The following is a 67,092-nucleotide window of genomic DNA, read 5'->3' on the forward strand; positions in this document are numbered from 1 at the left end:
TTAGTGTGTTTTCTGCACGCGAAACATAAACATAAACATAATTTTATTCTATATATAAAATATTTCATAATTCCCTATATTCTTCATAAATTTATAATTTAGTATTTATATTTATATTTTTAGAAATTTAGTCCTCTACTTTTCATATTTCAATTTTTACATCCAACTGTTAATACTATTAAAATTATTTTAAATTCAGGTTTATTATAATGTCATTTTTAGTTATATTACTACCAACTATTTTTTTATTTTAAAATGTCACACCATCAAATTTAATAAAAAAATTAAAAATTAAACTTTATCTAATTTCAAAATTTCACACCATCAAATATGAAAAGTAGAAGAACTAAATAAAATACAAGGACTAATTTACAAATTTGTACAGAGTACGGTAACCTATCACATATTTTAACCACTTTATCTAATTTCTTATTACAATTTTTTTAACGATAAAAAAAAGATAGAGACTACAAATATTCCTCGCATCTTACTAAGTTTTTTTTTTATTAAATATTAATTTCATGAAAAATGTTTTTTTTTCGTTTGTCAAAATTATTATCTCGTACGGACAAAAATACGACTGTTGACGGCGTCGTCGAAGCCAACGTAGCGGCATTGAACGACGTTGACGGAATGGATCGTCATCGTGGTCAGCGAACCGGAGTCTGCCGGAGTTTGATTTGTCGTCCGGCGGTACGAAGCAAACCATTTGTTTTGCATGTAACGGTTTTTTCTCCAAGGAGGAAGGGACAATCCTTTGCTCTTCAACGATCTTTTCGCTGCATCACTCATGGCCCTCACGATCTTTTTCAATTCCTCGCTTTTTCCAACGAAAACTTTAGGGCAATACTGCAACAACCTCGAGTACTCGCCGGTCGGCATCGCGATCTCAAACTCAGAGGCAAAATCGAGGTTAACGAAGTACCTGTTTTGCCTCGACGATGACACCGATCGCATCACGTCAATGAACTCGTAGTTCCCCGCCGTTATGCCTCCCGAGGAACTCCATTTCGTTTTGCAGATCGCCGCGTCGTAACCTGCTTCGCGAAGGTAAGCCATTACTTTACGCTTAAAAACAGCTTTATCCATTTTGAAAACGGACACCATTTCCTTTGCTTCCAAAACGCGATCCACGAGCAGATTCCTATAACAATCCCTATCGTTAACAGCGTTTGACCTGACGATGATCTCCAACAACGCCGTATTGTCATAATTCGAATCGACGCAATCGGCGTCGGAGATGTAAGTAGTACTACCATTACCGCCACCAGTCTCATCAGTACCATAGTGGTTATCTTCCAGGAAACTATCAACGAGTTCAGAGAGGCAAGGAGAGTCATCTCCAGCTACGGCGTCGGAGCCAGAGTGTTCGCTTCCGCTACTAAAGTAACCAGCGCCGACGAGTTGAGCTTTGACTCTGTCGTCAAGCGGGTCAGTAACTCGTTTTACTCTTCTAGCCATTAAAAGTTTTAAAAATGACGTCGTCTTGTAAGGGTTTGGGTTTTAGTATGGATTTAGTTTATCTGAGGATGAGGTGCTTAAATTATAGTATTTTGGGGATTAAAAGTGGAATATTCCAATTAAGTTTTTGGCAGCAGTTAGGGTTTAAATTGAATGAATTTACTGACCCCAAAAAAGAGAGGATATACTTATACCCTTTTATATTCGGCTTTTAGGTTCTAAATGTACTATAGCATATTCAACAGTACCTAAGGTTTATTCGAGTTGTTGGCTGACATTGCTTGATTTGATTTCAACCTTTTTATTATTATTATTTGAGTTGAGTTGAGTTGTTTTAATTTTAATGTGTTTATTTATTCCTTTTAGATATTATATTTCTTAATTGAATGACTGGAATAAATTGATGGTTACATAAAATATTACTCGAAATATCTAATGTTTGATATATTGGTTTGTCGTGGTCATATTGAGTTTTGATTTGGGTTTCAATTAAATTTAAAATTGAATCAAGCCAAATTACTAAATAAGATTAAAAGTTCTTTAAATGTTGTTTTCTCTATTTATAAGACTTTAACTCAAAATTTTATATAAAAATAAATTTAAAATATATAATACATCAAATAAACTAAAAATATTGAAATAACTGTTTCTCAACAAAGTGAAAATATATTTTAAAAAGTCATTATATTTAACAAACAAATGCCTCTAAAATAATAGTAAAATTGGCAATAAAACAAAAATTATATAATATCTAAATAATAACAATAAAATAATAGGAATATAACAGCGAAATAACAAAAAAAACATAATTTATATGAGTTGAGCTAAAAATCCTACTCAAAGTTTAAAATATAAAAAAATAACCTAATTTTTTTATCTAAATATGAGTTTATACTTTTGGAATAGACCTTCATATAGAATCAAATCTACTTGGAACAAAAAATAAAGATGAATGCGATGTCAACCACTGCAAAAGGCATAAAATTGTATATGATTTCCTCGAATTTAAACATTACTATTTTATCTTAGCTTTGTTGTAGACTGGGTCAAGTCAGTTTCACTGGCCCAAATTATATTTTGGATCCGAGCTAGGATCCTGAAGCCTCGGCCCAGTTTATAATTTCATATGCCTCACCAAACTATCTGACTAATCTGGCTAGAGGCGGACATAGAGATGCTCTCAACTTACTCGAATTTCCAAGCTTAGTTATTCGGGTTATCTAATCAATTAAATTAGAGATTTAAGAAGCTGACAAGATTAATCTAACCCGTTAATCAATGCTAAGAAATCTATAATCAAACCTGTTATACCAAAAGATTAATAAAATTGAATTCTAATCGTCAAGCATAATTAAAATTGAGATTTTTCAAGAAAATGACTGCTGACCATTTGACAGATGACGCAGACATATTGTAAATGGTTAGGCAATCCAACAAACTTAGACTTCTTTTTGTTTGGCTTTTAATGCTAGTGGGGTGCAGTTGGGGGAAAATATGGTGCCAACTTCACTGGTATGCTGTTTGGTTCAGCAGGTTAGTCCAGTGAGAAGGCATCTCCACCACGCTGGTCAGCTGAAAATTAGTTGGAAATTTCAACAGTAATGGAGATTTCAGCTGTTGGTATTTTTAACAGACAAAAATACCCTTACTCTTCTGCCTCCAATATTTTACCCTCTTTCCATAGGCTATGCAGCAAAATATTACAAGTATTAGGGCCACAACCATTTCTCATCATCTCATTTACAATAGCATTTGCTTCAAATAACTTCCCTTTACAACAGTAACCGTGCAGTAAAGTGCTAAACTCATTCGGCAAGCAACCTTTCTTAGGCATTTTATCAAACAACTCTCGGGAAAGCATTTAGAGACTAGCAAATACTAACAATATTTAGAAGCACAATAATAAAATGTATTTATCACCCAATGCCGGGGTAGGATCGCATTCACTCACTGCAGCTTTTTCTTCTATCTTCTCTTTTCTACATTCAAAAAATTTTGCAACAAAAATTAGAAGATATATGCTTCAAATAGGAAAGGTCAAAGGAACTGCATGGTGTTTCTGCATCAGAAATAAGTGGGGTACTTGGCAAAAATTAGTGGTGAGTAATGATAATAAAGAAGGTTGTAAACTTTTAAATTTGTAAAATCTAATAAATAATTTAACTATAAAAAATTAAAAATAATTATCATTTTATCTAATAAATAATTTAAATTGATTATATAATTCATTAAAATATTAGAAGATACATTTTAATATTTTATTAAATGAATTTATAAATTCACATATTTTAATAATTTTAAAAAATTAAAATAATTTTAAAAAATTCTATTATATATCAATTCTAATATGATGTCCTTAATAGTAATTTTTTATTCTCACATCATCGCTACAGCTGCGTTTGAATCCAAACACACACTCCACCATTATTTCTAATCTCACCGCTACAATATCCAATCTCACCGCTACAGTAACTAATCTCACCGCCACCGCTGTTTTTAACCTCACCGGAGGTAAACACACCGCCCATCCAAACTAGCCCTTAAGTAAACATGTACGGATCTAAGTAAGGGAGCGAAATTTTTAAATTCAAATGACCTTTTTTTTTAACGCAAAAAGATGTAAATTCTTTTCGGATGCTTTTTTTTCTTATCAAATAAATTAATTTAATATTTATAAAAAGCATGAATGATTTAACTGTAAAAAAATTAAAAGAAAAAAAATTAAACTATAGAAAATTAAATATTTCTTTCCACTAAGTTAAAAAGAATAACTAATACTATACTAAAAATTTCATAAATATCATTATAATTCCAAAAATTAAATTAAAAAGACTTAGCCTTAGTATTATTTCTCAACACTAGACATCCTACATTGCACCCTCTATTTTTCCATAAGATCGAACTCATCAATGATAGAATATGTTAAAATTCTCGAGCTATCTCTTTTTCGATGTATGCCACCAAGTAAGTTGAAAGAAAATTATCTTTCATTGTATTGCGAAGCCTTGTCTTCACAACTTTTATGGCTGAAAATGCTTATTCGGTTGTTGCAGTAGACACGATAAGAGTTAGTACAAGACGAACAATTCTATCAAGAAGATGATAAATAATTAACTTCTTTGTCTTAGCTAGCACTTGTCTTCACAATTTTTATGGCTGAAAATGTTTATTCGGTTGTTGCAGTAGACACGATAAGAGTTAGCACAAGACAAATAATTCTATCAAGAAGATGATAAATAATTAACTTCTTTGTCTTAGCTAGCACTTGACATAACTCGACAATTGTAGAAGCTTTCTGCAACTCCGTGCTTTGATCAACATCAAGTTAAAAATGCTCCAATTGAATCTTCATGTGTAGCTTTTCTTGCTCCATAAAATCATTTCGATAAAAATCATTCATAAGCTTGCAGATATCTTCCATCCGGAAAGCTTTGTAATTATCGTATGGATCCAAAGCAAAGATAAGAACAACTCCACTACCTTATCATTAAAGCGAGAATTCATTTCTATTAGCCATGAATCAATACCCAGCAATGAATATATCAAACCGATAGTGATGCTTAATTGTGAGGTTATTTCTCTGGATGTGAGACCGACCTCGACCAGCTTTGTACAGAGCACTTAAATTAGGGACTTCTATTTTATGAACTTTGCAAAATAACTTCAATTTCTCAAACAAAGGATCCCACATAGGTTCTCTTAATTTTTGGAGAAGCGCTTTAGTAGATAACATCAGTTGCATCGCGTTTAGTACATCTTACGATTTATACTGCAATGCTTGACACAGATCATCAGTGATTTCAAGCATCTCAATCATGAAATGCAAGATGAAAACAAATTCAACGGATGTCATTGCATCTTATATTCTATCAGCTTCATTCCTTTTAGTAAGGTTGTTGGACATGATGATATATTGTAATACAACATAGACGGAATCGAACATTTTCATCAATCTATTGACAGAAGCTAAATGAGATCCTCATTAGGTATTGCCTAGACATTGGAGAGTATCGACTTGATTTTTTCCTTTGCCAGTTTTTAAGCTCACCACTGTCAATCAACTCCACGATATAAGATGCCTCAATGTCTCTTAATTGATCATGTCGCTTTCTTGGAGAAGCAACCAAATTGATTATACCAGTCAAGTATGAAAAAAATTGACAAATATAAATAACCTCATTGGATACAACTACTAGAGTTAATTGGAGACGATGAGCGAGACAATGAACATAGTATGTAAACAGACACTTTTTAGCAAATAACGCTTGCAAGCCATTCCATTTTCCACGCATATTACTTGCACCATCATATCTTTGACCACGAATATCATCTACATTAAGGCAATGATGTAAAAGAACTTCATAGGTTGCCTTCTCCAAAGCTAACGATGTGGTGTCCTTCATATGAACCAAATCAAAGAATTGTTCACGTATAAAACTTTCTTTGTCAACAAACTGCAATATGATTGCCATTTGTTTTTTCTATGACTCATCACGAGCTTTATACACTATAATGCAAAACTTTGAATCTCCAATCTCTTCCCGAATGAATCCCTGGATTTTACTCCCCAAAATAGAAATAATGTCCTTCTGAACAGTCGAACTGACATATTATGCATTTTGAGGGGAATTTTTTAAGACAATTGCCCACACATCTTTATTATAAGAAGTCAGGAGTTTTATTAGTTTAAGAAAGTTACCTCGATTTCTTGAATCTTGTGCTTCATCGTGTCCCCTAAAGGCACAACATTGAAATACAAGCCACTTGACAACATCTATTGACACCTTGAGCTATAGTCGATTCCTTGCAACTTGTTCAGAATTTTGTTTCGCAATAATTCTCTCAATATTTTTTAATGAATTCTGAAGATCGATATATTTTTTCATTGCATTCTTATTTAAAGAATTTGTATCCTTACCCACATGAGTAACAAAATGACATTAGATCCTTCATCGACCTTATTCCATAATCGAAATCCTTGGCTGGTAAAAGTATTTCCATGACGCCCAAATGACTTGTTGAAAAGAACACAAGGAAGGCAATATGAGACAATATTACTTGGTGAAAATTTGAGTCAATCCGAGAATAACTTGTACCAAGATGGGAGAAATTAACATACATTCTTGTCAATATACTAAGGAGATGTTGGAGCCTCACTTGGAGGAAATCGGGTGATAACACCAAACTTATTGTAAGCTCGACGGATTTCATCCTATTGATTTGGAGGGTAATCCCAAATAGATTTTCGAAGTCCCAGATCATGCTCCAAAGAAGATGGATCAAACTCCTTTGTTTCGACTTTCGACACCTTATAAGAATGTTTAGGATCTTGAGAAGACCCGATATCTCATTCAGGAGCTTGGGAAGACTTGATATCTCATTCAAGATCTTGAGATTGAGAAGATCTGATATCTCGTTCAGGAGCTTGGGAAGATCTGATATTTGATTTTTCTCCACTAATAACAAAAGGTTGAGAAACCGATTGATCATTAGTGCTTTTTGAACCCTTGAAAAAAATATTCAATCTTGTTGTTGACCATAATTTAATCGAAAAACCTGAAGACTGTAATAATATATTAAACAACAACATAATAGGAAAAAAAATAAGTCGAATAAATAAAGAACATAATTTATGCAAAAAATTATAGAGAGGTCTTTTGCGTAAGGAACCAAGAGGAAGATAATTTGTATTTTTTACTTTGCGCTCTCAGTTTCGGTATCAAGCTCCTTTCTTTTTGTCTCAGCAATGTCAGCGCCTTACCAGAGGAAGATAATTCCTTAGCAAGACATACAAATCAACATACAAGAAAATCAATAACCTAATATGTATGGGTATGGGCTAGATCAATTAATTTTGAAATTTGACTTTAAAGTCCATGTTGAGCCTTTAAGTTTAGTTTTTCAAGGTCCATCATACATTAATATTTGATTATTATTAAGTTATATAATTAAAAACCGAAGATACTCTGTTATTATAAAAATAACATTATAGCTTAAGGGGGCGAATTGTATGAAGTACAATTTGACCAAAGAGGCAAATGTTATACAATATAGACACCAAATCTAAAATAAATGATAATTTATATATAACATTTAAAATCTGAAAATTCTAAAGGGAGTGACCGCCCTTCAGGCCCCCCTGCATCCATGCCTGTGTCTCGGGGCACAATTTGTAAGTATTACTCTCACATGGTCTTTCTTTTATCTCCATTTTCACTTCTTTCTTACTATTTTAGGCTCTTGCTTTTTTCTTTTGTTTGTTTGTTTTATGAAACTTTGGTACTAACTTAAATATTAGAGAACATATGTTTATCTTGTAAGAACCAAGGACGGACCATAATGGTGGCCAGGGGGACAAATTTTTTAAAAACTTCAATTTTCCTTAGAAAAATTTCAATAAAATTTAATTAGGCTCCCAATTTTTTTTAAAAAATTCTGATCAAACTCTTAAAATTTTTAAAATTTTAATTAAATCCTCTAAACTTAATTAAAAGATTCGTCGCGGGTAATAACATAAAAAGCATTCGACCCCCTATTATCTTTGGTTACCAATCTAAATTATATTGTGAAGTTATTAACAAAAACTGAGTAACTTACCCAATTCGGCAAATTTTAAGCAAATTTCAAGCTAAAAGTTTGGTCCTGCTGCTAAATTTTAACAGTTAAGAGTGATAGTGTGAGGACAACTCGATTTGATTCGAAAAAATTAAATTTTTTTCGAATTTTGAGTTAATCAAATCGAGTTATTTAAGTAAACTTGAATAAGTAATTTAAGTTTTGAGTCAAGTTGAATTTTACAATTTGAATAACAGATTAATGTAAATACCACTTTGGTCCCTGTCAATTTTGAAAATAAGCAAATTGGTCTCTCTCAACAAAAATTACAAAAAAAATTCAAAATAATTTTTAAAATTCTAAAATTTATATTTTAAAAATATTATAAAAATTTCTAAAATAATAATTTTGGGACCTAAATAAGTTAAACAATGATTCAAGTTTATCATACTAAAGTATATTTTTTTATCATTTTTCTTTGAAAAAGTTTTTAAATATATATGGCTTCAAATTTATATGATCTAACATCGAATTAGTTATACTGTAACAATATTTTAATTTGACATGTTTAATTTTTTAATTTAACTCGAACGATTTCACTTGATTCGACTCGACTCAAATTTTATTTCACTCGACTCAAATCGAAAAAATTCCAAATCAAGTTAGAATGATAAAATAGAACTCGTCCACTCAATTAACTTGAAATTTTTTTACTCGATTTGATCAAATGCTCACCCCTAAAGAGTGGTTTAAACATGGTTAATTGATTAACTATGATATAATGATAAATTTAGTCCTTAATATTTACATTTTCTATCAATTTGACTCTTATTCGTATTTTGAGTTAAATTTAGCTAAGAACCTGTTAAAAATAGTTAAATTGGTTTTCTTTAACGAAAATACTGACTAAAATATTTAATGATGTTGACGTGATAACTTGCTAGGTAAATCACATGCATTTCATTATGATATAACATTATTTATCCTATATGCCACATTAGCAAATAATTTAAATTTTATAAAAATATTAAAAAAAACTCAAAAGTAAAAAAGAAATTCATAAAAATTCATAAAAAATACCACGAAGTACACGTGAATTGTCATGCGACTACCATATTTAAAATTTTAACATTTTTGTCAGTAATTGTGTAAAAAAAATTAATTCAACTCTTTAAAGAAAAATAATAATCAATTTTAACTCTTTTTAAAAAGTTAAAGTCAAATTTAACTAAAATAATTAAAGGTTAAATTAGACATTATGTAATTAATTAATTAATTAAAAAATTAAAAAGGTCAATGTCAAACCAGAGATCTGTGACGGTGAACTCATTGGGGAACTTATCAAAACTCCTCTCCCGCGTATTAGTGTTTTATAAATATACACACATTTAAAATATTCCAATATGGCGGTTTACTCTTCGTGTCGCCGCCGCTAGTTTTAACAATTTCTGGTTTTGGACCAAGCACCGACCACCGCTTTTAACCCAAAAGAAATATATATATTTTAAATTAAACAATTAAATATTATAATACTTTCTTAATCACTTAATTAAGCTAATAAATCATTTTTAAATTACCCTAAAGCAACAAAAGCACTCCACCACTAACCCATCATTACATTCGAATAAAAATGAACACCAAATCACGCAACAAACACAAGACTTGCTTATCAGTATAAAATTAATATTTATAAAATAATTTCTCAATCATTTGATTTTGTCCTTTTTAATCATCAGTTGTTAAATAACTAATGGTTAGCTTTTAAATTTGACATAATAGTAACTTTAATATTCAACATTTATACATTGTGTTAATTTAGTATTGATTTTAAAAAATATATGACCGTTAACATTTACAAATTGTATAATTTAGTTTGCTTTATAGTTTTTCTTTTCTTCATGATTTAAAAAAGTTAAAAAAATGAATTTATTGGTTAAATTTAATTGAAAATATACCAAATAAAAATACCTAAAAATTTAAGATAATAATTTTTATATTTTTCTAAAATTAACCCTTAATGTCACAAAGAAAAGCAAAACTACAAAAAAAGAGACTAAATTTTTTAGAATCAATATTAAATTGATGCAATGTATAAATGTTGAGGGTTAAAGTTGCTAATATGCCAATATTAAAAGTTACCAAGTTATTTTTTGTTACTAGTTTAATGACTAGTGATCAAGAAAGACAAAATCTTGAGTGAGTATTTTGTAATTTTTCATAGAGTGACAAAAAAATAATTTATTGATAATTGACCGACTATGATATAGTTTACACAAATTTTTGATAATATTTTATATTTAGTTAATTAACATAAAAAATATAAAATTAATAGATTTATCATGAAATTAACCTTTCAAATTACATGTCATTTTCATATTATCATCTTTTACCTTTTTTTGTGGGGTTTGATTTGTCGTATTAAACTGGTTTAGGGTGAGTTTAGATGGACGATGTATTTATCTGTGGTTAGTGTAAAAACAGCGGTGGCGGTGAAATTAGACAAAAAAATAAGCTAAACACACCGCACCACACCCAATCACCCATCCAAACCCACCTTTAATTTATTAAACCCATGTCATGTCAGTTACTAGACAAGAAACAGAACATCCGGAATTAAAGTAATAATGTCAATAATTTTTTTGACAAATTTAATTATTGTTAAGATAAAATAAATTTATGGAATATAGTAAAAGAAAAAAAAAGGTAGTGGTCAGTGATGATCTAACAAGCTGGCCTGCACTGCCTGTTGAATTGGAACCAATTGATATATATAATTACATGTAATTAATTTTGTTCGGAAGAAAGTTGTATTTAAGTAAAACATTTTCAACAATGATAATTTCGTGATGATCTCTTAAATATTTTAGCTTTTTGATTAGATAAATGTAGAGGTAGTTTGAGTAAGTTGAGCATTTTATTATTAAAAAATCAAATAAAATTAAGTTTTAACAGAATTAATATTTACAATATTATTAAAATTATTTATAGTTGAATTTGAAACAAGAAAAATCACTTGGAGAATGATAAAAACTTTAAAATTCTTACTCGTATCTTTAAATAGTTAATGCTAATTTTATTGAAATTTGATTTGAATTTATTTGGACTAAATTATGCTTAAAAGTGCAGAAGGATTGTGGTTGAAGAGCATGATGAAAATTCATGACTTTGAAGAGTGTAAGGCATGGATCAAATCCATGACTTCTAGGATATCAATCTAGATGTGATACCACTTGGAGCTAGTCCAAATTGATGCACTATCACTTGAGTAGCTAATGCAATTGATGCAATACCTTCTCATCCGGTGTAAATCTGGGGTGAGTAAATTCGTTTTGATTCAAAAAATTTAAATTTTGAATTAAATAATTTGAGTTATTTAGATCAACTCGAAAAAAATTAAAATTTTCGGTTTAACTCGAATATGAATTACACAATTCGAGTTATTTAAAAATTTGAATAAGAAAAGACAAAAACTACATCGTTTTGATAAATGTTCATCTTTTCTAAAGTTAAGTCAAAAGGCAAAACTACGTCATTTTAATAAATGTTTACCCATCAACCTTATGTAGTTAAATAATCTTATATTTTGTCTACTAGTTAAATAAATGATCCATGTAAACACAACATTGAGCATAAATAAGAGGATTCGTTAACTTGACTCGATTCGAAAAAAAATCAAATTGAGTTCGGTTGCTAAAATAAGATTCATCAACTCGAAATCTTTTTACTCGATTCAAGTCGACTCAATCGAATGTGATGCATATACAGTAAAATACTAAAATTTTAAGAGTGCATTGGTAGTATTAAAAAAATAATAAACTCAAATTATTAGTATGAGACGATATAATGTAGAATCATGTTTAAAAGTATTTGTTTAATTTGAGGGTTTTGATTTGTAAATGGTTACGGCAAGTGACAGTGTTGGGATTGGATGTAAACATATTAAAGTATCAACTTTTGGACCTTTTGCGAAATTTTAAAAAGATTCTGTGCACATGCATTATATTATATTTATTACTCTTTGCCATCCAATAAGGAGAAAGTTCGGTTTGCATTTTCATTTACTATGAAATTTCATCATTAAAATATACAAATATGGCAGAAATAACATAAGGCGTTTTGTTTTATTGGCTTGATTCATGTGAATTTACTTTCTGGTGTCAAATGATTGGATTTTCCCATACAATTATAAAATGTATACCATAAATTGTCAATTTATTTGTAGTAAAAGATAATGGTGCAGTCTATTTTGAATAAGAATCAAATATACCGTACAATGAACCAATGTCATTTATGCAACCATCTATAGGATTCAACATTTAATTTTTGGTCGTTCATTTTTTTTAAATTATTTCACTCCTTTATATTAAATGTATAAAAGATTGAGCATTTAATTCTCGGTTGTTGAGGAAATTTGAGGGTTCATATTTAAATTTTTATCACCTCAAATTTTATTAAATTTTAAAATTAAACGAGTAAATTTAAATTATTTTCACAAATTATAATAAATAAAATCCACCAAAAACACCTTCAACAAAATTTTGAAAAATGGTGGCAAAGGAATTAAAAATATTAAATGCAGAATCAGGATATGATTGGACGTTGGGGGCGTACGCCAGTGGTCAGCCATGCAACACAGACACGTAAGTTTGATTTTTTGACCATTTTTCAAATTTTTCAAAAGCATGTAATTAATTCTTATATATATAATTTTAGTTAAATTGCCTCACGTTTTCTTTTTCCATTATTTTTCTTCAAAGAAGAACGAAATCTCTTGTACATATGTTTTTCAGTATTTTATTGTTTAAAGGGTGCTATAAATTTAATTCATATTTATATAATATTAAGATAAATAGTATAGTTTAATTGCTATATTATGAAGTTCAATTTTGTGTTTCAACATTTTATTTCAATTATTTTTGGATAAAATATAGAAGAATCGATACAATTCACCCAACATTTTGTTAATGTAAATCACATGGTTTACTATAAAAAAAATTTCAGAATTTAGAATAAAAGAAAATAATATTTAATGTATCATTGATGCATGAGTTTCATATATTGTCAATGCACGATATTTCATTATTAGTGAAATAATAATAATGAAATCCTTATAAATAATATTAATAATTTTATTTAAAATTAAAATCGAAAATTATATAATCATAAATCATAAACTCAAAAAAATATGTTATAATTTAATAAAATTATTAATATTTATTTATAAATCATAGATTATTTTTGTATTTAACACTTAAACGAAGCGCGATACTATTATTCAATCACAATGCATAAAGCTCGAATAAAATATTATACTTAAATTTAATACAGAATTTAATATTAAAAAAAAGTCGGCAAGTTAAGATCCAGTACATCATATCGAAACTAATATTGAAAAAAATATTAAATTTTCGGTATTCCTTTTTCAGATAAGAGTCAAGTTTCAGCTTTGATGCATATGCATATATTGAAGATCATTAATGACAGAAAATTTCATATTGATTTCCCTGTTTTCCAGTCAAAAAGGGATTTGGGTGTATACTTGAAACATCATTTAATGAGAGCAATGAGGCAAGATCACGAGGGTTGGCAAAAATGGCCTGCTCGCCGGGTCACCCATGGAATATTTCTTCTCTTTTGAACATTCAATTTATACATATGATAGATACATATTCATCAAATTAGTGTCGTTTGTTATGCAAGGCTAACTAGGTATTGGTTGTGTTGATAAGGTTATAGTTTTAAAATTTTAAATGTTTATGTTCGAGTCCCTACATCTTGTCTAAGTTATGTGTTAAATTTATCTAAATTCATTATGGTTTGAATTCAATTGTGTGTTGTTTCATTCAAGATTATTTCGGTTTAGATCGAGTCTGATTTGTGTTTTATAATGAGTAATTTTATTTGTAATGTTTCGAACCTTTAATACCATATGTAATTTTCAATCCGAATGCTTCTACTTAATATATTTTAAGAAAAAGTTATCATGGACAAAGGTGAAGTTAAAATTTTTTTCCTGGGTGGGGCCTAAGATCATACTATATATTTGTATGAGAGGTAAAATTACAAATTTATCATTATATTGACATATATATTCACAGTTTTTTAAGATTAAATAAAAAAATTTATCAATTTATTATATATTTACTTAAAATTTTGTAAACTCGTATGAAAAATAAACTATATATATATAAAAACAGAGGGTTTATGGGCTTATATGCCTCTATGATTTTCTCGACATGATAATTAACAATAATATCTTAAAGATTCATCAAGTCACAAGGATGTTCTTTCTTCCTAAAATCCATGTTACAGTACCTATTTCTTTAGAGTTCTTGGCCTGGCATAGCCTTCGATCCAGGGTTTGGTGTATAGCTACAAATAGTTTTACCCTACCCACTTCGTGCGTGAAATTAAAAAGTGAATGGTTCATGGTTAAATTAAGTCTTAGTTTAATTGGTATTGGTATTATTGTCACTATAAGAGGACGAGAGTTTAAATGCACTGAAACACATTATTTTCCTATTTAAGAGTTGGTGAGGGACTACAAATAATTTTAAATATTCTATTAAAAAGAACAAATATGATAAATAAAATTAAAATATTAATTTTTTTATTTTTAGAATTGAATTAGTTTAGTCAATCATAAGTACAAAATTGGTCTTTGGGTAAAGTTTACTTCTAATTATGATTTTAAATGATATTTTTACCTTTAAATTAAAAAAAATAAAATTTTCATTGAGAAAAAAAAGGAGAAATAGCAAAAGTTATAGTAGTAATGAAATTTTATAATAATTAACTCATTAATCACCTATTATAATTTGTACATCAATAATAAAAACATAGTACTTTTATCAATGAAAATTGCATAGCAAAGCAAACATGGAATTCCTTTTGGTTGATTAAATTTAATAATTACTGAATTAATTAGTATGCAAATAAAAGACAGCAAAACGCATTATTAATTAGTCAGTTTATAATTATAATTATAATGACTAAATTATAAATTATTATTTTTTGTCTCAAAGTGAACTTTACCTTTAAAATAAAAAATGAGACAAGAGGAAGTATATGTTAAAATTGTGATTTAATTAAAAATAAAGAATAATTAATTAATTATTATAGTGCTAGATGACAAAAAGAATATGTATAGAGCAAAACAAAAACAACTTTAAATTTTGTTAAAATCTAAATTCATACTCTAAATCAAATTTGTACATAAAATGATTGATAACACTTTCATTGAAAATTTTAATTTTACTCCTCTTAAAACTATATTTTAAATAATAAAATATTTGAATAAATCCTTCTCAAACACAAAAACAAGTTCTTTAACATATACCATTTTTTCGATAAAAAGTAATATTTAATTTCGGAATTTGGTGGCTTTTTTAACTTAGTCTTTGAATTTTTTTTGGATTTTTTCAAGATCTGATGACGTGACATTTTAAGATTTTACACTTCATTACAATAAAATTTTGAAAAAAAAATATATAATCTAAAAAATACCAAAACTTATTTAAAAAATATAAAGGCATTGTAATTTTTTTTAAAATAATTCAAGTGATAATGTGATATAATCTTAGAGTGTAAAATTCATAAATCAAATCGAATAAACCGAATTAATATAGAAAAGAAATTAAGAATCTAATTGAAAAATATTATCAGTTCAATTTTAAAAAAAAACAGATTTTTTAAATATATCTAATATTTTTTATGGGAAAAGTAATTACTTATTTATTTTAAGAAATAAGATTCTTACGGTATGCTGTCTAAAGCTGAGGACAAAAGCGGCTAATAATTTGGGAGTAGTAGTTACAATACGGGCAAAATGAAAGACAAATTAAATTTTATTTTTGATATTTTAACAAATTAGTTTTTGATGTAGCCGACAAGATCCATATCCTTAATAAATCCAAAAGCCCTGTCTCTTCGAGCCACTTAATTAGGATGTCCAAACATGAATCAAGGAAAATCCCTCTCTTTCTTACCTTTTTCTTAATTTATTAAAACTCAAAGGCTCCAAAAATTAATGATTTGTTTAGTAAATGCCATATTAAGGACAAAGTTTCCTGAGAATAAAATCATCTCATGCTTCTAATTTTTTTAATACAACATTGGGGTGAGATAAGGTGATACAAATTTAAATTCGTATTAAATAAATGTGTAATACATAATATTTTGTATTTACTTATATGAACGGGTCGGAATTTAATTAAATTGGTTTATATAATAAGTATTATTAAAAAAAATTATCTTTAACGAATTTGAGTTTCGAATTTTAATATCTATCCTTTTAAGGATGAAGGTAAGGACAGACAAGGGCTTTGGCCTTTGTAAAATGAGAAAATTTGTTTTAGATTCTCTAAAATTTATAAAAAAAAAATTAAGTTTATATATGATAAAATTATAGCTTACCCCCGAAAATGATAATGTTTTGTTTCAATCCTTCTAAAAGCTATAAATTAGATATATGTCAATACGCGGGTGGAATTACGTCTTCGGTCACATAAAAATATATAACTTAATCTCTACCCATATTATTTATTTTAATTAATTTCTCACGTTATACGCACTTAACTACATACATAATTAACTTAATAAGCTAACCCAGCTCACCTAATTTGCCTACACATAATTTACACAGATTGAATTTTAACCCCGTTGATCTAAGTCCCAAGATCTCAACTTATCATATCAGCCAAGTCTTTACTATAAAAAAATCTTTAAAATAAAAAAAATTATCATTGTTGAGGGATTTTCGACACTTTTAATAGAAGTCTATAAAGTGCCTTCAAACTCTATGGAAAGCTTAAGTTCTTAAAGAGACAGCAAACTCACAGAGTGAGAGTACCTCTTCGAGCGCTTGAACAAGTGAACTGTCAAAGAACTTGCAGAGTTTGCAATCGATGGGGGGTTTGAACTGATGCCTTAAATGAGCTAAGTTTTACCTCCAATTACAAACTCCTCAATTTCTTTAGTGGCTCACTTGTTAAAGAACCCAACAAGATAGTCCCGCACTATGAACTCTTCACCTTTTTAAATACTCGAGTTTTCGATAGAATTAGTAGATAAAATTTCCACCGAAAAAAATACTTTGTAAACTTTGCATAAAAATTGAAAATCTCTCTAAAAGTCTCATAATTAAAAACAAATGGTATATAATAAATAGTAATAAGAGTTAACAATAATTGAAGTAATTAATATACCAATTCAACAACTCAAAAATGGTTGAATAATTACATCCAAGTGGCTAATGGTACCGCCGTAGTCCTTTCTTCAACACAAAACATTAAGGTGGACATGAGTTGGTATTTAGTCTTTGATGTTATGTACACATTACTTTTATATTAACTAGTATACTTTCTTACTAGCTTTCACCTTGGATTAATTGTTCCATGTATTTAAAAGACTTTTAAGAATTTAGTCCCTCTATTTTTAAATTTTAAAAATACATGTCTAATTTTTAACATTATTAAATTTTTTTTGTTAAATTCGCTAGAGTGGCATTTCGAAATTTAAAATAAAATACTCACACGATAACCATGTAACAAGAAAAGACATTCCAATAAATGTGAATTTAACAAGTAATTTTAACAACTCTTAGAAATTACATCCTCGTTTTAAGCGAAATAAAGTTTTTAGGTTAACCAATAACGTTGAAAAAGTTGAGGTACCAAATTATGTTAAAAATTGAAATATAAAGATTAAATCTTAAATTTGTGTGTAGCATAGGGACCAAAATTAAAATTTGACCATTAGTATAATTTATAAAAATTTAAAAAATTTATTCCAACTCATCATGTTAAAATAATTTTTGCTAGTATAGTTTTTTTAAATCTAAATAAAAAAGTTAATCAATCAACAATATTAACAATTTGGGCTAAATAAAAATAAAATTTAGGGACCAAATTACGGTGGAATTTAAGTATAAAGATTAAATTTTAATTTCAGTCATAATAGAGGGACCAAAAGTGATATTTAACAATTTTCCTATGAAAGGCAAAAAGGAAAATGAATGCCTAGACACGTCACAATGTAGACCTTCCTTTCATCTATAGTTTATAAATTGATCAACAATTCATTATAAATTTTGAGTTCTTTTTCTTTTAAAATTAATCTTTTTTATATTTTGATTTCTCAAGTAATTTTTTTAAAAGATATTTATTGGAGCTGCCCGGTAATTAAATTAAATTTTATAAAGAATACAAAAAATTATCACGTACTTCAAACTAAATTTATGCAGATAGTCTTGTTTCTAGAAGTGGTTTTATGAATGATTTTGTCATCATCCTCCCCAATTTGATAGATGTTTGGTTCTTTTGTCGATTTTTACCCACTGTTTTGGACCATCTACGATTAATTTTTTTATCGTATTAAGTGCTTGTAATCACTCTTGATATGCCGTGCTTGAGTTATGATATAGCTAATTGTCAACTTGTCATAATGTTCTATTGAAGCTGAGGCTGAAATTTTTGTTATGTTGGTGGAGTTTGTGCTTCATCGCCTACAACCAACAGATGTTTGTTGTTTTTTTTTCTTGTGACACAACTACCAAAAATAATAATTAATAATAAATATTATTATATAGGAATACCCTAAAAAATTATTATATAGGAAATTGTATTTACTATATTTCTAAGAAAGTGAGCTAAGTAAGTTAATGCATTAATTATATGACATGGTATATATGTGAACCCGACCAAAGCCGAGTTAACCGGCAAGGATGGGAATTTAATGCAATAATTGACTTACCCTAAACTTGAAGATTTATTTAATTTATATTTTATTATTTGTGGAAGTGGTTGAAAAATGAGGATAATAATAATAAAATTAACCCAACGAACCCCTTATGTTGACTCCAACCCATAAAAATATTTTAGCTTGTTTCACCAAAGTGAGAATTTTGAAAAATTTTCACAAAAAAGGTGAAATTTACAAATCTATGGGCTGACATAATCTACACTCTTTTTAACTTTTCAATTTGTTTTGCAATTTGTTGTAAAACAATTCAATAATAGAGAGAGAGAGAGAGAGAGAAAATGAGATACATGAAAATAATAGTGTAATTTAAAAGGATAAGAAAAAACCAAAATTATTATCTTTAATTTTTGGGTGTACTAGTTAAATATCAAATTTAGGCATAATAGAGGGACCACAACTAAAATTTAACTATTTTTCTGAAATTGCAAAAAGAAGGTAAGCTTAAAAGAAATGAGAAGTCATGTATCAATTTTTAAGACTTTAAGAGTATTCAAATTATATAACCACGTAATATTTTAATTGAAAAGTTAACGAAATTAACTATTTGCACTAATTAATAACATTATAAAAATATAAGGGTCAAATTATATTAAATATTAAATTAAAGCATATTAGAGTTACTAAGGTGAAATTTGATCATTTTTGTAAAATGAAAAGAAAAGAAAGCAAGGAAGCCTGGGTGAGAGAGCCACAAAAACCTTTTTATTTTATTTTATTTATTATACTTACATATCACAAAAATCGATGGTAAAATTAACATCCAATGAACCATTTCTTTTTGCCCAAAAGTCAAAGGGATATTAATGAGTGGTGATATCACCGTGCATCCTAAAATTTTGGATTAAAATTTTTATATCATTTATTTATTTTTTATCATTTTTTTTAATTTTACTTAAATATAAAGTTTTGAATGGGATCATATAATTTGGGAAAAAATAAGTGCTCATTGTAGTAATTGAAGGACAAGCTTTAGCATTAATAAGACATTATGGTACGTTGACAATTGGCTCTATTAAAACTCAAGCATGACATATCTTGAGTGACTGTAAGTACTTAATATAATAAGGAAATCAACCCTGGACAGTCCAAAGCAGCGAGCAAAAATCAATAAAAGAATCGAGCATTCACCAAGTTGGAAAGGATGATGACAAAACCATCCCTGAAATCACTTGCAAAAGTAAGATTACATGTATAAGCAACACTAAAAAGCGTACTATAAAAGCAAACAAAAACTTCTAAAAGTGAAGACTTATTAAATAATGAAAAACAAACAAAAAACCATATAAAATTTTACACAAAACATGTCGAAACTAACTTGTTAAATAATTTATTATTATTGGAAAGTTGTTGTTATATCCACTAGCCACCAACAATTTTTCTTGAAAAGTGGGTAACTCTTCGTTAGGTCTTAATTTGTTTCCATTTTGAGAGGATATACCCACAAAATAAATCTATAAACTAAAAAGAGAGAAGGTACATGAAGTGAATGAGGAGAAGAAAAAAAGAGAAGGTTGGTGGAAGGGAGATTCGACTGACTACCATCATTGGACAAAACAAAAGAGAAAAGGCAAATGGCTTAGAGAAAAGTTTTTTTTTTACTTCAATATCAAATAAATAAACTCAATTTGTTTAAATGTTTTTTTTTAAATATTACTAAAATTTATAAGTGTTATAACTACATCTAGATAGCTTGCCCCATAACATGCCAACTTCAATAATCAACACTACAAATTAGAATTATCTTCTGAACTAAGGACATTCGTAAGGTCAAGACCCCATGAGCTCAAAAACTCGTGAGAACATATCATGGGGACTACTCTCTTGACATGGATAGAATGTCTACTACTTTTAAATCACACTTATCTATTGTCTAAACATGATAGTCTATACCTACGGAGGAAGATATAATTAGGTCGACTAGGCTCTAAAAAGTACAAAACAAATATAAAACTAATACAATGACAACACATGACATCTCAGAATGTTCAGAATTGCCTATTTTAAGCTCATAGACATCATAAAAGAACAACTCTCTCTTTTCACACTCTAAGCTATCTCCATTCTTCCTCTTGAATTTCAATCTTCCCAAAAACTTAGATTCCAATCACTTTCAAGTTTCACCCCTACCCCTTTCAAATAAACTATCACGAACCACTATAATTTCAAACTTTTCCATTTTACTCTTTTATCAAAAGCTAAAAATAATGCTATTTGATTTTCGTTAATAGTTATTTTTTCATATTAATAAGGTAATAGTTTCTTTGGCATGATCAATGTATATTCTATATTCGTTTTACAATCCATAAAGATTAATCTTTTTAGACTTCATAGTTTTCCTTCGAATAATATCATCTCTAATATTCAAACTTGAGTTGCCCTACAATCTATTTTACCTTTACTCCCAACATATGTTGGTAATAAGGTAAAAATTTTTAATGTTCAGAACTTTGCCACAAACAATTAGCTATAATGTTTTGTTCATAAAAAACGATTTTATTAGTATTAGAATTTGTGCTAAAACTCAATCCTAACATATTCTTAATTAACAATGAAAGTCCTAGATATTATTAGTTAATTTAATCGTTTTAGTCATCACAATTCATTTGATCTAATTGATTAGATCAAAGGCTCTTGCTTAAGTATGTTAAAATAGCCCGTTTAGGACTTTTCAACTCCTTCAAGAATAGTTTATGAAGTGTTATTCGCTCGTAATCTCCGACCCTTCAACAAGTCCAATTTTTTCCTTTGTGGAGAGTTTTGTTTGCCAACTTTACCAAAAGTTTGAGTGCCTAAGGAGACATTAAGTTCATAGAGTCGGAACATCTTGTTGAGTGCCTAAATAGGCAAACTACCAAAGAAACGGAAGAATTGGCAATCGATGGTAAAGCTCGAGCACAAGTTGGGTATCACTTAAGGTAGCTCTCAGACTCTCGTTAAAGACACAATGTTAGAAACAAAATCCCATCAAGAATAATACCCATTTTATTGAAGGATCTGGTAACTCAAAACAGATTACAATTCATAGACTTCTCTTGAAAAAAAATGAAAATCCATCTAAAACAATCATTTGTTGACCCTAAAAAGTAAAAACCAATAAACCATGGTGGAGTTCCAAGAGAAGTTATGGAAGCATGGGTTTGGATTGGAGAGACATTGAGAATTTCAAGAGAGAGGAAAACGACGACATTTTGGTGCTTTGGCGTTTAAGGCCCGCCAATTACCCCTCAGTTCCCTCCTCCGTCATTTACGGCCAAAACAACACTAACAATATTTTATAATAATTAAATAATAATTGCTTTGCTTAATATTAATACAACCACAGTAACATGCACCATCATCATAAAAATTGAAAATTAAAAAATGAAAAATATGCTTTTAAGTTCATGTACCTTTGATACTTTTGAAATTTAGTCCTTTTAAGTTATAACTATATTAATTGTTCTAATTGGAATTATTTAAGTACTGATCTGAATAATTAAATCAATAGCAATCTAACTATAATCCAGATATTTATAATAAAAAAACTATAATCCAAATAAATATAGAAAAAAAATCCAAAATTCAAACACGAGATCTTAGAGTTCCTTGAGCTTCAACCTTACTATTGAGACAAGGTCCCGTTGACGAGTAGAGCGGACATTAATAGCTTCAAATTTTTGGAAAATTTTAATGTTCCCTTGAATTAAAAAAAAATTAGATTACCTCAAAATTTTAAAAATTCTCTTAAATCTCACGAAGGCTAAAAAATTTTAACTAAGACCCTCATTTTTCTAAAAAGTTCTCATTAACTTCTCAAAATTTTTAATAATTTTTAATTAGCCCGCTCCAAAGCTTAGTCCATGATCTGCTACTGTTGACCACCCCTTACTTTTATTTACAAAAAACTATTTCTTATATGTTTTGAGTTTAAAAAATAAGGTGTAATAATTGTTATTATTATTATTTTTTGTTAAATTTGTTGGTATGCACCCCCAGGTGAAATCGTACATCTCTTATTAGAAGATGTGCATGGCATAGGGACACGACAACGAGTTCGTGTATAAACACGACTTTCTCTCTTCTTTTGACAAAGAATAAATAAAATAAAATATTTATTTGAAAGTCATGTAACTGTATAATCGATCCGAATTTAATAAAATAATTTTATCTATATTAATATTTGAAGTTATAATTTTATATTTGAAAAATAAATGAATTATATTTTTAAAATTAAAATTATAATACTAAATTCCAAATATATATTAACTATTTATTTAGATCTATATAACTCCATTGCAGCTGAACGTAAGACATCCCCTTTCCCTCTTATACTTTTTTTCTCTTCTTGCTTATCATTTTCTTCACCAAACATTTTTCTACGAAAGTTTCAACCATTTTGATGCCATAATTCATTCATTTTCCTGGAAAATATAAAAACCAAGCTACATTATCAAACTGGGTCTTCCTTCTTTTTTAGAATTAAACCAGTTCCTGATCTGGGTTTTCACATTGAGCTAACATACTTTTTTTTTTTTTTCAAAATGGAAAACCAGTTTTTTCTTGGTGCTCAAGGACCGCCATTAGACTTTGGGCAGTCATTATCATCACCCTTATCAACAGCTTGGCAATCCTTATCTTCACCCATGGAAATTCAAGCAACTGAGTTGAATTCAACAGATTACGGTTTACAATTTGAGTCAGCACTGAGTTCAATGGTGTCTTCTCCAGTAGCATCGAATTCAAATCTCTCTAACGAGAGTTTTATGATCAGGGAATTGATCGGAAAATTAGGGAGTATCGGTGGTAACTCCGGTGAGATCTCTCCACAACCATTAATAGCTAACAGCACCAACACATCTTGTTACAGCACTCCATTGAATTCTCCCCCTAAATTAAGCTTACCATTGAATACTTTAGTGAAAGAGAAATTACCCAGATTAGGGAAATCAATGGGTATGAATTCAAGCGTGACTGATTTCTCAGCCGATCCTGGATTTGCAGAACGAGCGGCGAAATTCTCTTGTTTTGGTAGTAGAAGCTTTAATGGCAGAACGAGTCAACTCGGACTCAATGATACTTCTTCCCCTTCTCCTTCCCTTTCCCCTTACAGATCTAATCCATTATCATCAAATCGCAAGATTCCCCGTGTTTCAAGCAGTCCTTCATTGAACGCAATGGTAGTAATTGAACCATTACAAGATCGATCCGAGTTATCTCATTCTCAAGAAGAATCCTCCATTACCAATGGTGACCCAAGTTTGAAACCTTCAAAAGGTACCAATTCAAGGAAAAGAAAAACAGTCCCCAAAGCAAAAACAAATGAAATTTCAACATCCCCATCAACAAATGCTCCAAAGGTATCAAATCAAACTTGATTTTCATTCAAAATTTTGTTCTAAAAACATTCATTAATCAACTAATTTTGTTATCCCCAGGGGACTGAATCAAATGAGAAACGATGCAAATCAACCGAGAGCAATGGAAACCAAAATGATTCGATCAAAACAGAGGATGATGCAAAAGGAAATACAAAGCCACCTGAGCCACCCAAAGATTACATTCATGTTAGAGCAAGAAGGGGTCAAGCTACTGATAGCCATAGCTTAGCTGAAAGAGTGAGAATTAAAAAAAAAAAATTTACTGGGAATTTTGCATTTTTATCATTGATTCTTATATTATCTATCATTTTGATTAGGTCCGCAGAGAGAAAATCAGTGAGAGAATGAAGCTTCTGCAAAATCTTGTCCCTGGTTGCAACAAGGTTTGTACTTTGTTCTAAGAACAAAGGGTCTATTTTTATTTTTAGTCCCTATATTACGATAAAATTTGAGATTTTATCTTTTTTGCTTTAATTTGACATAATTTAGTAGATTCAAATTGATGAGATTGTGAATGTAAAATTTCACGTAGTTTAAAAAAAATTGACGATCTCATCAATTAGGACTTACTGACAAATTATGCCAACATTAAATAGAAGGGTTAAATCCCAGAGTTCAACATATTAGAGGGGCTAAAACTAGGATTAGACCAAAGAGCAACTTGGTAATATTATTGCTGGAATCCTAAAATATTGAATTTTCCAACTTGTATAGGTGACTGGAAAAGCCTTAATGCTGGATGAAATTATAAATTATGTTCAATCATTGCAACGTCAAGTTGAGGTAAATTTTTTATTTTTATTTTTAACATATTTATTGATGAACGTGTGGTGCTTTAATTTCTTAAGATTTAAGCTCTTTTTATTTTTTTGTTATTTTTTTGACTTTAATGGTTTAATGATAATTTTTTATTGGCAGTTCCTTTCAATGAAGTTAGCTTCAGTGAATACCAGGCTGGACTTTAACATGGATGGTTTAATGCCAAAGGAGGTAAGTCTAAAGATTCAACTACATTAGATAAATACACATGAAATTGAAAGGGTCAAATTTTTATTTTGGTCCTATAATTTAATTCGACATTATTTATTCTATTTTTATAATGTTGTTAATTAATCTATATGCTCTCATGGAGTTTTTCTTCTTCTTAAAAACCTTTCTTCCAACTCGTCATACTAACATGGTTTTTTTTGGGCATGAGATAGGGTTTTTTTTTAAAGAAAAAACTCATCTTAACGGTATTAATTTATGGGTTAAAATATGTTATAGGTCCTTTTATTTTCCACAAACATGAAATTTAGTCACTTTACTTTTTAAATTTTAAAATTCGAGTTCAATTGTTAATCCTGTGAATTTTTTTTTGTTAAATTTATTGGTGTGAAATTTTGAAATAAAAAAATTCCTTTGGTAGCAATGTAACTAAAAAGAAGGCATTATGGTAAATATAAATTTAACAAAATAATTTTAACAGTGTTAATAGTTATATCTAAAATTTGAAATCTAAAAAGTATGACTAAATTTCAAATTTACAAAGAGTATAGGGACTTATGACATATTTTAACCTAATTTATTTAAACCATCTAACTAATAACATTATAAAAAATAAAAGGACCAAAACTTAAATTTGGATGTAGTTGAAGAACCAAAACCATATAATTTGACAAATTTATATAAATACATATAATGGTTCAAATATTTTGAATTGGGATTTACTTTGTATGTATATATATGTATCTTCTTTTGTTGTTTTGTAGATGTTTGAATCAAACAATAGTTTGGCACATCAAATATTCCCAATGGATTCCTCGGCAACAGCCATATTTGAACAGCAAAATCCAGCACTACATCATCATCATGCCAATATGTCCAATGGGACAATGTCCCAATGCTTGGTGGGCCAATTAGACACTTCAATACATCCCAATCTCAACACCCATTTACCCCAAATTCACCATTTCACTCCATCTATGCCTCAGGTAAATTTCTTTTTTCTACAATTTTACAATGATTTTGAGTTTGAGTCACGTGAATAAATTTTTTTTTAAGAGAGTTTGTCTCCAGTTTAGGGTTCTAGTTTGGTTTGATTATTAATTTAGCTGGGACTCATTGTCTACGAAAAAAATGTGAACTCATAAAAAATCTTATAGATAAATTACATTAGTAGTCACCTATTTATATATTTTTTTGTTACCCAACTATTTAAATTTGTCTTTTTTGTCACCCTTGAATTTTTTAGTGTTTCGATTTTTATGTACCAAAAAAAAGACAAAAGTGGATAGTTGGTGACAAAAAAAAACCCGATTCCTATCATTTTATTCATGGTTGTTGGAGCTTGATAGACAAATATCCTATTCCGAACAAAGAGTTGAATTGGCTTTGAACCAGAATATTTTTTCTATTTATGATTTTTTTAATAATTTATTTAATTAAAATTGGATTAGCCGATTAAACCGATCAAATTGAAAACTAGTAATCTAATCGGTTCAATCATCAATCCGGTTTTAAAAACTTATTTTTTTATTTCAATTTCAGAGTTCTAAATCTCTAAAACTTTTACCTGATATTAAATTTATATTTGCAGTACCCAGCATTTTGTGAAGGTGACCTTCAAACCATAGTTGAAATGGGGTTAGGCCAAAATCAAAGCAGGGAAATGGCATTACAATCAGAATTCCAGGGTAAGTAAAAAAAATTCAAAAATGTATAAGGACTAAGAAATAAATTTAAAAAATTAAAATGAATTAATTATGATTGTTTTAATGCAGGTTCAAATCAAGTATCCCAGATGAAAGTTGAGCTCTAATAACCATTTTAATCCAGAATTAGAGCCGAAAAAGAAAAAGGAGAAAATGGCTGTGATGCTGTATATATTACAAAGAAATTTAATATGGACCCATTGCATGAATGATTTTGTCTTCTAATTTTCATTTTTTTTTGTGGGTTTTTTTTAAACCAAATTATTCAATATAAAATTTGGGTATTTAATGGTGCAAATGGTCTTCATAGCAAACAGCACCACTTGTTTGTAAGATAATAGTATTAATTAATGCTAATTACTATCATTAGAATTTTTATTTTATTTTTGGCCTTTTTCATTCTTCATTAATATTTGAAACATTATTATTTGCTTTGGAGTCACATCAAACTTGAGGGATTTGATCTCATAATAAACTAGTGTTAAGCAGCTGTATTTGTTAGAGTGATTAAAGGATTTGGTGATTTTTGAGGGGTCAACTCAAACCATGCTCATTGCCATTTTAGAAAAGAAAGACCAATCTGTTATTCATTTCTAGAAGGTGGATTATAAGAAATTTTTAAAAGTTAGGTCAGTTTTTGTTTTTGGTCGTTTAAATTTGAAATTTTACAATTTAATCATCTAATTTTATAATATCATTAACTAATTTAAATAGTTAATACCGTTAAATTTTTCCTAAAAAAAACTTTTTAACACACAAAATATCATGTCAGCACAATAAGTTGAAAGAAAAGGTACTTTAAGGGATAAATCATTGGTATTGAAGCTAATTGATAATGCTAAATTAAAATTTTGAGATTAAATCTCTTATTTTAGTATACTAAAGGGATGAAAACAAGAATTTTACGAAAGTACTAAGGTTAAGGGCATCGCAACTAAATGAGAATAATATTTCGATTTTATTTTCATTAGAAATTATAATTCGACAGCTCAACGAAACAATTTTATTAGTCTCATATTTCAATTTTTTCCATTACTTTGAAATATTTTAATTTCATTTCATTTCAATTTTCAAAACCATACAAACACCTACAAGTATTTAAATCAAAGTTACCACAGACTTATTGATACAAAGAAGTTTGACCCTAAAATTCATGGTTTTATAAAGTCGAATAAATAGTCTAGTCAGACCATTAAATCTTGATTTAATCTGTTCGATTTTAATTAAAAAAATTATTATTAATTCAACTAAGTCAATCCTTTTTTATCTCCGATTTGTTCAAAAATTAGTTGTATGCCCAAACTGAAATAACCTACTGATTTCTAACAACCATGGTAAGTTTTGCCTAAAGATTGCTACTTTAGGAGGGCTCTTATATTTAAAAAAAGAAAAGAAAAGAAGCTTCTGTCCCTTTTTCTTCTCCTTTTACTGTGACAGAAAAAAATAATTAAAAAGAAAATTGAAAGTCAAGGCTGTCAACCACAAGCAAAAAAGATTAGAAGTTATAACCACCCCTTTTTAATTTCTTTATCTTTTTTTGCCCCTTTTCTGCATCAAAAGAATCCCAGGTTGGCAGTTGTTAGATTCTCATTGGTCCCCTAAATCATTCAATTTTATTTAGTTTCAACTTTCAATTTGTATTTAAATGTATTATATTTTATTATTCTTCACTTAAAAAAATAAATAAATTAATTCTTATAGATTAGATCAAATAACAAATCAAACAATAACACGTGGCGTGTTATGTGTGCCTTATGTTGTCGTATAAGAATCAATTTTTAACATTACAGATTAATGAAATTTTTAATAGAAAAAACTAATTTACTATTTAATCTAATGCACATGAGTTAATTTACCCGTTTTTTACTAGATTAGACAAAATATAATTCGACTTCTAATATTGAGACTCCATGATACTTTTATTGGTATTGGTTTAACGGGAAGGTTGTGGTGATTTAAGCCCCTCTATGTTTGAGCTATGTCCAGATATATTTGGAGTATCAATTCAATTGTGCTTTATGACGATTAATTTTAATTTTAATTTTAATTATTTGAATGTGTATTATTTTGTACGTGTTGTGACGCTAATAAGGTATGGGCATTATTGAAAAAAGTTGAGATCTGAGTCTTTTAAGTACCTACAGAGGCGAAGGCAAGGCAGGTACGTCCCCCCCCCCCAAAACGTGGTAGAGTTATCCCTTTAGTTTCTTTAAATTTATGCAATTACAAATTAATATAATGGTAAATTTATATTTTGGTCCCTAAAATTTTATTATTCTTTTTTGGCCCCGTTTAAGCAATTTTCTATCTTCACCCTTGGGTACTTACCTCACGCAATTTGTAGGGGAAATCCATAAATTTGGGTAGGGAAGGTGAAATTGAATTATAAATTTTTTTATATATCAATATATAATTTATAATATATTAACTGATGATCTTATTAAATTTAAGTGGACTTAACATAATTTTATTTTTATTTTTACATGACTAAAGTGAAATTTTACTATATGTATAATTGTTTATAAAGGGAGTGAATAATATTTTTTTTATTTTGGAAATTTATCTTATGTGAATCTCCAATCTAATTATATTACGAATCTTCGTCTTTCTGTGCTTTATTCAATATTAATTTTTTATTAATAAAAAATTGAAGTTCGTTTAGCATAGTGGAGTAGATGCTCAAACTTTTAAATTATAAATTGTGGTCTGTAAGTAAAAAATTCCAGGATTTCTGAAATTGCAGCTTTAATTGTAATCTTTTTTTATATATTTTAATTCAAAGGGCCTATTATTTTGTTTAATTAGCAGAAAAGATGCTATTGAGTGTGGGTTTTTTTTTTCTTTTTTCTTTTTAATTGTGACAGTTTCTGTCGCTGAAAAGTTTACATTCAATCATTTAGCGACGTGCTTAGGGATTGAATTGAGAGAATTTTGGTTAAAATATGCCCAAGTCCCTATTCACTTTATAAATTTGGAATTTGATTATTATACTTCTTTTTTCAAGAAATTAGTCTATCTATTTTTCATATTTCAAAATTTACGTCCAATTATTTGTTAACTTTCTGTTAAATTTGTTGGTGTGACATTGAAAAAAAAAATACTTACTTGGTAGCCATGTAATTAAAAAAAATAACGTTGTAATCAACTCGAATTTAACCAAAAATTTTAGCAATGTTAACAATTAGACTTGTATTTTGAAATCTGAAATATAGAGTGACAAATTCATGGAAATAAAAGAGTAGGACTAAATTCTCAATTTTTGAACAGTATAGGGACTTATGACGCGTTTTAATCAAGAATGTTTTTGGTTATAAACTATTATTCGAATTTTAAATTAATCTTTTAATTTTGAATATTTTATTTGACTCCTCCAAATATCAATACCACGTTAATTAGTTCATTAAGGTAGCCTAGTTATTAGTTTGGGCATTAAATGTGGATTCAGATCTGAAATGAAGCATATGTGAAATACGTTAATCAAATTATAAACATAAGTGTATCTTCTACATGGAAAATTTAAATTTAACCTATTAAAAAGAAAAACAACCTTCCTAAAATTTATTGACACTATTTGGATTTTTTATAACACCTAATCCGAGTTATCTATGTGATAAAGTATACAAATATTTATAATTTGGTCCACCTACATTACATAAAATAAAATTGACATTTAACTCTTGGATTAACATCTAAGTCGATGAAATGATATAATTGGTGCAATATGAATATATTGAGAATCTGACTAAACCATTTTAAAATTTAAAAAATAATTAAAAATCCGAATAATAATTGAAATACATTATGAAATTAACCCTTTTCCATCCAAATTTCTTTAGAGCAAACAAGGTTTTATATAGAAAATTATATATATCTTGTTAATTATTATGTTTGATTGATTCTGTTAGAGTTCAGAACCTTGACAGAGCTGCTATATAAGAAGCTTAGTTGGCATTTCAATTTTTCAATTCATCTAAAGAAAAAATAACATTTAGTGTTTAAATTACTCAATTTTTTTATTCCACATTAATTTTAAAACTTAACAAAATTTCTCAATTTAGTCGTTAAGCTTGGATTGAATATTACTTTATCCCTTTCTCTAAAGTCGGTTTCAAATCATAATTGATAAAGCTTAACTATGATCCAATTTTTATATAATTATCTTATTTAGGTTATTAATTTTAATTCAATAGTCTAATTGTATACCACTTTTCGTGAATTAAAAAAAATCAATTTCCAATTAAACCTAAACAACAATAAAATTGGTCAAATTACATTCAATTCCATCTAATGAGAACCAATAGATTGATCACTTGCTTACAAAATTATAAATGGAATGCTATGTTATATTTTTGGGGTTTGATAAATGGATCATATTGAAAAAAAATTTATATTTAAGTTTACTAACTATAGATCATATAAATAACTCTGAAATTAGGGAAATTAACAAATAAAAAGAGAAAGACAAGAGTACTATTCTCATTGAGCAAATATTATGTGATAAATGGCACTACTAAATGGATTAGTTGATTCATTATGTGGATTGGAGAAGAATCGTTGTTCAAGATTGAGGTTAAAGTTATTTTAGAATGTCTAAAGATAGCATGAGATTCTAACTGTAGACAATTAAAGTTGGAGTGTAATATGTAGGACATGCATTTGGTTCGTGGGAATGCTTCCCCACTTTTGCTTCCACGTTTTGTTGCCCAACTTCCACATCTTGTATGTGTGATAGTGGGTGTATGTGTGATAGTAGGACATGTTTTTGTGGTTTTTGATGGGAACTATCACTATAAATATCCCAAAGTATAAGGTCCCTCAGTATTAAAAACAATTTCATCTAGTGAAGTTTTCGAGTGCTTAGAAGACTTTGAGGATTTTCTTGTTTTCGTATAGCTAAATTCGACGTCCTCGTCGATTATTTAACGCGCTCGACATTGGTGTTATAATGTCCAGATTTTGACATTTGGTTCAAGCAATGGCCGGAGGTATTTATGTTCAATCTTTTCCGCTACACTTTAACGTTTAAACCATAATTATGATTACATGATAATGCTTTGGTAGTTAAAACTATTCTAGCAAGTGGTGCTGCAAATAGTAGGATGTCGTAGTTGCATCTGATTCACCAACTCTTGGATCTTGATTGGAGAGTTCATTTTTGATATATTCTGACGGGCCATAACAAATTTGCTGACCATATAGCTAAACTTCCAAGTTTATATTGCAATGAGGTGCAAATTTTTACAGAGATTTCGATTTCGATAAAAAATTTACTCAAATCAGACATTGGCCAGTCACTTGGTAATATACTGATATCTTTGTAATCACATTAGAATTGCTTTATTTACCAAAAAAACGATTTGAATATAAAAAGTAACTGAACTAGAACAACTTCCATTGGTATGAATCAGTTTGATTCATCCGTTTTTGTTTTTATTTTTTTTTAAATGTATGCTTTTTCAACGTTATTTTCCTTTTTTTTTATTTTATAAAAAATTATTAAAAATATAAATTAATTATAAGTTAAACGAAAATAGTTCTATTTTGATAATAGTAAGTTTGTCATCTTTGTCAAACCAAATCGATTAAAAATTACGGTTTGAATTGGCTTTCAATTGTTCGAGAGTTGTTTTTACGACCAAAGTACCACGACCATTACTACCATTATTATTAGTGGTATTTTCTTTCAAAAAGTGTCTTTAATATTGGGTAAAAGCACTATAGAAGTTTCTGTTGTATTGCATTTTATCATTTCTATTAAAAAAATGAGTAAATTAATCCCTGTACATTAGATTAAAGAGCTAATTGATCATTCTTTTGAAAATTTCATCGATTTCTACTAGTAAAAACTATTTATTGTACATCAACATGACGTACATATGACACGTTACATGTCACTATCTGATTATTTCATCAGCCACGCTAATTTTTAATCATACAAATAGATGAAATTTTTAGCAAAAAAGAAATTGATTTACTCATTGATTTAATGTACATGAACTAATTTATCCATTTTCTAAATAAAAGGAATAAAATGCAAACTAACTTCTAACCCAGAAAATTTTAAGATACTTTTACCTCAATATTGATATTTAAAACCCTCTATTGCTTCACAAGATTATGCTTCTATTGACCTTAGGGTTTTTAATAATGGAATTTATTGGTAACAAGTCTTAATCAAAATCTTGAAAACCATGTGCTAACCAAAATCTCAATTACCCCTCCAAAAAAAATTAAAAGCAATCCAAGTATTCACAACAACAAAATAATAAACCATACTTTGAAGGGATGGAATTTGAACCTTAGTGGTTGCTATTGTAGGGCACAAATGTATATATGATGATTAGGATAGGTAACAAAGTCATTTCTCTCTATTTCATCACCCTTTAGAAACCTTATTGGGGCACTAGTTTTAACTTTGGTTGGTCTATATTCATTTATTATATGGTTTGGAGAGAAATAAAAACAGGGTGTGAAGAAACCACCTTTGCCTCATCATTTGTTTCACCAACCTTGCATTATTTCATGCTCTCCAACTATAAGCATTTGTTGTTTTGCTTTTCTGCATTTCAAAGCTTCTTTGGTTGCCATAAAACAAGCTCAATTTCGATTTCGATTTCATTTTCAATTTTAAGATCTTGGTTTTATTGTTCAAAATCGATAAATTTAAATATAAAATTTAATTCAATTGATTCACACAATCGTACTAAATAAATTTATTCGACCGCACGTAAATCAAGTTTTAATACTAGTATCTGAAACACTTGTTAATTAGTATTTTTGTAGCCCATCGCCCCATCATTTGCACATTTTTTCTCCCTTAATTAATTGGTATAAAAATTTGTGGCCTTGTTGGCTTGAATTAAATGTTTAGCAGCAACGCCACATTAGACCAAATGGTAAAATATTTTTGTTTGGTACATAAAATGACCATTTGATTGTAATAAATATCTCGTTAAATTCTGCATGTAGTTTACTACTATATTTTAATTTTTATATTTTTCTAATTTTAAAATTTTAGTCTAACTTAATGACAATAAATTTAATCTATTTGATTAAATTATATCATCAATAAAATTATAGTTTTAATCTATGTTCATCAATTGACTCATTACTGACTATTTTTTAAATTTAAAAAAAAAAACTTGAATCAAAATTTTCATCAAATAATTTTTCGTGATTATTATATAAAAACAACAAACATGATATTACACATATGATAATATATCAAATTTTAAAAATACCAAAATTTAATGAATTTAATAATTTTATTCGATTAGAACTAAAATTTTTAAATTCTAAAAGTACAGAGACTTATAATGACCAAATTAAAATAGAGATACTAAATACAAATATGAGATAATGCATGCACCTCATATAATTTATTTCAATAATATGAGAAATTCAAAACACAACCCATCCTACTGATTTATCCAATTAAATTGAGTAAATCACTTATTTAACCTATTCCAGAATGATACCTCAACTAATTCCCTAATATTCTAAGATTTGATATCCATCATGATTTCATTTTCAACAAATCCGACCTCAACAATTGTAAACTCAAAATTCAAGTCTCGATTTGAGCCCTATCCATTTCTATACTCCAACATCAACTCCGCTCAAGACCAACCTCCACTCCATATTTACCAATTCAAATCAATTTTTTCATGTTTGAATATCATACACACCTTACGATTTTTTTGCTCACTGTAATAATCTTAAATTAAAAAAACTGTAGTTTCAGAAGTTTCACTTTTTACACCTAATTTTTAATCTCTAGATTTATTCTGACCAACTCCTAAAGCAACCATTATACCCTACCAAAACACATCCCAAATTCCTAACTCCAATTGAGCTCAGTTCTTCCCTAAAGCTACAATAATAACATAATAATATATCAACCACAAAAGCAACCAACAAGTTTTCAATCTTTTGGGACAGTACCCCTTATATTGAAAATAAATCTCCAATAAACAGAATTCTTTTTTTTAAATGTCAACCAACCTCAGATAGAAACGAATCCATTACAACTCAAATTCTCTATGTCAAAGATAAGTTGTCCTGCAAATAGAACAAACGTAGTTAAAAGACCATAAAAGGCTAGGGATCATCAACTTCACTTTAATTGATTAAGGTCTCCAAGCTTTGCTTCATCTCCACCTATGCCTTGCTATCTATGCTCATTGGTTCGGGTTCCTTTGCAGCTGATTTCTGGTCAATAAGATCAAGACAAGATCAGCGGCAAGAATCATCACAAAAAAACCCATCAAAGATTCTTGTACAAACAGTCCAAATAATAGTTCTTCAATTATATAGGCAACGTTCAATGCCTGTACAAACATTCCAAATAATTATTCTTCAATTATATGGGCAATTGTACACTTACACTGGAATCACCAGAATCCATTTTATTCATCTTGGCAAACATGTTGCCATAGAATTTGGCTTCCTTCTTGTTATATTCCTTGATCTTCTCTTTCAAAGCTTTGTATTCGAGCTTCACCTCCCTGATATCAAACAATAATAAGCACGTTGAGTTCATGATTTGGGACACTAGAAGGGTGTATTAGCTTGTTGGGCGATTACCTATTATCAGGGTCAAGCTCAAGAGCTTTCTTGATATCAAGCTCCGCCAAATCCAAATCTGCCAGATTGATGTATGCTTGAGCCCTTCTATACAGTGCTTTCACGTTTGCACTTTCTAATTCTAAAACCTGCACGTGGATGAAACGGAACAGTTAACATCGTTATGATATCTATCAAGAAATCATGATTGTTGCCATGAAGAGGATTCTAACCTTGGTGCACAACTTCTCAGCCTGCTTGTAGTCCTTTAGTTTCAATTTGCAAGCAGCATCGTTCAGATTGCAAGCAACCTTCAACGCCTTGGACTGCTTTTTCTCCTCTTCACTAAAGGAAGTATCATAATCAATATACTTAACAGCCTGCACATAAAAACAACAATAAATGACAGGCTATTGAAAGTAGAAACTGAAACTTTTACAAGGGAACACGTTCATTGCACTAAATACCTTCTCATATGTCTTAGAAGCTCTCACATATTTGCCAGCCTTGAACAATACATTTCCTTCTTCCTTCTTTTTACCAGCAGCTTCAATTTTTTCTTGGGTGTTCAGATCCCATGATTCTTTTTCCTGAAAAAAAGCAGCTCATGGAAACCACTTGTAACAAATTTCCAAGAAAATATTTCGCAGATACACAACAAAGAAACTAAATCATAACATGCATACTGATCCACTAACCTTGACAAATGATACCAACTCAACTTCATAGTAAACAGTAGAGTTTGGCGGTACCACAGCCAACTCCTGCTTTGACTCGGATGACCCAAATGCATACTCAGGTGCAATAGTCAACAGTGCTACTTCGCCTTTTTTCATATTCAACACAGCTCTATCAAGACCTTCAATGACTTGTTCTGTAACAAAAATTCAAGCAGTCATAATTCAGTTAAAATCATGAAGTCAATAGAGAGTGTGTGTCTTTGTGGGGGGGGGGGAGGACCATCTGTTACCTTCATCTGTCTTGAACTCAAACAATTCTTCTCCTTCATTGTGGCCCTTCTTCAAGAATATGGTACCATCTTGCAGTTGCCCAATCAATTTCACTGCAAAAAGATGCATAAAAGATACATATTCAACATCAAATTGTTTTGGATAGGGAAGGTTGAAATTTCTTCTCATAACTTAACACCAACCTTGGACAACAGCCCCCTCATTTGGGCGCTCATATCCCTCTCCTTCCTTCAAGATCTTCTTTATAACCTTCTTGTCATCAGTTACTTCAGTCACAGTTTTCCATGAAACCAACTCTAAAGTAATCAAGAGTGTGGCATTTGGAGGCACTGCACCTTCAGCACCAGTGGCTGGCTTCCCCTTCTCACCAAAACCATCTTTATCATAGTAAAAATAGGGTTAAACATCAGAAACAAGAACCGACATATTTACATTCATGTTATTGAATAGATAGAATAACTTACACTGTGGCCTCACTGTAAGAAGCACCTTCTCCCCCTTCTTCATTGTCTTAACAGCCCTTGCCAAAGCAGGACAGAATAGACCTGTTCATAGAGGAAGAACCAATCACAGGGGTATTTTAAGAATTACAGGTGACATACTACGAGGGAAATAAGATGAAGAACAGCAGCATAGATAACACAAACCATCCTTAACAGTGAACTCTACGCCTTTGGCTTTTGCCACCACTGTGCCATCCTCGAGCTTAGCTTCATAGTTAACTGCGTTCAAGATAAAAACCCATTATTAAACCTCACTAGCTCAAAATAGACACCCCTCTTGATTATAATATCATTAATAACTAAATGAAGACAGAACATATTACGATACGTACTGAGCACTTCATCAAGGTCCTTTGGATTCTCCCATTTGTCACCTTCAATAAGTATCTTTTTAAATAACCCACCATCTTTGCAAATATCCTTGACACTTGTCCAAGATAACAATTCAACATCAAATTGGAGGGTTGCATTAGGGGGAATGGTTGGTGGTGAACCAGACTCGCCATACGCAAGTGCAGGGGGAATGGTAAAGATGGCATTTTCACCTTTCTTCATTGTCTTAATACCTTCATCCCATCCTTTAATAACTTGTCCTGCAAACATTAAAACGAAAGCCGAAATACAATATTAAGGCAAACCCCCACTTCACCAGATTTTTTCACTTCAACAAAAAGATACCTAGAGGTCCAATACTAAGCTGGAACTTAACAATAAAACATTCATATAACACATCAAATACATCTCGAACTTACAGAGTTCTTGCCCCTCAATATTATCATCAAAAGACCCAAAAAAAAAACTCATAATATCAACAAGAAACAAATCAATAAGATTCAAAGACATGCCTCCATTAAGTTCCAAATAAAACAAGTTCAAAAATATATTCACATTGTAAGTTTAAACAAGCTGCAAGCAGGAACGCTAAAGTTTTATCTCAAAAACTCCTCATCGCACTTTTAATATAAGTTCCATAATTGTAAATAGAAGAAACAAAACAAGCTTAACTAATAGGTTAAAAAAAACTAAAATCAAACTTATACTTAGAAGATTAAGTTTGCCATTTTTCCATCAAATCCAATGTAGAGCGGAAAATTAAATTAATTACACAAAATTTAAAAACAGAAATAAGACTTATATTCGTTTACCTTGACCGAGAGTGAACTTGAAAGGAGTGCCTCTATCACGGCTTGAATCGAACTGAGTTCCATCCAGCAACGTCCCCGTATAATGAACTGCAACAATTAACAAACAATCAGAATCCAAAACAACTTGATTTTTAAAATAAAATAAAAAAGCATTTTCTTAGCTTTTTATTAGTATAATTTATTCATACCTTCAACTTCGTCTCCGATTTCAGGATACTCCCAACCTTCACCTTCCTTAACAAGCTTCTTCTTCAAGCCTTGATTTCCGATCTCCTTCTCTTCTCCGACTTTCAGAATGGGACTCTCGTCGGGAAGATCCATATCTTCGTTCATCATGTCTTCCGCCGCCGGGATATCGAAATCCTCCATTTATAATCGGAAAAATCTAGAGAGAGATCGAGCGAGTGTGCCAAAGAGAAAACGAGTAACTGAGTGAGTGAGTGAGTTAGCTCGTCAAAAACGAAGAAACGAGTGTGAATGGGAAGCTTTGAGATGCGAAGGGAAGAGACTAAGGTAAGATCAAGAAAGAAAAAGACGGTGGGTTCTAGAGGCTTCTAACAAGGGTTTTTCGTTAGGCGTTAGCCGTCTGTCTTTAACTTTAATAATAAGTCATAATGCTAAATTTAGTCCCTTCTAATTTGTTTTTGAAGTATTTTGGTCCTCAAACTTTAAATTTTAATCTATTTGTTTTTTTAGATAAAAAATTGATTGGACCCTGAAAATTAACTAGCACTTGACAAGGGAAATTTACCAATAAAAGCTCTTTTTTTTAAATTACTGAAATAGGTCTATTATTTAATTATTTACCGGAATGGTCCATTTTCCGCGAAATCATGTCCACGTCAGCGCGATGTCAGGGTACGCTGCTGATGTGGACGTAATTTCCTGACGCGTACCCTGACATCGCACTGATGTGGACGCAATTTTTCCGTTTTTCCCACGTTAGCTTTTTTTGGCTTTTAGGGTTTAAGGTTCAGGCTTTTTAGGTCTTAGAAGAAATAATTTCGAGTTGACATTTCTGATCAAATAGTATAAAATCGCTTCTAGCAGGATGCTATTTCAGAAGAATTTGTGAAATCGCGCCCTCGTGGACGCGCTTTTGCTACAGTAGGTCACGGAAGAAATAAATTTTTTTTGACGTTTCTGAGCAAATAGTATAAATCGCTTCTAGCAGGATGCTATTTGAGAAGAATTTGTGAAATCGCGCCCTCGTGGACGCGCTTTTGCAACAGTAGGTCATGTAAGAAATAATTTTTTTTGACGTTTCTGAGCAAATAGTATAAAATCGCTTCTAGCAGGATGTTATTTGAAAAGAATCTGTGAAATCGCGCCCTTGTGGACGCGCTTTTGCTACAGTAGCATGTTTGGGCTGAGGCTATAAATTTGGCAGAAAATGTTCTCAGAATGCATAAGTCACAGTAGAAACAATTTAGAGAGGCTAAGAAGGTTAGAGTTTCAAATATGAGTGAACGTATTAGTGCTATTATTTACTACGATGGTGAGGTTTGCCACACCGAGAATGGTGTTGTTTTTTTGTCGGAGAATACGGTGCGACTGGTTTTTAACCAGAACATAGATTTGACAGAACTTCGTAAAAGAATTAGGTGTAAAATTTTTAGAACGACGCCAATGAAAGTTCTGTCTATCACGTATCGATTTTGTTCTTCTATTGATCCGGTGACATATGACTCGTTCGAAATAAAATTTGCTCGTAGCTTGGAGGCAATGGTGCAGGCTCATCTTGCTAGTGGAGCATTTTATATTGAGTTATATGTACAATTTACATCGCCAACTGATGTACTTGCGACCGGTGTTCGAGATGTATACCCCACCCCTGGCCGACACTCAGTCAGCGGGTTACAAAATACGGAACAGCCCATGTTCAGTAGCGGTGTCGAATGCACATCCCCTACAAGACACTCTGTCAGTGGATGGGACATGCACGTCGGTGGCTCGATGTTTGATGCTGGAAATACGTACTGGGGAGCGGCATCAAGTTCTAGTGGATGGCAATCTACATCCAATTGGGGACGTTATCAAATGCCCAGAAGAAGGGATGATGTACTCCCGATGACGTCAACCAGTGATGGGACCTCGTACACTACAGATAATTGTGGGTTAGAAGATGACTCCGATGTGGATCCACCTCGAGAGCCCGGGCCGGATGGTGTAGAAGTTGGCTCATTTTCTCAACCGGAGCCTATTTCAACAGAAGCTGAAGATGCTGAAAGGAGTTCAGATGAGGAAGAAAATCCACGATTCAGAGCATACTCACCTCCAGCCCACATGCATAATGTCGATCTGTCTGCAGATGATGCGTTAGAGTTTTCAGATCTACCACACTGGTTGCGTGATCGTACAAGTTCAGGGGTAAATTTCGATGAACTTGAAGTTGATAATTAGTTTACCAACAAGGATAGTTTTATTGGTGCTTTGAAACAACATAGCATCAAAAACAGTGTTAACTACCACGTCGTTAAATCAAAATCTGATAAGTTTGAGGTGAAGTGTACGGTGCAAGACGGCACATGTTTATGGAAAATCTACTCTTCGTTAAGGAAAAAGACAAGGTTGTGGGAGATAAAAAAGTACAAAGGTCCATATACATGTGCTGCAGGTACAATATTGACGGTATCTGAATAATACTTTTATTATGCAATGTTGCATTATTTAATGTACTCCCTTTATAGGTGTTTCACAAGATCATCCCAAAATGGATTCAGCTATGTTAGCTAGCTTGACACTGCCCACGATAAAAGCAGATCCTCGGACTTCAGTGTCGGTGTTAATTGCCAATATCCGTAGCCAAATGGGGTACACGCCCTCTTACCGCAAGGCTTGGATAGCTAAGCAAAAGGCGTTGGAGAAGATGCATAGTGGGTGGGATGCCTCATATAATGAGATATGGCAGTGGTGTCAGGTGCTAGAGAGATACGTCCCAGGTGCCATCACAGACCTTGAAACGGAACATGCGTACTACAACGGCCGATTGCTACGTGGATGCCAAGTGTTCAAATGCCTGTTTTGGACCTTTAAGCAATACCGAAACGCATTTTCATACTGCAAGTCGTTGGTACAAATTGACGGTACCTTCATGTTTGGTAGGTATACTCATCGGCTATTGCTTGCAGTGGCACAGGATGGCGGTGGAAGAATTCTTCCAATTGCATTTACAAAAACACCGGGGGAGTCGTCTGATAACTGGGATTTCATTCTCTCTAGGTTAAGGAGGCATGTGTGCCCCCAACCTGATATCTGTGTTATTTCAGATCGGGGCACCGGTATACTAGTTGCATTTGATCGAGAGGGAAGCTTATGGCAGCGCACACACCATACATATTGCCTAAGACATGTTGCTTCGAACTACTACAGGCAATATCCATCTAAGATCGAACGACGACAAGTGACCAACATGAGTATTTAGTTTATATCTGTGTTATTTTGTTTTGTCAATTTGAATTAGTTTTATTGGTAGAAGTGGTATAAATTATTCGCTATGATCTTATATTGGTAGGGTATGAAATAAATAAAAATCATTTTCACGAGATGTTGGCAATTTTACGTTCAATTAACGGAGAAGGGGCGGACTACCTTTGTAACATACGTTTCGAATAGTGGGCACAAGCATACGACGGCGGCCTACGATATGGCTATATGACGTCGAACCTGACTGAATGCATAAATTATGTTCTTAAAGGAACGCGCCATCTACCGATAACATCGGTTGTGCAAGAGACATATTTTCTTTTGGCGGCGCTATTTCCAAAGCGAGCAGCAAGTTATGTAGGCCTGATGCAGGGAGGCCATGTATGGTGCAGTAAGATAGCTCAAGAAATTAACAAGGCCAAGGTGAGGGCAAACACCATGCACACAGTGTGTCACGATCGAGACAATTTATGGTTTCACGTGACAGAGTTTGACAGAACGCACCAAGGTGTTGTTGGCGGGCAATATCGTGTACACTTGCGAAATAGGACTTGTGACTGTGGGATATTTGATGCACTTTGTTATCCATGCGCTCATGTTATTGCAGCTTGTCAGAAACTCCGTCTAGATCCGATGAGTTATGTGGACAAAGTGTACAAATTAGAAAACATGTACAACGTCTGGAGTAGACTTGTCCATGGGCCGGGCCGGGCCGAGTTCGGGTCGGGCCCGGAAAATTTTTTTGGCCTGACTCTTAGGCCCGGGCCCGGCCCGGCCCGAAATATGAGCCTGAAATTTTGCCCAGGCCCGGCCTGAGAAAAAATAATAAGCCCGAGCCCGGCCCGGCCCGGCCCGGCCCGATTTTTAATAAACACACAAAAAATATTTTTAAAGTATTTTAAAATTTAAAAATAAAAATAAAAAATATATATTTATTATATTCAGGCCGGGCCGGGCCGGACCGGGCCCAGCCTATTTTTTAAACGGGCCTTGTTTTTTTGCCCAAACCCATATTTCGGGCCTATATTTTTACCCGAACCCTCTTATATTTCGGGTGGGCCGTCGGGCCGGGCCGCCCGGCCCATGGACAGGTCTAGTCTGGAGACACGTTTTCCCACCGGTCCCAGATGAACGTAAGTGACCGCCTGTATCTCTTGCTCCTTTTAAACTGTTACCGGATAGAGAATTACGTCGCAAACCAAAGGGTCAACCTTTCTTGACTAGAATACGTAACAATATGAATATCCGAGAAACAACCAGTCAAACGAAGTTGTGTGGATGGTGTAGGAATCTAGGCCATACAAGTCGATCATGCCCTAATCGCAATAGTTGAATGTAATTGTAAAAAAATTAACTTTGTGCAATTATTAATTGATAAATTGTATTAACTCAAAAAATTGTATTAATGGTTAGTAAAATTATCAAATTATATAAAATTATTAATTGTTAGTATCAGTCAAAACATTTTTTCAAATCTAACATATGTGAATGTAAAATTATTAACTCTAAAAATTGTATTAATGGTTACTAAAATTATCAAATTATATAAAATAATTAATTGTTACTACCAGTCAAAACATTTTTCCAAATCTAACATTACGTGAATGTAAAATTATTAACTTAGTTTAGGATTTTTAATTAAATTAGGTTAGGGGTAGGGTTTTAAAGTTAAGGGTTAGGGTTTTTAAGTTAAGGGGTTAGGGTTTTTAATTAAATTAGGTTAGAGTTTTTAAAGTTAAGGTTTAGGGTTTTTAATTAAATTAGGTTAGGGTTTTTAAGTTAAGGTTTAGGGTTTTTAATTAAATTAGGTTAGGGTTAGGGTTTTTAAGGTTAAGGTTTAGGATTTTTAATTAAATTAGGTTAGGATTAGGGTTTTTAATTAAATTAGGTTAGGGTTAGGGTTTTTAATTAAATTAGGTTAGGGTTAGGGTTTTTAATTAAATTAGGTTAGGGGTAGGATTTTTAATTAAATTAGGTTAGGGGTAGGGTTTTTAATTAAATTAGGTTAGGGGTAGGGTTTTTAATTAAATTAAGTTAGGGTTTTTAATTAAATTAGGTTAGGGTTTTGTATTAAATTAGGTTAGGGTTTTTAAAGTTAAGGTTTAGGGTTTTAAGTTAAGGTTTAGGGTTTTAATTAAATTAGGTTAGGGTTAGGGTTTTAATTAAATTAGGTCAGGGTTTAGGGTTAAATTAGGTTAGGATTTTTATTACATCAAATAAACTTCTATTTTATTACATCAAATAATATCAAAATAACTCGAAAAAATTTCTATTTTATTACATCAAATAAACTTTTATTTTATTACATCAAATAATATCAAAATAACTCAAAAAATTTCTATTTTTTTACATAAAATAATATCAAAATATTCAAAATATTTGTACAAATAAATTTAAATACGACAATCAATGTCTATACCCGGGGGATTCAGTGCTACATGGCGGCCGTCGACGGTTATGCGCTGGATTCCTCATTTCTCTAGCTTCCGGCGGCGGTTGTTGTTCTTTCGGTGGGGATTCTGGTTCTTCCGGTTAGGCATCTGGTTGTTGGATTTGGGACGATGATCCACCTTCAAAGAATAATGTATGTGGAGGTGTTTGCATCAGGAACGGCGACGGTGTTTGAAACCCATACGGCGATTGGTAAAAAGGAGAGCTCCCCGACGGCCCCCCTTGCGATCCCTCGTGCGCCGCTGGCCTATACATCGGAGGTCCGCTCCGCATAATAGGAAATGGAGCTGAACCGAGCATTTGGCTCCAACCTGCCATAGGACTCAGAAAAGGATACATATAAGGGTTAGGGTACATATGAGGGCTAGGAAACGCACCTGGCATCATCTGAAAAGGCGGTTGCGTGGGTATCATCGGTTGAACTGCTGCGTCAGGTGACTATGTCGGTGCTCTCGTTAGGCCTGGTGATTGCATGGCCGCTGATGATGAGTCGGGTGAATGTCTGGGCCTCGTTGAGGGGCTGCCTTCGTCGTCTTGTCGTCTTAGATTTAGAGGCCCGCACCTTTCCTTTTTGACACGTATTTGCCGCTGCCTCTCCTCTGGCGTCAGTAAATATGGCTTGCCATAGATTCTAAACCATGGCATGTATTCTGGAACGCACGCTAACTCCGGAACGATGATTGATTCCCGAGTAGGTAGATATTCATATCGATCTTCCCATATTTCCATGTACTCAGACCAGTATCTCGTCCAATCCGTATTTAATTGCCGAAGGTCGACTTTATGTTGATCGTCAAACACCTCAAGATCCACCGGAATCAGTTGTCTACATCCAAATTGTCGTAGCACTCTGTCTATCTGGTGCGGCTTCACGGTTGTGTAGTTGATCAACACGACTTTCACGTGCCAAGCTTGTGGATTTTGTAAAAACTCTTCCGGGATTACTGCCCGAATTACCGGATCCTCGTATGGTGTCCATTGAAACTATATGAACATGATAAAATATTAGTTATATACATAATACTAAATACTAAATACTAAATATCAATCAACTAGCGAATGTATAGAAATACCTATTTGCAATAATACTTACTTGTGCTTTCGACCGTTGGTCCAATAGAAGCTGTATATCTTCAAGAGAGGACGGTAATCGAGCATAACTTGCTGGATGGTTCCACCTAATTAAATAAATTTTTAGCATACTTTTATTTTTAAAAATCTACATAATAATTGTAAAATGTAATATAAAATTTACCTTGTTATGAGTAGAAATGTATATGAGTGGTTCACTCGAGGATGTAGAAATGGAAAGCGAAACCGTGCCTATGACTGCAGTAGTGATAGTCAACCTCCGATGTTTGCTCTCCTCGGTCGCGTCGCCCCGCACATCTCCCGATATAACGTTGCCAAGACGGTAGACCCCAACTCAATTCACCGGCTGCTCTAAAATCAACGAGTTTCAGCAGCCATCTTAGATGTACGCAGCTCCGTGACGTGCCGGGCATCAGATAAACTCTAATTAATTGAAGAATATATGCCCGAGCATATCAAATTCTTTCAATTTCGGTTGAATCTTTATCCGGATCAGGGAATGTGTCATGTAACCAACCCATCTCGATCTTACCTCCCTCCATTTCCTTTAGAATAGCGCCCAAAAGCTCGTAGCACACCGCCTCCTAATTGCTAGATTGGACAGACCCGGTGACTGGGTACCCGTCCACCGGCAATCCCAATTACAGACGGACATCTTCTAGAGTGATAGTGCACTCTCCACATGAAAGATGAAATGTGTGCGTCTCGGGTCTCCAGCTCTCGATCAACGCACTGACCAATTTCGGGTCCAATTTGCATTCCCGGCCTACCATCGCCACGTGCCAAAAACCCGCTTACCGTAGGTAGTTCTCTACCATCAGTGATGGAGGAGCATGCATATTCCAGATATTGATTCCAGATATTGATTGGCAGCAAGAACTACTTCGTTTCCAGATCATATAGACTGGCCTAGAAAATTCATTCTTGATTCTTACAATGCAAGGTATTCACCAAAATGCGATAATTCTTTTGGCCCATGGACAAATCCCTCTTCTTCCACTCCTCGAGCAATTCAAAAGCATCATTACTCTTCCCTCCCCTACACAACTCTTCCAATACTGTCTTATAAGTCAATAAATCCGGCGCCATCGAATTCTCCAACATATCATAAACAACATCAACGGCATCATCAAGCCTTTGCTCCATTGCAAGACTACAAATCAGAATCATATAAGCACTCCCTTTCGGCACCAACCCTTTCTCCCTCATTTCCTTATACAACCCGAACCCTTGCAACACCCTTCCTTTCTCACACAATCCCTTGAAAATATAACCATAGGTATACGCATTTGGCTCACATCCATACAACCCCATTTCGCGATAAACCCGAATCGCTCCATCAACATCTAAACACTTAGAATAAGCCTTAATTATCATATTCAACACGAAAGTATCTGGAATAATCCCTACAGCGTTCATTTGCTTAGCTAAAGACCGAACAGAGTGTAAATACACATAACAAACAGTTTGTCTATTGAATCTTCTAAGCAAAGAATTAAACAACATAGCAAATGTTTCAAGTGTGGGTTTACAATCATCTGATTTCAGCATTTTCTTGTAAACATCAAAAGCTCGGTTGAAAAGGAACTTACGACCACAGCAAAAACGGATAACGGCGTTGTAAAGAGGGACGCTGATAGGGCAAGCACCGGCTATAACTTCCTCGACCAACGTTTCGGCATGGCGGTAACGTTTGGCGGAGATGAGGAGTTTAATCATGGTGAGGTAGGTGGTATCGGTGTGTTTGTACCCACGTTGTAAAGCCGTCCAACGGAAGATATCGAGGGCGAGATCGGCATCGCGTTGGGCTCGTAAAGCTGATTCGACGTCGGAAGGGGTGAAACCGGGTTTAAGCTTTTGAACCCAGGTTTCAAATTGCGTTTCGAGTGGAGTTCGGGTTCTGGGTCGGAGGAAGTGGGAGGCCGGGGGTTGAGGGGACGGTGGTGGCGTCGAAAAGCGGCGGCAATATAGAGATGGGTGCGTGAAATTGAGGGATGAAACAGCTGGGAGCGGTGAATAAATGAGGTTTTTGAGGGTTTTCTGAGTAGCGGGGAGGAGCAAACGATGAATGGGTGCAGGCATTTTCGATCAGGGATTAACGGATGAATCAAATTGTGAAGCTTTTTACTGGTTACAAGCTTACAATGATCGTCGATTTCGTTGCGGGAAAATCTGAGCTTAGAAGGGAAAATATTTGTACCAATTCTTTGTGGGATGGGCCAGGGTTAACGTTGATGATTTAATTAGACTAGAATTTTTGGATGGGCTTGGCATTTATTTTGGGTTAATTGGTCTCATATTTTAAATTAGACTTCTAAAGTTCTTAAATCAAATTTTAAATATGTCATGAAGCTTTATTCTTTAATACTCATTTTTCGATTTTAGTATTTAAATTATCATTTTACTTCAGCTTATTTTAAAAATATTAAAGGTGATAAACAATTCATAAATAGTTCAGTTGATGTTCGTTTATCAAGTTAAACAAACATGAACAACATTTTGAAGCTAATTTATTAAATGAACCAATGATATTATCTACCACGCGTCATGTTCTTATTGGTTGGCATAGAGCTTTTGTGGGGGGAGAGGGGAAAATTGGGATAAAATGATAATTTAAGTATCAAAGTAGATATAAAAAGAGTTTAAGCACCAAAATAAAAAAGAAAAAGAAAATAATTCAAGAACTAAATCAAGAATTAAGCCCAAAAAACAAATCTCATAAAATTTAATTTTCTTGAACGCAACAAATCCAAGTTATTAATGTAATAAGCATAAACTTGTTTAAAAATTTATTAATATTTCACATCATATCCGATTTGCATTTAACATCCATGTTGACTTTGGGTTAATTGAAAATTTTAATTGACACACTACTAATACTTTGAGGACTTAATTAAAATATTTTGAAATTTATAAATCAAATTAAAGGTTAGACCACATATTGAGATGTCTACCGCAATTAACCCAACAAAAGAAAGAAAAGCATAAGAAGCAGGAAGGGGTTTATCACAATTTTTCTAGGGTCATAATGGAATTACCAAAGCTATTTTTGCTAACATCAGATTGAGTAGTAAGGAGCTTGATTACCCTTGAATAAATAAAGGTTTAAAATTAAATCTCATGGATAGAAAAGATATTATCGAAAGAGCTTTACCGTATAGAAATTCGACTCAATTTAATTCCAAATTCAATTAGGGGTGAGCAAAATTTGAATCAATTCGAAAAATTCGATAAAAAATTAAATTTTGAATTAAATAGTTCGAGTTATTTAAGTTAATCAAGTTATTTGGTCAACTCGAATAAAAAATTAAGTTTTTCGGTTCAACTCGAATATGAATTACACAATTAGAGTTATCCGAAAATCCGAATAAGAAAAGGCAAAACTACGTCGCTTTGATAAATTTTTACCTTTTCTAAAATTAAAAGGCAAAACCATAATATTGTTTATGTAGGTAAATAATTTTGTACTTCGCCTACTAGTTAAATAATTAGTCCATGTAAATGCAACATCAAGTATAAACAATAGGATTCATTAGCTCAATTCGACTTAACTCAAAATGTTTTTACTTAATTTGATTCGATTCGAAAAAAATTCAAATTGAGTTCAATTGTTAAAATAAGATTCGTCAACTCGACTAACTCAAAATTTTTTGACTCGATTGAAGACCCATATTTTTTTTTGGGTAATAAATTAAGTTTAAAACCCCTAATTTGAAACTTGGATGGGGAGCACATCTACTTCAAGCAACCTCAAGTTACCGATGCTTAGAAACGTGGTTTAAAAATGGGTTGACTTCCAAGCAACCCACCTATTAACCCTGCGCCATCGTTTTCAATTGAATCAGCTTGCAATTTTAAAATAATCTGATTTATTTATTATTACCCACAGTTGATTTTGGAACTGGGGTTTGAGTTGAGATTCAACATGATTAAGAAAATTGCATACCTTTCTTATAAGTACATAATTATACTTTATATCTAAATATACAATCTTCTAATTAATCTTTCGGTTTATTTTTAAATTTGAAAAATCAGTTCAATATCAAGTTTAACCTAATTGATTTAATAATAAAAAATTAACGACTTAAATCCTAAAATAACAAAAATTTAAATATTTAAATTATTTAAACTAACCCAAAATTAACTAAAATCAAAATGCGCAATAAATATTAATTACACTCAAAACTACCTATAGTTGAAAAATCCTTTCTCTCTAAAGGAAAACAAATGGCTTTCTTTGTAATAATCATAAATAAAAAACAACCGGCTTTCATTAAAAATAGAGTTTACCAACTCCTCTCTAAGTGTTTTTCTGATAGGATGTCAATATCTATATATAATATTATATAGGTTTAAATACAAGATTAGCCCTCAAACTATACCACCATTTTCATTTAGATACTTAAAAGCTTTTTCCGTAACTGTTAATTTCATCCCGTTTTACCCAAAACATGATACCAATCAATAAATGTATAACATGTGGCATGTTCTTATTGAATGTTGTACACTTTTTGGGTAAAATGAATTAAATTAGTAGTTTTGGAAAACCTTTAAGTACCCGAGTAGAAAAAAACATGTAATTTGAGGTCAATTTTACAGTTAACCCTTATATATAAAATAATATAGTCTACATATAGTTAAAATATGCTATAAGTTTATGTACTCTTCATAAATTTAGAATTTAGTTTTTGTACTATTATTTCTAGAAATTTAGTGCCTTTACTTTTTTTATTTCAAATTCAAGTTTAACTGTTAATGCTGTTAAGATTATTTTATTAAATTTAGGTTCATTACAACATTTTTTAAATTACATTATTACCAAATACCAAGTGAGTTTTTTTATTATTTCAAAATGTCACACCAACAAATTTAACAAATAAAAAAAAATAATAACATTAACAATGAGACTTGAGTTTTCAAAACTGGAAAGTAAAGGACTAAAGTTCTAGAAATAAAAAGTAAAAAGACTAAATTCCAAATTTATTAAAAGTATAAGGACTTATAATATATTTTAACCTACATATATTAGTAATTATTCAAATGCGCAATTTAGTTTCCTCCGAATTTCCAAGAAGTGAATACAACAACTCCATATTCATAATTCCACATACAATATATATATAAATCTTGTAACCAATCATCTCGCCATTTTTCAACTGTTTATAATTTAATCACTATACCACCACCCTTTTACATCACCTCGAAATTTCTTCACCAACTGAAAGCTTCCATTGAAATCTGCTTCACATCTTCGTCTTCTTCATTTAATACGCTCAAATTCATTTCTTAGTTGCTCTCATAACACATACCAAAATATGTTAGTTTTGCTTTTGAAATTCGTTTTCTCCCTAGTCACCACGTTGTCGAACTTGGTGACCCGATCGATCTTCATCGCGACTGCGTACGTCCTCGTGGTGTTGATCCAAGCTTTCAAGGTACCCGGCGAAGCCCTCCAAGTGGCGTTGGAGAAATTAGCGGACGCAATCAAGGTATGTTTCGAGTACTTCTTCGAGATGATTGTCGAGCTGATGGGGTCTTTGATCTCTACGGTTTTCGATTCTTTTGTCGATGCCGTGACTACGTCGGCTTCGGTTTCTGGGGAAGCTGTCGGTATACTCGTCGAGAAGACACGAATGTCGCTTCAGGAGTTATTGACGGGTTTGCCAGAGATCGCCGAAGGGTTTTCGGAGATGGTTTCGACGGTGGTGACGGATTTGTGGAACAATTGCATGCAAGCTTTGGGATATGTTACGGAAAATGCTTGATTCTAATATAAGGTTAATAAATAACGGCTCGCTTATTTTTGGCAACTTATTTTTGCATAAAATAGTAACGATTTTGTCTCTAAAAACCAAAAGTTATGTTAAAATGTGTGCCTTTTATGCCTCGAATTTCGTATTGTTCTCGATTTTTAATTTTTTTTAACATTTCATATTTAAAATATTGTGGAAAAAATTATTTTTTCTTTTAAAAATTTATAATTTTTTTATTAAAATACTGGGTTGTATAAATAGGATAAAAGTCTAAACAAATAAAGCCTAAAAACAAATCACGGGCCAACCGCAAACGGCAAAGACTAAAAGGCCTATCAAAATCCCATAGTAAAAGAAACAGCAACCTAAACGTCAAAAGAAAACAGAAATGGCAACCCAGCCTTCTTCTACATTATTCTTTTGAAAATATCTGAACAGCTCCTGGAGAAGACAAACAGACAGAAAATCGATTCAATCTCTCAATAAAATTTTCGCTAACGATTTAAACGTTAAAGTTTTGTGTTTGCAATACACCTATTCATAGATCAGGTTATTTAGTTTAAAAAGTGAAAAGATTTAAGTAAAAATATAGGCTTTAAAAATGGATTTAGACAAATTTTTTTTCCTAAACAGGTCATAACTCGAATAAGCTTTTTTGACCTGGGACTGGTTCAACCCGAATTTGCAAAAAAAAAAATTTGCTGTTGTTTTGCTGTCATTTCGCTATTATATGTTATTATTTTATTATTATTGTTTAGATATTGTATAATTATTATTTTATTGTTAATTTTGCTACTATTTTAGAGGCATTTGCTTGTTAAGTTGTACATATTTTAGTGTTATTTAAGTATATATTTTTTTAATTTATTTTTAATTTGTTGGGAAACATTTATTTTAATATTTTTAGTGTATTTGATGTATTATATTTTTTAAATTTGTTTTTATATAAAAATAATAATATAAAAAATTTAATACAGGCAGGTTGGGCTAGGCTAGGCTCAGGTTTTAACATTTGTATTCGGGTCAGACTTGGGTAAAATTTTAAGCTCATTTTTCAAGTCAGGCCGAGCTTGGGCCTAGAAAACAAGTCTAAAATTTTGCCTCGGCTCGACCCACGAACAACTCTAGTTGGTATGTCAAATTTAAAATTATGACTGAACTTGATTTGACTATAAATGTAACACCTCTAACCCGTATCCGTCGCCGGAATAGGGTTTCGGAGCATTACCGAGTAATCATAATTTAACCATTCATTTCAAACATTTCAAAAATCATAAAATGATTCATCGTTAACATGCGTAGAGTCCCTTATTAAGCCTTTGAGAGTTTGAAAACACTTTAGGAACGATTTGAGACTAAATCGAGAACATTTGAAAATTCTAAGAAAAATTAGAAAAATTTTAACTGTAGGGTTCACACGGCCGTGTGGGCGTTCAAAGTAGGGACACACGGCCGTGTCCCAGCTCGTGTAACTCTTTGACTTGGGTCACACGGCCAAACCTCACGCCCGTGTGCCAGGCCGTGTGCCTTTCGGAATGGCCTCGCACGCCTGTGTGTTAGTCGTATGTTTCACACGGCCAAGTCACACGCCCGTGTGTCTAGCCGTGTGGACCTAAAATGTGCCTTAAACAACAAATTTACCATTTACTACAAGCTTAGACATTAAACAATTCAAAAACTATTCGTTTAACCTGTTCAAAACAGATCAAACACATTCAAAACAGGTCAAAACAATCATCCTAAGTGTCTAACCAATGTACCTTCATTGGTACCACATTTATATCATCAAAACATCAACCAAATTAAAATTATAAATATGTCCAAATTCATCAATTTGGCCTAACTCAAATTGTTGACACCATTTTTTTGGATGGAAAACGGGGTCGACTTGAGTTTTGAAAAATGAAAACGAAAATGGGAGTTGCCACCAATCCTTTTTGATGGGGTGTGATCGAATCACCTGGAAAAGCGCTTGTTTTTAATAAACGATTTGATTTTATTAAAACAACAAGTTCGGTCCACGAAATTTAGAAAAATGAGTTCGGGAGTTGGTTATGCACGAGGAAGGATTAGCACCCTCGATACGCCCAAAATTGGTACCTAGTTGATTAATTAATGTCTTAGTGTCGAAAAATTGAAAACTTTAAAGAAATTTAAAATACGATCCTAAAAAAAACTCGAATGGTATGGACTAAAATTTAAGAGGATATTTGACTATTCGGTCAATCGAGAAATCGAAACCCAGCACATTAAGGCTTGTTCCTCGAATTTCCAAACGCAAAACATTGCCTTATTTTGAAATTTTTAAAAGATTTTGAAATTTAGCCATTTGGTTGAATGAGAAAAATCGACACCCAGCACCTTAGGGCATGTTCCTCGAATTTCCCAAACGCAAAACATTGCCTTATTTTGAAATTTTTAAAAGGATATTTAGCCATTTGGTTGAATGAGAAAAATCGACACCCAACGCCTTAGGGCACGTTTTCTCGAATTTCCAAACGCAAAACATTGCCTTATTTTAAAATTTTTTAAAAGGATATTTAGCCATTTGGTTGAACGAGAAAAATCGACACCCAGCACCTTAGGGCATGTTTTCTCGAATTTCCAAACGCAAAACATTACCTTATTTTAAAATTTTTTTTAAAAGGATATTTAGCCATTTGGTTGAACGAGAAAAATCGACACCCATCACCTTAGGGCATGTTTTCTCAAATTTCCCAAACGCAAAGCATTGCCTTAATTGGAAAAATTTTCCTTTTTTTGAAATATGATATTTATATGCATAATGGAATAATAAACATGATAATGTGAATAAAAAATGAACAAAAAAACGAATAATAAAATAAATCGATCTTGCATATACCATGGCAAATAAATAAATAAACTAAAGCATAAAAATAGACATATAAATAAATACATAAATGAACATAAAAAAACAATAAAGGAATATAGATAGAAATTATAAAATATGGACATGTGTATGTACATAAATTTATAAAAATATAAAAATATATATGTATGTGTATTTTAAAAATATTAAATAAATTAAGAATATATATAAGTAAGCATATACATATAAATGTATGTAACTATCATAAAATAAAAAGTATATATATAGATATATGTATGAATCATAAAATATAAAGAACACATATATAAAATACATATTTAAAAAAAAATGAAGAATATGTAAGTGTATATATATATTACAAAAAGTATGTGTGTAAGTATATAAAAAAATATATGTATATATATAAAAAAACGTATATATATAAGGGCAATTATAATAATAATGATAATAATAATAATAATATTATTATTATTAAAAGTAATAATGTTAAAAAATAATTGACTAAATAATAAAAGATGCTAAAAAAGGATTAAATCGAAATAAAAACGAAGATACATGGCCAATTCAAAATAATAAATAACAAAAAGGATCAAATTGCGACACGCGCAAAAAGGGAAGGATCGAAATAGTAAATAAACCAAAGTTCTAAAACGCAGCACTTCAGTGGACTAAAATCAAACAAAAGTAAAACTTCAGGGCTAGATCCAAAATAAAAGAAAATAATGAAAAAAAGGCTGAATTGAAGTGCGCTGTAGAGTCGAGGGACTGCGCGCGCAATTATACCCTTTAAAGAAAACATGCGGATCCTTCCCTCGGGTTGGGTCACCGCGCGGGTCAGGGCCAAAACGGCGTTGTTTTGGCACCTGACCCCTAAGGGTAAAACGGCGTCGTTTCCTTTTGGCTATTTAAGCCAATTTTTTTTTAAAAAAAAACTCATTTCAGCCCCCCACCCTTAAAAAAAAATCAGAGCTCCTCTCCCCTCTTAAAGCTCCGGCCTGGATCCGATCAAACGCTCCGGAGTGCCTCCGCCGTAGATCCGCCGCAGGCGGTGGTCGGAGGTACAAAATGGAACCTTTCCGGTTCCTTTTTGAAGCCGATGACCTCTTGAGCATGGATCCAACGCCGAATCTTGTGAAAGGTGAGCCCAACCCCGAAAAACGAGGAGTAACAGTCCGTCTCCTCCTCCTCCGACGCAGCGCAGGTAAGGTTTTTTATTTTTGTTGTTTTTTCTAGTTATTTAGCGTAGAAGATGAAAATAAACAGAAAAAAAGGAGTAGATTCGGACACAAAAAATCACCTTTTATTTCTTGTTTTTTTTTCAAAGGGACCGAACCCCCATTACAGTGATTCGAATGGCTTTTTATAGCCTTTTACAAGATTTTTCTTTTTATTTTTACTCTATTTTTGCTTCTTAATGTTGCGTGTTGCAGGTGAGCAGTTAGGAGCAGGTGAGCGGTGATGGGACGTGCGCGGCGGCCAGCAGAACGGCGGTGACAGGGCAAGTGGGGTGCGGCAGCACTAGGGTTTCAGAAAAGCTGAAACCCTAGTTTGACCCTTAGTATTTGGGCTTGGGTCTTGGTTTGGGCTGAAGGGTATTGGGTTAGTTGGGCTGGTGGGTTAGTTTAATTGGTTTAGTTTTTTTGTTTTTGTAATTAGGCCCGGGCAAATGGGCTTGTACACAAATCTACCTAAAACATTAATTTAAATTCACATGCACATATCTAGATTTGGTTCAATTTACCATGCCATAATATGACTCCAAACACAAACACATGTTTATATGTATATACCAAACCAACATTACATTTATAACCTCATTTACAATCCATCCACAAAATAACTATCATTTAGACGTCCTAGGTACATGCCGACACAAAAGATAAACATCATCATATTTGAGTTCTGGAGTTGGATGCTGAATCGACGATCAAAAGTGAAGTATCTAACCTGCGCACGGAAAAACAAAACCGTATGCTGAGTAAAACTCAGTGATATTTCTATAATTCGAATATTTAAAGACAAGAGATTACAAATGCATATTTGAAATATAAACACATATTAATATTTAAAAATCAGAACTACCGTATGCCAACCCTTTTGATTTCATACATAATAGCATATCATTTCATACTATATTCAACTTACACAAGCTATCATATTTCATTTGTTTCACAAATATCCCAATTCTCATACTTGCTTTTTAAATAGCTTTTCATAATTTGATTCACATTTCATTTTAACAATTGCATTATCCATTCCATATCTACTTCATGAGTACACAACTCATGTATCTCATTTAATCACAGCATTTTTCATTTTCATGTTTCAAATCACTATCATATTTTCAATTTTCATACAATATCATCCAATATCAATTATAGTACCGTTTTATTTAATTACTCCTGTTAACATGACTTGAACTCAGACAGATACACGGATCCAACCAACACACCAGTTTGACACCCAGTGCCTCTTCGGATAAATCCAAAGTAGGAACTGTGCCCAGTGCTATATAAATTTGACACTCAGTGTCTCATCGGTTAAACCAATGAAAATTGGCACCCAGTGCCTAATCGACTCGAAGTCGAAGAAATCCCTGTACTCTTCCTATACTATGGCATGCCATCTATATCCGACTCAGTCCGATACAGTTAATAGGGTTCCAATTCACTTTCCTAATACAACGTCCAATATCCAATTATCATATTTGCACATATATATATATATTCATTTCAATTCAATTAATCAATACGTTCATAATATATATACCAATTCAATCCATTTCAATCAACTTTAATTTAATTCAATATCAAAGTGCCAAATACTCACCTCAACCACTTACCATATGCATTCGACCTCGATTTTATCTTTTCCCTTTTTGGTCGAGGATTCTGGTAGGACACTAGCTACGAAATTAAAACAATTAAAAATCATCAATACAACACAATTCAATTTCATATTGAATATTTAAAATTTTACTCAATATTTGCCTAAATTTTAATTTAGTCCCTAAACCGAGACTAATTTTTATTCTTTACAATTAATTCTACATTTTTATACAAATTTCATTTTAAACTAAATTTAACTCCCCATTTTCACTTAAACCCCTATATTTCAATTTTTTTTACAATGTAGTTTCTATTACTCAAAATTTACAATTTATTTTACAATTTAATCCTTTTTCATTTCTAGCTTAAAAATCTATTAATTTAATCCCTAATACTAAAACTATCCAACATTAACAACATTTAGAAACTTAATAATTGCTAAAATTTTGACATGAGTCAGGTAACCTGATTAAATGCTATAATTACATATTTTATGTAATTAAATTGGTTAATTTATGAGAATGCACCACTGATTTTTCCATGTTTATATTGAATTTTATACAGGGGTGCAATTTAGGGCTAAATAGAAGAAAAAGGAAACAATTGGGCTAGATTGAAGAAATGAGCAAAGAAGGCGGGCCAAAGCAGAATTTTTCCAAGATGTAATTAGCTGAAATTTTATGTTGACTTAGTGGGATATTATGTAGGGATTTTTATATCATGGAATATTTTATTTCCTTAAATTTCTATGGCTAGTGGCTCTTAATTTAGCAAAGCCACTAGAATAAATAGGGGGCTACATTGTTCACTTATTCATCAAGTCTTGAATCAAGTCATTAATCAAGTTTTTAATTACCAAGTTTTTTTAAGTATCCATTTCAACTTTAGGCCGGTGTTAACTTTGTCAAGATCCGTGAGTTACGAACCCGAGCAATTTGACTCCTAAATTCTAGTACTTATTATTTCTCCGGATTAAGAGTATGACTTCGTCAACTCACAAAGTCAAATCAACACTAAGTCAAAAAAGACGTCGTTTGAGTTAGTGTGGTTAGACGTACAGTTGAAATTCCGATAGGATCGATTGTCTAATCAGTTTTCTGTGAACACATTGGTTTGCCAAGTGGGGATTGCTGTTTGGTTCCGTCAAAAGAAGTAGTAACCAGATTTAAATGTCCCACGCGGTTGAGGGCATTGGTTCGAGCTAGGCTCTTCTAGAACGCAAAGCTGCCGGAGTTCTAAATCACGAACATTTCATTGGTTGTTCGATCGGTAAGGGTTAGTTATTGGACGTTTCATAACTAATTTACACAAAGAATAGTTGGTGTCTGAGGCATCCTTGGTAGCTATAACTAGCTTATTGGAAAAGAAGAGTTCATCTAATTTCGAGGATCGGTTCAAAGACGAGAAAAATCCATGCCTAAAACTGAGCTTAGTTTAATTCATTTTTCTTCAGATTTATTTAACTGCTGTTTATTATTTTATTTCCAGCTTTTACTTTTTACGCATTTTATTTATTTATTTCAAGTTTCAAATTTTATCCCCCCGAACTTCTTGGGCACGACAACTACTCCGACATAAATCTGGTCAAGAAAGCAACAAATTTTAGTAAACCTAGTCTCTGAGGGATCGACCCTACTCTCTATATTGCTTAAATTGCAAATTAGGCGTTGGTTTATATTGGTGGAATCGGCGCCCATCAGTTTTGGCGTCGTTGCCGGGGACTGGCAACACTCACAATTGTTTAAATCATCTTCATGACCAGATCTTCATCCGGAGATCTCGAATACGACCCAGAGATCGAGAAATCAACACGAGCACGACGAAAAGAGACAAAAGCTCTTAAATGTGCAAGTAAAACAGAAGTTGAGCTAGGACAAGGGATCCTAGAATCTGATGTCGAAAGGTTGAGCCAAACAATTCGTGAAAAGGCAATTCGACGTGGAAAACAAGTCGTAGTGGTTGAACCTGATATCGAACCACTTTTTGAAACAAAAGAAGCAGAAGTCAGTGAACTAGAAAGGATGGCGAACCGAACCATTCGTCAACTAGCCGCTACTCACAACGAGCAAACACCGTTATGCATCAACTATCCAGCCGGAGAAACCCCGTTCGAGTTGAAGTCAGGCCTGATCCACCTTTTGTCCACTTTTCGAGGCTTGAAGAACGAAAATCCTCACACTCACTTGAGAGAATTCCACATGGTCTGCTCAAGCATGAAACCTCAGGGAGTAACCGAAGATGAAATTAAACTTTGGGCCTTTCCATTTTCTTTAGTTGATACAACAAGAGAATGATTATTTTACTTACCCCTCGGTTCTATTACAACGTGGGATGACTTATCTCGTGTTTTTCTTGACACATTTTTCCCAGCATCGCGAGCAGCTGAACTTAGGAGAGACATAGTGAGAATTCGCCAAATGGAGAGTGAATCACTCTATGGCTATTGGGAGCGATACAAAAAACTGTGTGCAAGTTGTCCTCAACACGATTTGACCGAACAATCACTTCTTCAGTATTTCTACGAGGGTCTGCTCCTTATGGAAATGAAGATGATTGACGCTGCTAGTGGAGGGGCGCTTGTCAATATGACTCCACAAAGGGCGAGAGAACTGATATCCACCATGGCGGCAAGTTCTCAACAGTATCGGTCGAATTCAGAACCCACAAAACGGGTTAATGGGGTAAACATTTCATCCTTAGAAGATAAATTGGATAAGCTAACTAACATTATTCAATCTATGCTTACAGAAAAGAAGAATCTGACCCAACTATGTGGAATTTGTACTACATCTGAACATCCGACGGATTTGTGCCCAATCCTTAACGAAAATTCAACGGCACATGTTGACACTGTCGGAGGCTTTCCGGGACCTCCGCAAAGACACTATGATCCTTTCTCCAACACCTACAATCCCGGGTGGAAAGATCATCTCAACTTGAATTATAGAGCTAATCCTTGATATAATCCGTCATACCAACCGAGAGCTTTGCAATCATCGCAACCACCACCCAAGCCGAACACATCTCTAGAAGCTATTATGGAGAGACTTGCCGTTGATGCTGCAAAATACCAACAAAGGACAGACGCATCAATACAAAAGTTAACTAATCAGGTTAGTAAACTCTCGATGGCAGTTAATTGTTTGGAGTCTCAAGGTAAATTACATTCCTAGACAGAGCCAAATCCTTGGCAGAATGCAAGTACAATAACTCTTCGTAGCGGAAAAGTTTTGGAAACAGTTCCAGACAAAAGTAATGGGCAAGATAACGAACGGAAAAAACAGATCTTTGATCCAAAAGCCAGACTGGAATCAGAAATTTAGAAACCAGTTGTGATGCCACCTCCTTTTCCAGGGAGGCTGGCAAAGGATAAGAAAGAGAAGGAGGAAAAAGAAATCCTCGAAACATTCAGGAAGGTGGAGGTAAATATCCCTTTGCTCGACGCTATCAAACAAATCCCTCGTTATGCAAAATTCCTCAAGGAACTGTGTACTAGCAAGAGGAGGTTAATAGGTAACGAAAGAGTAAATGTAGGAGAAAATGTCTCCGCAGTACTGCAAAAGAAAGTTCCGCCCAAATACAAAGACCAAGGTATGTTTGCTATTTCCTGTGAGATAGGTAATGTAGGCATTAAGAAAGCCATGTGTGATTCAGGGGCTTCCATTAATGTTATGCCTTATCCTATTTATAAGTTGATTAACGCGGGTCCTTTGAAAAAGACAGGAGTAATAATCTAGTTGGCGGACAGGTCAGTCATCTACCCCGAAGGGTTGCATGAAGACGTCCTTGTTAAAGTTAACGAATTAGTTTTCCCTACAGATTTCTACATTATTAATAAAGAAGACGATAACTCAACTAATTTTTCTGACATTTTGCTTGGAAGACCGTTTCTAAGTACCGCAAGCGCAAAAATTGACGTTCGGAGCGGAACACTGACAATGGAGTTTGATGGCGAAATTGTGAATTCAATGTCTACGAAGCTATGAGTCATCCTAACTCACTATTAAATATTTCTAGTATCGATAGTATAGATTATTTAACTCAATCTTATCTCGAATATCATGACTTTGATGAGTTAGAAACTGTCATTTATAGAAGCATTGACATAGATGTTTTAAGTCGTCTCGAGGAATTATCAATTATAGGAGATCCGTTGTGAGAAATTGTCAAACACTTGGAGACGCAACCATCATCGACGAATCGAGGTAAACAATTTGAACTATTACTTTCCTAAACTAAAATGTTGCCTTCGGTTTTGCAGTCACCAACCTTGGAGCTTAAAGCATTACCGGACCACCTCAAGTACGTCTTTTTGAGAGAAAAAGACACCTTACCAGTGATAGTGTCAAACAAACTAACCAAAGACGAGGAGGAAAGTCTAGTTCGAGTTCTGAGGGATTATAAGGAAGCTATTGGTTGGACAATAGCCGACATAAAAGGGCTAAGTCCATCCACTTGTATGCACAGAATTTCCATCGAAAATAACACGAAACCAAAGAGAGATGCTCAAAGGCATCTTAATCCACCCATTATGGAGGTAGTAAAGAAGGAGATCCAGAAACTGCTAGATGCTGGAATGATATACCCAATCTCCGACAGTGATTGGGTTAGCCCGGTTCACGTTGTGCCCAAGAAAACTAGCGTGACAGTGGTGAAAAACTCATCAGGAGAGCTTGTCCCTACCCGAGTCCAGAATGGATGGAGGGTTTTCATCGATTACAGGAAGTTGAATGCGGCTACTTGGAAAAATCATTTTCCACTCCCCTTCATCGATCAAATGCTCGAGCGATTAGTAGGTAAGAGCCATTATTGTTGTCTCGATGGGTACTCAAGATTTTTCCAAGGGACTGACAACACCTACAATTGTTCTTGAGGAGCCCAAAATTTGAATAACAGGTCGTCGAGCTAACGACGTTAAACAAAGCGCTGTTGGGAGGCAACCCAAAATTTTCCCTTTATGCAAATAAAATTTTGGGTAAAACGGAAAATGAAAATGCATGTCAAGGATCAGTTCTGTCTAAGGAAAGACTTGGTACTTAAGAATGTCCATTGTGACTCACCTCTCTTTCCTGGGAACTTACTTGGTGCATTTATCACGACTGTTTTACCAAATCTCGTAATCTTGGTTTTTAATAATTTATTTCTCGAATTTATAGCTTAGCTAATAAATTCAAGAAATAAAAAATACACATTTTAATTTTAATTTTTCTTATTATTTATTTTTATTTTTATTTTGCAGAGAGACATTCCAAGACAAAATTAAATCCCCCATGTCAGCCTACAAAATTCTTTTAATTTTAGCTAAGGCTCAATCCACCTACCCACCATTTAACACCGTGGACACACCTACGAGGGAACCCTCCACGACGTTGAAATACATGGGGAGTTCATTTTTCTTCCTTTACCTACTTACTTTTACTTTTTATCCTTAATATAATTACATTGGGACAATGTAAAATAAGTAGGGGGAGTGGAATAGAAATATCGGTTCTATTTTGCTTATCTGTCGTCGCTATTTTTGCATGTTTTCGGTAAAAGGTAAAATTTTTCTTTTAATAAATTGGGATGGACCACTTATGGTTTGACCTATTTAGCTATTTAGTTCTTTGCACATAAACTTTTCAATAGCCTAGACTTAGTGGGTAAGATTTTTTTTTTTAGGAATTATGAATTTGCTTAACTGTCTATCTTATATCACATGTCAATAATCTTTCCCTTCTACATTCTCAAAAAAAGAAAAGAAATAATAAATAATAATACTCCTCTGATACGAATGTTAATAGTGAAAAATTGGGGTTGTACATCGAGCTGAGTAACCGGAACGTGGTGCTTGGGTTGTCATCACATCTCACATAAAAAGGTTCGTGTGGCTGTCCAATTTCTTTGCACTCACTCCGCTAACAAGCTATCACGAGTAGGGCGAAATATCCCGCTTAGAGACATCCGAATCAAGTAATCGAAACATGGTGCTTGGGTTGTCATCATGTCTCGCGTCAAAAAATTCGAAAATGTCCTAAGTACACAAAAAATTATTATTATTATAAATAAAAATAAATTAGGGGTAGGTCTATCAAGCTCTAATAAATTTTGAAATATATTTACTTACTTCTTAGGCTAGGCTATTTGAGATGTTAATGTGTTAGGATTAAATTGTTGAATTGTGCAAACCATGGGGGTCAAATCCTATTATGGGGGAAATTTTTCCTTTTGCAGATACATGTATAATGCTCGAGGACTAGCATGAACTAAGTAGGGGGATTTGATTAAATGCTAAAATTACATATTTTATGCAATTAAATTGGTTAATTTATGAGAATGTACCACTGATTTTTCCATGTTTATATTGAATTTTATACAGGGGTGGAATTTGGGGCTAAATAGAAGAAAAAGGAAACAATTGGGTTAGATTGAAGAAAGGAGCAAAGAAGGCGGGCCAAAGCAAAAGTTTTTCAAGATGTAATTAGCTGAAATTTTATGTTGAATTAGTGGGAGATTATGTAGGGATTTTTATATCATGGAATATTTTATTTCCTTAAATTTCTATGGCTAGTGGCTCTTAACTTAGCAAAGCCACTAGTATAAATAGGGGGCTACATTGTTCATTTATTCATCAAGTCCTAAATCAAATCATTAATCAAGTTTTTAATTACCAAGTTTTTTTTAAGTATCCATTTCAGCTTTAGGACGGTGTTAACTTCGTCAAGATCCGTGAGTTACGAACACGAGCAATTTGACTCCTAAATTCCAGTGTACAAGCCCATTTTGCCCGGGCCAAAAAGCCACCTAAACCTACCCAAACCCATTACACCACAACCCCAATCAAGCCCAACAAATCCAGGCCCAATACCTTAAACCCAATACAACCCTAAACAATATTCAAAAAAAAAAGAGAGAAACCCTAGCTGTCGCACCTTATCCCTAGCCTCAGCCACCAACTTTTCTGACAACCGCTGCCATCGCCGCTCCTCCCTGTAGTGCCGCACCTGCTCCCCCTGCAAAATCAGAGTAGAAAAGACAACAAACACAAATAATAAAAAAGAAAATCTTGTAAAAAAATGGCTATAAAAGCCATGATAAACCACTATAAAGGGGGGATTTTTGGAATGAAAAAAAAAAAGAACAAAAATATCAATAAAAAAGATCCCGAAGGTTTATTTCTACCATTTATTTTTATTTTTATTTTATTCTACTTTTTATATAGTTTTACATACGAAAATAAAACAAAATAAAAAAAAAGAGAAAGAGAAGAGGTTTTGCCTATTTCTGGCAGTGGTGGAACACGAAGGGTTCCCTAGTTTTTTTCTTTCTTCTCTTCGTTCTTCGAATTTTGGGGATCCTTAGGGCCATTTTAACCCCAAATCTTGGCTCTACTCGAAAAGAGGAACAAAAGGGGGGAGTTTGGTTTTTCTAGCCATTGCGGACGGAGGCGCCGTTGTCGGTGACCGGCGACCGGCGCGGTGGCGAATGGCCGAATCCCTGGCCGGTTTTTGGGGAGAGGAGAGAGGGCTTGAGTGAGTTTTTTAGAGTTTTTTTTAAATGAATGGTGAATAATGAAATTTTAAAAAAAATTTAACTTAAATAGAGCCTTGAAACGACGTTGTTTTGGGCTTGAGAACCAATAGCCAAACCAGCGCCGTCTTGCTTCAAGACCCGGATCGACCCGACCCGCACAGAGAGGATCCGCGTGTTTTGATAATTGGGTTATTTACCGTTTTGATCCTTCCGCCTTTTAGGGTTGTTTTAATCTAGTCCTATTTGCACTTTTTATATTTTATAAAATTCACCCTAATTTTTTTAATATTTTCAATTTAGTCCCTCGTCTTCTGAAGGGACCCAATAATTGAGATATTTTCTTATTTAGCCCTTAAGCACTTTCGTGCCTTATATTTTAGTCCTTCTTGTGCTTTTTTATTTCTAATTTCGTCCTTAAAATCTTGTTTATTTTCAATTTAATCCTCAACTTGCTATTTTAGTTATTTTCCTGTTAAATTAATATTGTTATATTGCATTATTATTATATCATTAGCATTGTATCATTATTATCTATTATATTCCTATATTCACTTATTTAAATTTGAAATACATTTATCCTGTTGTATATTGATTATTATTATTTGCTTATACATATTCTTTTATTTCAAACTTTATCATATATATATACATACATATACCTTTTATATTTGATAATTTCAAAATGTATATGTACATACATATGTTTTTTTTATATTTTAAAATATATATGCATACATTTTTTAAATACATGTACGCACATAAAAAAATTTTTATTTATATATATACACACTTATATATTATTTATGCTTTATACTTTATGCCTTATATATGTACATATATATACATACATATTTTTGTTTACACATATATATATACATACATATATATCTCTTTATGTTTTTAACCTTATTCATTTTCTTTTTTTGCTATTTACATGCTCATTATTATTTTTAAAAGAATGTTTAAATTCTATTCGTTTATTTACTTGCAATTATATGATTGATTTGTCTCTTATATTTATTTATTTCATTTTTGATGATTGTCCATATTATTCATACTTACATTATCAAATTCTTTATTGTTTTGTTACGAGTATTAACATCGTGTTTTATTTTTACTATTTCGTGTTAGATTAATTTTATTCAATGCATAAATTATGATTTTTGAATAAGCAAAATCTAGTGTTTAGATTCGAGAATGTTGTACCTAATTTACTGGGTTTCGATTTTCAATATAAATCTAAATACACGAATATTTTCAAACTCAAGTTTTAAACGATCTCGGGAATTAAGAAGAGATCATGTCCTAACTTGCTAGGCATGATCCTTTTTTTTTCAAGTTTTAAACGATTTCGGGAATTAAGAAAAGATTGTGTCCTAACTTACTAGGCATGATCCCTTTTTTAACCCCGAGATAGCTAAATATCTTTTAAATAAGTAAAATTTCGGCATGCATTCTCGTATTGGGAATTCGATACGTTGTGTCCTAACGCATTGGATATGACATGTTGTTTTCTCGATATGAGGATTTCTCTAAAAAATAGTAAAGGCAATGTTTTGCATTTGGAAATTCGAGAAAGCGTACCCTAACGTGTTGGGTTTCGGTTTCTCGTTTGACCAAATAGCAAAATATCCTCTTAAAACTTCAAAGTATGGTTTTTTTGAAACCATAAGGTGATCTTGGTTTCGATGGTTTAAGGTATCACGTCCTAACGTGTTGGATGTGATATTCCTTCAAAACAAGAGAATCTTAAATTTCAATCCATGTTATTTGAGTTTTTTTAAGGATCGTATTTTTAAAAAACTCTTCAAAGTTTTCAATCTTCGACATTAAGACACTAATTAATCAACTAGGTACCAATTTTTGGGCGTTACGAATGTGCTAATCCTTCCTCGTACGTAACCGACTCCTGAACCTGTTTTTTTGAATTTCGCAGAATAAAAGCATTGTTTTAATAAATTTAAACTGATTATTAAAAATAACCATTTTTCGAGGTGACTCGATCACACCTCATCAAAAAAGATTTGTGGCGACTCCCATAATTGTTTTCATTTTCAAAATCCAAGTCGACACCCTTTTTATCAAAAAAATGGTGTCAACATCCAGTACTTTTATTTTTCCGGATTAAGAGTACGACTTCGTCAATTCACAAAGTCAAATCAACACTAAGTCAAAAAAGACGTTGTTTGAGTTAGTGTGGTTAGACGTACAGTTGGAATTTCAAAAGGATCGATTGTCTAATCGGTTTTCTGTGAACACATTGGCGTGCCAAGTGGGGATTGCTGTTTGGTTCCGTTAAGGGAAGTAGTAACCGGATTTAAATGTCCCACGCGGTTGAGGGCATTGGTTCGAGCTAGGCTCTTCTAGAATGCAAAGATGCCGGAGTTCTAAATCACGAACGTTTCGTTGGTTGTTTGATTGGTAAGAGTTCTTGGACGTTCCATAACTAATTTACACAAGGAAGAGTTAGTGTCCGAGGCGTCCTTGGTAGCTATAACTAACTTATTGGAAAAGAGGAGTTCATCTAATTTCGAGGATCGGTTCAAAGACGAGAAAAACCCATGCCTAAAGCTGAGCTTAGTTTAATTCATTTTTCTTCATATTTATTTAACTGCTTTTTATTATTTTAGTTTCAGCTTTTACTTTTTACGCATTTTATTTATTTATTTCAGGTTTCAAATTTTATCCCTTGGAACTTCTTGGGCACAACAACTGCCCTGACATAAATCTGGTCAAGAGAGCAACAATTTGCAGTAAACCTAGTCTTTGAGGGATCGACCCTACTCCCTATACTGCTTAAATTGCAAATTAGGCGTAGGTTTATATTGGTGGAATCTACACCCATCATAACCCAAGGTACTGGAATTCCAGAAACATAAAAATTACAAGAAAATGGACTAAATTAACTAACCAATTAAACTTTAAACCCTAGAAGTCCCTAAGTCCATGCGTTGAACCTTCTTTTCTTCTTTCTTTTTCTTTGTTAGTTTTGTATGGCTTTATATTTTATTACCTATTATTTTTATTATACTTTAATTTATTATTATTATATAATACATATATACATTTACTTAATTATTAAGATAACATATTTTAACTTTTATTATTATAATATATAAAATAAATTTTCACATATGAGTTGTATATATAATTTACTAAAACCGTCTA

The 67,092-nt window shown here is 32.2% G+C and overlaps 5 protein-coding genes across 7 annotated transcripts; 2 read left to right on the plus strand and 3 right to left on the minus strand.

The window, feature by feature from the left end:
• Positions 1-329: 329 nt before the first annotated feature.
• Positions 330-1,676, minus strand: LOC121219402 (uncharacterized). The gene has a single exon (XM_041097499.1). It carries the CDS (start codon positions 1,459-1,461, stop codon positions 556-558), a length of 906 nt encoding a protein of 301 aa, XP_040953433.1. The 5' UTR covers positions 1,462-1,676; the 3' UTR covers positions 330-555.
• Positions 1,677-23,054: 21,378 nt separating this feature from the next.
• On the plus strand, positions 23,055-27,210 carry LOC107953989 (transcription factor bHLH62). Its single transcript, XM_016889438.2, has 8 exons — positions 23,055-24,113; positions 24,192-24,371; positions 24,452-24,517; positions 24,849-24,917; positions 25,053-25,124; positions 25,886-26,107; positions 26,713-26,809; positions 26,897-27,210. Exons 1-8 carry the CDS (start codon positions 23,298-23,300, stop codon positions 26,932-26,934), a joined length of 1,560 nt encoding a protein of 519 aa, XP_016744927.1. The 5' UTR covers positions 23,055-23,297; the 3' UTR covers positions 26,935-27,210.
• A 7,536-nt stretch (positions 27,211-34,746) lies between these two features.
• Positions 34,747-38,589, minus strand: LOC107953988 (peptidyl-prolyl cis-trans isomerase FKBP62). 2 transcript variants are annotated; one of them, XM_041097501.1, is made up of 13 exons: positions 38,200-38,589; positions 38,012-38,098; positions 37,199-37,459; positions 37,011-37,085; positions 36,828-36,908; positions 36,546-36,740; positions 36,363-36,455; positions 36,091-36,266; positions 35,860-35,982; positions 35,626-35,772; positions 35,414-35,541; positions 35,214-35,334; positions 34,747-35,038 (listed from the first exon to the last, which is right to left on the minus strand). In XM_041097501.1, the coding sequence occupies exons 1-13, from the start codon at positions 38,378-38,380 to the stop codon at positions 34,988-34,990; spliced, it is 1,719 nt and encodes a 572-aa protein (XP_040953435.1). In that variant the 5' UTR covers positions 38,381-38,589; the 3' UTR covers positions 34,747-34,987. The 2 variants fall into 2 exon arrangements, 1 of the variants encoding a protein (XP_040953435.1); XR_005916131.1 differs by lacking the exon at positions 34,747-35,038 and having other exon boundaries at positions 35,414-35,539; positions 35,625-35,772.
• Positions 38,590-43,690: 5,101 nt separating this feature from the next.
• LOC121219403 (pentatricopeptide repeat-containing protein At3g25210, mitochondrial) lies at positions 43,691-47,191 on the minus strand. Of its 2 annotated transcripts, XM_041097503.1 has the most exons (4): positions 45,144-47,191; positions 44,982-45,066; positions 44,266-44,872; positions 43,694-44,199 (listed from the first exon to the last, which is right to left on the minus strand). In XM_041097503.1, the coding sequence occupies exon 1, from the start codon at positions 47,060-47,062 to the stop codon at positions 45,899-45,901; it is 1,164 nt and encodes a 387-aa protein (XP_040953437.1). In that variant the 5' UTR covers positions 47,063-47,191; the 3' UTR covers positions 43,694-44,199; positions 44,266-44,872; positions 44,982-45,066; positions 45,144-45,898. The 2 variants fall into 2 exon arrangements, with proteins under 2 accessions (XP_040953436.1, XP_040953437.1); XM_041097502.1 differs by having other exon boundaries at positions 43,691-44,872.
• Positions 47,192-49,938: 2,747 nt separating this feature from the next.
• Positions 49,939-51,194, plus strand: LOC107956610 (uncharacterized). The gene has a single exon (XM_016892215.2). It carries the CDS (start codon positions 50,296-50,298, stop codon positions 50,743-50,745), a length of 450 nt encoding a protein of 149 aa, XP_016747704.2. The 5' UTR covers positions 49,939-50,295; the 3' UTR covers positions 50,746-51,194.
• The last annotated feature ends 15,898 nt before the right edge of the window (positions 51,195-67,092 follow it).

This window comes from Gossypium hirsutum, chromosome D07, assembly GCF_007990345.1.
Source record: "Gossypium hirsutum isolate 1008001.06 chromosome D07, Gossypium_hirsutum_v2.1, whole genome shotgun sequence".
In the NCBI taxonomy this organism is placed as follows: domain Eukaryota; kingdom Viridiplantae; phylum Streptophyta; class Magnoliopsida; order Malvales; family Malvaceae; genus Gossypium; species Gossypium hirsutum.

Bases quoted from the DNA above. Each gene is read 5' to 3' on its own strand.
- LOC107956610 (XM_016892215.2), top strand. From the start codon at position 50,296: ATGTTAGTTTTGCTTTTGAAATTCGTTTTCTCCCTAGTCACCACGTTG.
- LOC121219403 (XM_041097502.1), bottom strand. From the start codon at position 47,062: ATGCCTGCACCCATTCATCGTTTGCTCCTCCCCGCTACTCAGAAAACC.
- LOC107953989 (XM_016889438.2), top strand. From the start codon at position 23,298: ATGGAAAACCAGTTTTTTCTTGGTGCTCAAGGACCGCCATTAGACTTT. The intron at 26,108-26,712 runs GTAAATTTCTTT...TTATATTTGCAG, and splicing joins TCACTCCATCTATGCCTCAG to TACCCAGCATTTTGTGAAGG. The intron at 26,810-26,896 runs GTAAGTAAAAAA...GTTTTAATGCAG, and splicing joins ATTACAATCAGAATTCCAGG to GTTCAAATCAAGTATCCCAG.
- LOC121219402 (XM_041097499.1), bottom strand. From the start codon at position 1,461: ATGGCTAGAAGAGTAAAACGAGTTACTGACCCGCTTGACGACAGAGTC.
- LOC107953988 (XM_041097501.1), bottom strand. From the start codon at position 38,380: ATGGAGGATTTCGATATCCCGGCGGCGGAAGACATGATGAACGAAGAT. The intron at 36,456-36,545 runs GTTGGTGTTAAG...ATCTTTTTGCAG, and splicing joins TGAGGGGGCTGTTGTCCAAG to TGAAATTGATTGGGCAACTG. The intron at 35,773-35,859 runs GTATTTAGTGCA...TTTTATGTGCAG, and splicing joins CTTCTAAGACATATGAGAAG to GCTGTTAAGTATATTGATTA.